This window comes from Pseudophryne corroboree, chromosome 1 (genome assembly GCF_028390025.1).
Source record: "Pseudophryne corroboree isolate aPseCor3 chromosome 1, aPseCor3.hap2, whole genome shotgun sequence".
Classification (NCBI taxonomy): Eukaryota; Metazoa; Chordata; class Amphibia; order Anura; family Myobatrachidae; genus Pseudophryne; species Pseudophryne corroboree.
In genome coordinates, this window is record NC_086444.1 from 1236850369 (window position 1) to 1236922457 (window position 72089).

The window sequence follows — 72089 nt, forward strand, 5'->3', positions numbered from 1 at the left end:
GGGACATGAGAAACTACACATCCAAACATTCCCTGACACAGCGTAATCATTGCTGTGTCCGGCATGATTGGATGTGCAGATTTGCAAATGCCGGAGGGCTGCACTTTGGACATGCCGGGGTTACTTGGACAAGAGGGAGTTTTGGGCAATACATCTCACCTGAGGGGGGTTGTCTGCTACATGGCGGAGGTTCAGGTCCACATCACAAGTAGGTCGCCCATGGTACATCAGGGGAACAGTTGTGTCCCTTCACAGCCACGCAACTTGGGAAGGATACTCCGCAAGACCTGTGGAAGAGAATAATATGAGGTTCCAGGTATTTGTGTCATCCAAAGACAAGGTACAAGCAGGTTACATCGGCCTTTGTCCCAAATGCAACCCTCCGGGACATGAGAAACTACACATCCAAACATTCCCTGACACAGCGTAAGCATTGCTGTGTCCGGCATGATTGGATGTGCAGATTTGCAAATGCCGGAGGGCTGTACTTTGGATATGCCGGGGTTACTTGGACAAGAGGGAGTTTTGGGCAATACATCTCACCTGAGGGGGGGTTGTCTGCTACATGGCGGAGGTTCAGGTCCACATCACAAGTAGGTCGCCCATGGTACATCAAGGGAACAGTCGTGTCCCTTCACATCCACGCAACTTGGGAAGGATACTCTGCAAGACCTGTGGAAGAAAATAGTATGAGGTTCCAGGTATTTGTGTCATCCAAAGACAAGGTACAAGCAGGTTACATCGGCCTTTGTCCCAAATACAACCCTCCGGGACATGAGAAACTACACATCCAAATATTCCTTGACACAGCGTAAGCATTGCTGTGTCAGGGCATGATTGGATGTGCAGTTTTGCAAATGCCGGAGGGCTGTACTTTGGACATGCCGGGGTTACTTGGACAAGAGGGAGTTTTGGGCAATACATCTCACCTGAGGGGGGTTGTCTGCTACATGGCGGAGGTTCAGGTCCACATCACAAGTAGGTCGCCCATGGTACATCAAGGGAACAGTCGTGTCCCTTCACATCCACGCAACTTGGGAAGGATACTCTGCAAGACCTGTGGAAGAAAATAGTATGAGGTTCCAGGTATTTGTGTCATCCAAAGACAAGGTACAAGCAGGTTACATCGGCCTTTGTCCCAAATGCAACCCTCCGGGACATGAAAAGCTACACATCCAAACATTCCCTGACACAGCGTAAGCATTGCTGTGTCATGGCATGATTGGATGTGCAGTTTTGCAAATGCCGGAGGGCTGCACTTTGGACATGCCGGGGTTACTTGGACAAGAGGGAGTTTTGGGCAATACATCTCACCTGAGGGGGGGTGTCTGCTACATGGCGGAGGTACAGGTCCACATCACAAGTAGGTCACTCTTGGTACAGCAGGGGAACTGTCCTGTCACTTCATCCACGCTGGTTCCTGCACCTTGGGAAGGTTACTCTGCAAGACCTGTGGAAGAGAAGAGTATTGTGTCATCCAAAGACAAGGTACAAGCAGGTTACATCGGCCTTTGTCCCAAATGCAACCCTCCAGCACTTGAGAAACTACACATCCAAACATTTCCTGACACAGCGTAAGCATTGCTGTGTCAGGGCATGATTGGTTGTGCAGTTATGCAAATGCCGGTGGGCTGCACTTTGGACATACCAGGGTTACTTGGACAAGAGGGAGTTTTGGGCAATACATCTCACCTGAGGGGTGTTGTCTGCTACATGGCGGAGGTTCAGGTCCACATCACAAGTAGGTCGCCCATGGTACATCAGGGGAACAGTTGTGTCCCTTCACAGCCACGCAACTTGGGAAGAATACTCCGCAAGACCTGTGGAAGAGAATAGTATGAGGTTCCAGGTATTTGTGTCATCCAAAGACAAGGTACAAGCAGGTTACATCGGCCTTTGTCCCAAATGCAACCCTCCAGGACATGAGAAACTACGCATCCAAACATTCCCTGACACAGCGTAAGCATTGCTGTGTCCGGCATGATTGGATGTGCAGATTTGCAAATGCTGGAGGGCTGCACTTTGGACATGCCGGGGTTACTTGGACAAGAGGGAGTTTTGGGCAATACATCTCACCTGAGGGGGGTTGTCTGCTACATGGCGGAGGTTCAGGTCCACATCACATGTAGGTCGCCCATGGTACATCAGGGGAACAGTTGTGTCCCTTCACAGCCACGCAACTTGGGAAGGATACTCCGCAAGACCTGTGGAAGAGAATAATATGAGGTTCCAGGTATTTGTGTTATCCAAAGACAAGGTACAAGCAGGTTACATCGGCCTTTGTCCCAAATGCAACCCTCCGGGACATGAGAAACTACACATCCAAACATTCCCTGACACAGCGTAATCATTGCTGTGTCCGGCATGATTGGATGTGCAGATTTGCAAATGCCGGAGGGCTGCACTTTGGACATGCCGGGGTTACTTGGACAAGAGGGAGTTTTGGGCAATACATCTCACCTGAGGGGGGTTGTCTGCTACATGGCGGAGGTTCAGGTCCACATCACAAGTAGGTCGCCCATGGTACATCAGGGGAACAGTTGTGTCCCTTCACAGCCACGCAACTTGGGAAGGATACTCCGCAAGACCTGTGGAAGAGAATAATATGAGGTTCCAGGTATTTGTGTCATCCAAAGACAAGGTACAAGCAGGTTACATCGGCCTTTGTCCCAAATGCAACCCTCCGGGACATGAGAAACTACACATCCAAACATTCCCTGACACAGCGTAAGCATTGCTGTGTCCGGCATGATTGGATGTGCAGATTTGCAAATGCCGGAGGGCTGTACTTTGGATATGCCGAGGTTACTTGGACAAGAGGGAGTTTTGGGCAATACATCTCACCTGAGGGGGGGTTGTCTGCTACATGGCGGAGGTTCAGGTCCACATCACAAGTAGGTCGCCCATGGTACATCAGGGGAACAGTCGTGTCCCTTCACATCCACGCAACTTGGGAAGGATATTCTGCAAGACCTGTGGAAGAAAATAGTATGAGGTTCCAGGTATTTGTGTCATCCAAAGACAAGGTACAAGCAGGTTACATCGGCCTTTGTCCCAAATACAACCCTCCGGGACATGAGAAACTACACATCCAAATATTCCTTGACACAGCATAATCATTGCTGTGTCAGGGCATGATTGGATGTGCAGTTTTGCAAATGCCGGAGGGCTGTACTTTGGACATGCCGGGGTTACTTGGACAAGAGGGAGTTTTGGGCAATACATCTCACCTGAGGGGGGTTGTCTGCTACATGGCGGAGGTTCAGGTCCACATCCCAAGTAGGTCGCCCATGGTACATCAGGGGAACAGTCGTGTCCCTTCACATCCACGCAACTTGGTAAGAGTACTCCGCAAGACCTGTGGAAGAGAATAGTTTGAGGTTCCAGGTATTTGTGTCATCCAAAGACAAGGTACAAGCAGGTTACATCGGCCTTTGTCCCAAATGCAACCCTCCAGCACTTGAGAAACTACACATCCAAACATTTCCTGACACAGCGTAAGCATTGCTGTGTCAGGGCATGATTGGATGTGCAGTTTTGCAAATGCCAGAGGGCTGTACTTTGGACATGCCGGGGTTACTTGGACAAGAGGGAGTTTTGGGCAATACATCTCACCTGAGGGGGGTTGTCTGCTACATGGCGGAGGTTCAGGTCCACATCACAAGTAGGTCGCCCATGGTACATCAGGGGAACAGTCGTGTCCCTTCACATCCACGCAACTTGGTAAGAGTACTCCGCAAGACCTGTGGAAGAGAATAGTATGAGGTTCCAGGTATTTGTGTCATCCAAAGACAAGGTACAAGCAGGTTACATCGGCCTTTGTCCCAAATGCAACCCTCCGGGACATGAGAAACTACACATCCAAACATTCCCTGACACAGCGTAATCATTGCTGTGTCCGGCATGATTGGATGTGCAGATTTGCAAATGCCGGAGGGCTGCACTTTGGACATGCCGGGGTTACTTGGACAAGAGGGAGTTTTGGGCAATACATCTCACCTGAGGGGGGTTGTCTGCTACATGGCGGAGGTTCAGGTCCACATCACAAGTAGGTCGCCCATGGTACATCAGGGGAACAGTCGTGTCCCTTCACATCCACGCAACTTGGTAAGAGTACTCCGCAAGACCTGTGGAAGAGAATAGTATGAGGTTCCAGGTATTTGTGTCATCCAAAGACAAGGTACAAGCAGGTTACATCGGCCTTTGTCCCAAATGCAACCCTCCGGGACATGAGAAACTACACATCCAAACATTCCCTGACACAGCGTAATCATTGCTGTGTCCGGCATGATTGGATGTGCAGATTTGCAAATGCCGGAGGGCTGCACTTTGGACATGCCGGGGTTACTTGGACAAGAGGGAGTTTTGGGCAATACATCTCACCTGAGGGGGGTTGTCTGCTACATGGCGGAGGTTCAGGTCCACATCACAAGTAGGTCGCCCATGGTACATCAGGGGAACAGTTGTGTCCCTTCACAGCCACGCAACTTGGGAAGGATACTCCGCAAGACCTGTGGAAGAGAATAATATGAGGTTCCAGGTATTTGTGTCATCCAAAGACAAGGTACAAGCAGGTTACATCGGCCTTTGTCCCAAATGCAACCCTCCGGGACATGAGAAACTACACATCCAAACATTCCCTGACACAGCGTAAGCATTGCTGTGTCCGGCATGATTGGATGTGCAGATTTGCAAATGCCGGAGGGCTGTACTTTGGATATGCCGGGGTTACTTGGACAAGAGGGAGTTTTGGGCAATACATCTCACCTGAGGGGGGGTTGTCTGCTACATGGCGGAGGTTCAGGTCCACATCACAAGTAGGTCGCCCATGGTACATCAAGGGAACAGTCGTGTCCCTTCACATCCACGCAACTTGGGAAGGATACTCTGCAAGACCTGTGGAAGAAAATAGTATGAGGTTCCAGGTATTTGTGTCATCCAAAGACAAGGTACAAGCAGGTTACATCGGCCTTTGTCCCAAATACAACCCTCCGGGACATGAGAAACTACACATCCAAATATTCCTTGACACAGCGTAAGCATTGCTGTGTCAGGGCATGATTGGATGTGCAGTTTTGCAAATGCCGGAGGGCTGTACTTTGGACATGCCGGGGTTACTTGGACAAGAGGGAGTTTTGGGCAATACATCTCACCTGAGGGGGGTTGTCTGCTACATGGCGGAGGTTCAGGTCCACATCACAAGTAGGTCGCCCATGGTACATCAAGGGAACAGTCGTGTCCCTTCACATCCACGCAACTTGGGAAGGATACTCTGCAAGACCTGTGGAAGAAAATAGTATGAGGTTCCAGGTATTTGTGTCATCCAAAGACAAGGTACAAGCAGGTTACATCGGCCTTTGTCCCAAATGCAACCCTCCGGGACATGAAAAGCTACACATCCAAACATTCCCTGACACAGCGTAAGCATTGCTGTGTCATGGCATGATTGGATGTGCAGTTTTGCAAATGCCGGAGGGCTGCACTTTGGACATGCCGGGGTTACTTGGACAAGAGGGAGTTTTGGGCAATACATCTCACCTGAGGGGGGGTGTCTGCTACATGGCGGAGGTACAGGTCCACATCACAAGTAGGTCACTCTTGGTACAGCAGGGGAACTGTCCTGTCACTTCATCCACGCTGGTTCCTGCACCTTGGGAAGGTTACTCTGCAAGACCTGTGGAAGAGAAGAGTATTGTGTCATCCAAAGACAAGGTACAAGCAGGTTACATCGGCCTTTGTCCCAAATGCAACCCTCCAGCACTTGAGAAACTACACATCCAAACATTTCCTGACACAGCGTAAGCATTGCTGTGTCAGGGCATGATTGGTTGTGCAGTTATGCAAATGCCGGTGGGCTGCACTTTGGACATACCAGGGTTACTTGGACAAGAGGGAGTTTTGGGCAATACATCTCACCTGAGGGGTGTTGTCTGCTACATGGCGGAGGTTCAGGTCCACATCACAAGTAGGTCGCCCATGGTACATCAGGGGAACAGTTGTGTCCCTTCACAGCCACGCAACTTGGGAAGAATACTCCGCAAGACCTGTGGAAGAGAATAGTATGAGGTTCCAGGTATTTGTGTCATCCAAAGACAAGGTACAAGCAGGTTACATCGGCCTTTGTCCCAAATGCAACCCTCCAGGACATGAGAAACTACGCATCCAAACATTCCCTGACACAGCGTAAGCATTGCTGTGTCCGGCATGATTGGATGTGCAGATTTGCAAATGCTGGAGGGCTGCACTTTGGACATGCCGGGGTTACTTGGACAAGAGGGAGTTTTGGGCAATACATCTCACCTGAGGGGGGTTGTCTGCTACATGGCGGAGGTTCAGGTCCACATCACAAGTAGGTCGCCCATGGTACATCAGGGGAACAGTTGTGTCCCTTCACAGCCACGCAACTTGGGAAGGATACTCCGCAAGACCTGTGGAAGAGAATAATATGAGGTTCCAGGTATTTGTGTTATCCAAAGACAAGGTACAAGCAGGTTACATCGGCCTTTGTCCCAAATGCAACCCTCCGGGACATGAGAAACTACACATCCAAACATTCCCTGACACAGCGTAATCATTGCTGTGTCCGGCATGATTGGATGTGCAGATTTGCAAATGCCGGAGGGCTGCACTTTGGACATGCCGGGGTTACTTGGACAAGAGGGAGTTTTGGGCAATACATCTCACCTGAGGGGGGTTGTCTGCTACATGGCGGAGGTTCAGGTCCACATCACAAGTAGGTCGCCCATGGTACATCAGGGGAACAGTTGTGTCCCTTCACAGCCACGCAACTTGGGAAGGATACTCCGCAAGACCTGTGGAAGAGAATAATATGAGGTTCCAGGTATTTGTGTCATCCAAAGACAAGGTACAAGCAGGTTACATCGGCCTTTGTCCCAAATGCAACCCTCCGGGACATGAGAAACTACACATCCAAACATTCCCTGACACAGCGTAAGCATTGCTGTGTCCGGCATGATTGGATGTGCAGATTTGCAAATGCCGGAGGGCTGTACTTTGGATATGCCGAGGTTACTTGGACAAGAGGGAGTTTTGGGCAATACATCTCACCTGAGGGGGGGTTGTCTGCTACATGGCGGAGGTTCAGGTCCACATCACAAGTAGGTCGCCCATGGTACATCAGGGGAACAGTCGTGTCCCTTCACATCCACGCAACTTGGGAAGGATATTCTGCAAGACCTGTGGAAGAAAATAGTATGAGGTTCCAGGTATTTGTGTCATCCAAAGACAAGGTACAAGCAGGTTACATCGGCCTTTGTCCCAAATACAACCCTCCGGGACATGAGAAACTACACATCCAAATATTCCTTGACACAGCGTAAGCATTGATGTGTCAGGGCATGATTGGATGTGCAGTTTTGCAAATGCCGGAGGGCTGTACTTTGGACATGCCGGGGTTACTTTGACAAGAGGGAGTTTTGGGCAATAAATCTCACCTGAGGGGGGTTGTCTGCTACATGGCGGAGGTTAAGGTCCACATCACAAGTAGGTCGCCCATGGTACATCAGGGGAACAGTCGTGTCTCTTCACATCCACGCAACTTGGGAAGAGTGCGACGCATGACCTGTGGAAGACAATAGTATGAGGTTCCAGGTATTTGAGTCATCCAAAGACAAGGTACAAGCAGGTTACATCGGCCTTTGTCCCAAATGCAACCTTCCAGGACATGAGAAACTACGCATCCAAACATTCCCTGACACAGCGTAAGCATTGCTGTGTCCGGCATGATTGGATGTGCAGATTTGCAAATGCCGGAGGGCTGCACTTTGGACATGCCGGGGTTACTTGGACAAGAAGGAGTTTTGGGCAATACATCTCACCTGAGGGGGGGTGTCTGCTACATGGCGGAGGTTCAGGTCCACATCACAAGTAGGTCACTCTTGGTACAGCAGGGGAACTGTCCTGTCACTTCATCCACGCTGGTTCCTGCACCTTGGGAAGGTTACTCTGCAAGACCTGTGGAAGAGAATAGTATTGTGTCATCCAAAGACAAGGTACAAGCAGGTTACATCGGCCTTTGTCCCAAATGCAACCCTCCAGCACTTGAGAAACTACACATCCAAACATTTCCTGACACAGCGTAAGCATTGCTGTGTCAGGGCATGATTGGTTGTGCAGTTATGCAAATGCCGGAGGGCTGCACTTTGGACATACCAGGGTTACTTGGACAAGAGGGAGTTTTGGGCAATACATCTCACCTGAGGGGTGTTGTCTGCTACATGGCGGAGGTTCAGGTCCACATGACAAGTAGGTCGCCCATGGTACATCAGGGGAACAGTTGTGTCCCTTCACAGCCACGCAACTTGGGAAGAATACTCCGCAAGACCTGTGGAAGAGAATAGTATGAGGTTCCAGGTATTTGTGTCATCCAAAGACAAGGTACAAGCAGGTTACATCGGCCTTTGTCCCAAATGCAACCCTCCAGGACATGAGAAACTACACATCCAAACATTCCCTGACACAGCGTAAGCATTGCTGTGTCAGGGGATGATTGGATGTGCAGTTTTGCAAATGCCGGAGGGCTGCACTTTGGACATGCCGGGGTTACTTGGACAAGAGGGAGTTTTGGGCAATACATCTCACCTGAGGGGGGGTGTCTGCTACATGGCGGAGGTTCAGGTCCACATCACAAGTAGGTCGCCCATGGTACAGCAGGGGAACTATCCTGTCACTTCATCCACGCTGGTTCCTGCACCTTGGGAAGGATACTCTGCAAGACCTGTGGTAGAGAATAGTATTGTGTCATCCAAAGACAAGGTACATGCAGGTTACATCGGCCTTTGTCCCAAATTCAACCCTCCGGGACATGAGAAACTAAACATCCAAACATTCCCTGACACAGCGTAAGCATTGCCGTGTCAGGGCATGATTGGTTGTGCAGTTTTGCAAATGCTGGAGGGCTGCACTTTGGACATACCAGGGTTACTTGGACAAGAGGGAGTTTTGGGCAATACATCTCACTTGAGGGGTGTGTCTGCTACATGGTGGAGGTTCAGGTCAACATCACAAGTAGGTCGCCCATGGTACATCAAGGGAACAGTTGTGTCCCTTCACATCCACGCAACTTGGGAAGGATGCTCCGCAAGACCTGTGGAAGAGAATAGTATGAGGTTCCAGGTATTTGTGTCATCCAAAGACAAGGTACAAGCAGGTTACATCGGCCTTTGTCCCAAATGCAACCCTCCGGTACATGAGAAACTACACATCCAAACATTCCCAGACACAGCGTAAGCATTGCTGTGTCAGGGCATGATTGGATGTGCAGATTTGCAAATGCCAGAGGGCTGCACTTTGGACATGCCAGGGTTATTTGGACAAGAGGGAGTTTTGGGCAATACATCTCACCTGAGGGGGGTTGTCTGCTACATGGCGTAGGTTCAAGTCCACATCACAAGTAGGTCGCCCATGGTACATCAGGTGAACAGTCGTGTCCCTTCACATCCACGCAACTTGGGAAGGATACTCCGCAAGACCTGGGGAGTTTTGGGCAATACATCTCACCTGAGGGGGGTTGTCTGCTACATGGTGGAGGTTCAGGTCCACATCACAAGTAGGTCGCCCATGGTACAGCAGGGGAACTGTCCTGTCACTTCATACACGCTGGTTCCAGCATCTTGGGAAGGATACTCTGCAAGACCTGTGGTAGAGAATAGTATTGTGTCATCCAAAGACAAGGTACAAGCAGGTTACATCGGCCTTTGTCCCAAATGCAACCCTCCAGCACTTGAGAAACTACATATCCAAGCATGCCCTGACACAGCGTAAGCATTGGTAAAGGCATGATTGGATATGCAGTTTTGCAAATGCCGGAGGGCCGCAGTTGGGACATGCCTGGGTTACTTGGACAATAGGGAGTTTTGGGCAATACATCTCACCTGAGGGGGGGTGTCTGCTACATGGCGGAGGTTCAGGTCCACATCACAAGTAGGTCGCCCATGGTACAGCAGGGGAACTGTTCTGTCATTTCATCCACGCTGGTTCCTGCACCTTGGGAAAGATACTCTGCAAGACCTGTGGAAGAGAATGAGGAGTTAATTTGAGAACGTTTCCTCCACCCTGGGAAAGAACAAAAGGTCCCAGCAACACTGTGCATATACACAGGTTACTGAGACAAGATGGAGTTTTGGCCAATACATCTCACCTGAAAGAGTGACTAACATGGTGGTGGTTCAGGTTCACATCACAAGTAGGATGTCCATGGTAGAGTGGGGTAAACTGGTCCAATACTGGAGTGGCTTTGCAGAAGTGTATCCTGGGTAAAATTGTGAAATCATGGGTACATTTCCCTCATCAGAGTAAAGAAAAAAATATTCTTTTTAAAAATCAATTAAATAATACTTGTGAGTCAAAAAAAGACAAACCAAGTAGATAATCCCTTCAAATATAAATAGATATGCTGTTAGCAATCCAAAAAGCAAAAATAAATAAATCATATTTTAAATTTTTTTAATTAGTTCTCGCCAGCAAAGTGAGGCGGAATGAAATTGACGAAATTACTGTCGAAAAGCACTGTTGTTGAATCAACATTCTTCAATTGAATATACTTTTGTCGAAAAGCCGCATTTTGACCAATGCAGACATGTCGAATTTTGAAAATGTCGAATTGCAAAAAAAAAGTCGAATCTGAAACGTCAGGTTTTTTGTCGAAAAGTACTGTATTGCATTGTCGAATCCAATTCGACAGGTTTTTTTTGACGAAAATGCCCCGTTTTTCGACATTTTCATGAATTCGACCGCAATTGCATATACCCCTAAGTCCATTAAATTTCTGACGACGCCACTATACAGAAAGACCATGACCTTAAGCCTCTTCTTAGCAATATTTAGTTGTGCTGGAATTAAAACTGAGTTGTATGAAGAAATTGAGGATAGACCGAAATAATTTTCTCCGTCATTCAGGCCTTGTCTTTTCCTTACTTTTAATGACAAGAACTAGCAAGATGTCCTTTGCCACTGCTGTACAAGCATAAACCAGGAGTTTGCCACCTGGTCTTTTCCTCCAGAGACAACTGGTACACCCCGATCTGCATCGGTTCTCCTAGGTCCCCTGCAAGGTCAGGAGTTACTACCGAAGACGGCAAAGGGGTAGTACTTTTTCCTTTCTCTGCTCCTGAATTTGTTGGTCAGCCCTCATAGCCAGCTGTATAAGACTGTCTAAGGATTCTGAGGCAGGATATTGAACAAGGTAGTACCTAATCTGCTCTGTGAGGACCAAACAGAAATGACTCTGTAATGCAGGATCATTTTAGACACTATCATTCACCCACGGATGAAATTAGGTACATTATACCTCAGTGGAATTCCATTCCTGCTTTATGGAGCTCAAATTGGCTTCTGGTGATGCAGCTCTATTGGGATCATCATATAATATGCCCAGGGCAGCAAATAAGGCATCAACTGACCGTAAATGTGGGTTTAAGTTTTCAAGCCACAGGCCAAGGTTTGAGGATCCCCTGTAGCAAACAAGTGACAATTCCAACATGCTGGAATTCAGAACCAGATTACTGAGGCCAACAACCGGGACTCACATCGGGAGCAAAGTACTCGGTGGCTGTGACATACTGGATGTTAATTTGTTTAAAAAAATGGGTCAGTAATATTTCAACATAGTCGATGGAAAACCTTGATACACATAGCTATCCCTAGGCTCTGAACATAATAATTGTTATAAAAACAAAAGTTTCAACAATAAAATACAGCCTCTAAAAAATTTTTTTTTTTCTTAATTTGTTTTTAATGTTCTCAAATTGGCAGAAACTAGAATACAATTTACTGTTCCATTAGATTTCTTGGTGATTTTTACGAAGTCGCCTGAATCTTTAATAAAATATCTATTTTATTAATGTCAAGCTTGGCTGCCTCAAAATTTGAGCCCGTTATCCTTAAAATTCTACTGCCCAAAGAAAAGGTGTCCTTCTATTATCAAGCAAAGATCTCACTAGAATTTTTTACAAAATAATCCTCACTAGAATAAATCACAAAATAATCTTAGCCTTTCTACAGAAAGCTCTTTAAATCAGGGTATCTATAGGAGTCTCAGGGAGATAATGGGCTTTGTGGGAGTCAATTGTCGCTTTTTGATTTTTTTCTAAAACTTACAGTATGGATTTAAAATTGTGAAATAGTATCCAGCATTGAAGTCTAGAGCAAGAAAACAGACTTTGATAGCCCTTGGTTTGTCAAAAAGCCACAAAAAAAATTGATGTCTGCAAATTATCAAAGAGCTTTTACCAAAAGGAATGGAAGCACATTGAACTTGTAATATTAATTTTGAAATAAAAAAACTAATATTATTTGATGATCTTGGATATCAGGGGTCAGGGAACTTTTTTACCATTTACCCCAAAATACATTTAGATATGCCGACATTACCCCCTTGATTTGAAAAAAAGGAAATCATATATTATTGTGCATATATACTGGTTATCACTGTTGATACGGCATTTCTGAGATACTGTGTATATTTATATATAAATAAATACATACATATAAAAAAATATTTTTTATATTATTTTCACCAGATTTTTTTGGGCAATGAATGGGTTAATTAACACTTTCTCCCCAAAACACCAGAATGAATGTAAGAAAGATGGTTGAGGGGGAAAAGGGGGGACACGACTTTTAGGAGACAGATGGTCACATCCTCACCTCAGTAATGTCAGTGGGAATTTCTCACTGTTATGTGGGCCACTGTCGGATCCTGCGGAACTTCGTCATTGGTCAGCCACAGAACACTTCATGTTCTGTGTGTGTGTTGGCGGGTTGTGGGCGAATGGACAGGACAGCGCAAGATGGGCGGGCATCAGGGAGCATGGTGTGACGTCAGCACATCACACCGCAGAGAGGAACACAGCACAGGGTGGCCAGGAGAACAGCACAGGGCGGGCAGGAGGTAGCACAGGGTGACGTCAGCACATCACATCGCGAGCTGGCTGGTGCTGGACGGGGCTGTGTCTCTGCAGCGCGATCGTCCATTACCCCAAGGAATTTAATTTTTACCCAATTTGGGGTAATTTACCCCTGTTCCCTGACCACTGCTGTATATTCTTTGCATACATATATAAAATGAACTTTCAGGGGCTTCCGGTTCCGGTCTAATGCTGTGAGGTCGCTCCAGAGCACAGCTCCGTTAACCCCCGACTAAAGTATTGTTATAACGACTGTTTTACAGTCTCCATAGGGTGTCTAACCATGTCAGCACTCAGCGGTGGTTATACGAGTGGAGTTGCTAGCGGGAGACGACTTCTGTGACCCACCGTCATCAAACCAATTGACAGGCCCAGTGACGCCCCCATCACCCCCCGAGAACAGGCTACGCAAAGCCACCAGCTAGAAGCGGTTACTATAAACCGTCATCATACAGCTGGGTAAACTCTCCGGAGACACTGCCCGTACCAGCGCTAAGCAGGCGAAGGAGACGGCTAACACACGCCGCTGCCATATAACCGGGTGTATCATCAAGAGACGCCGCCGGCACCCAGCGGGACACGTGTGTTCGGAATTACCAGTGAGAAATGGCTTGTATGAGCTGAAGCCAGATAACTGAGGCAAATCTTCTGTGACGCTGCCTGCACAGGTACTGTTTACCCTGCACAACACGCCCTGATTATTGATAGAAAAACTGAGCTGTGCTGAGCCATTATCAGATAGCAGACTTCTTCCTTCCCATTATTCCCAGCACAAGTTTATCTATTCCTGCATATCACACAGGGAGATTTATTGGCTGTTTAGATTTGCTCCCTCCTCCCCTTACATTTTACTACTACTGATGGACCGGTTCCTGTTGCCCAGCACTCCAGTAAAAACACCTGCATATTCACTCCCTGTTAGACAGGAAAAACGAAGAACTAACACAGCTAAACCGCCTGATATCACTACCCCCCCTTCTTCTCCAGCTCCCAAGAAATTGATAGCACCACAAACTTTCTCCGACACACCATCGATTGTTCAGACTCCTGATACACCGATAACATATTCAGATCTGACGGAAGCTATAACGCAAGCCATGACCCCATTATTATCTAAGGCAGTGTCTGATATATCTCTTCAATTGCAACATCTTTCGCATAAAGTTTCTGTTAATGAGAACAGAATTGGTGGTCTTTGTCACGATATGGTCGAGCCACAGGGATGTATTAAACGCCTTGAAAAAGATAATTACCAGCTTTGGATGAAGATGGACGACGCAGAAAATAGATCTACAAGAAATAATATTAGACTGGTCGGATTACCGGAATCGGTCAAGGCAGATTATCTCGTCCAGTTTGTACGATCTACCTTACCTGCCTTACTTAACATCACTGAATCTTGCAAAGATCTAGTAATTGAACGTGTACACCGAGTGGGTCCTCCTCCTCGTTCCCCTACTGGTCGTCCACGTGTCACCTTGTTTAGATGCCTCAACTACCTTCACAAAGTCGCCATTTGGACAGCATCAAGGAAACTTCGCTCCATTCAGTGGGAAAATAATCGTTTGCTTATATTTCAAGATTTCTCAGCTGAGCTGACGAGAGCTCGGAAAGCCTTTAACCCCATTTGCACGAAATTAGTATCCGCTAAACGCAGATTCTCCATGCTTTATCCGGCTAAACTTCGTATTTATGTTGGAGATAAACATATCAATTTTACAAACCCGGAAGATGCGGCTGCATTCCTCTGTGAAGATTACACAGAAGAACACGCGGATATCACTCATATTCCCGCAGATACAGATACTTGATTTTCTGCTTTACTTTGGAGTTATCAATATCTCTACTTGATTCTTTTACATCCTTCTCGATGATAGAAATATTTCTGAAAATTTAGTTCTGGCATCCCCTATTCCAACGAGCCTCATCAATGGCTTTCTTTATGCTTTGTTATCTTAATCCCATATCTAGTATATTTAGTATATTTTTTTGCCTATATGGGCTTTCTTATTATGCTTGTATACATTGTGTCTTTCCAACAAAAATTTTGATTTATGAATATATACCTTTCTACGTAGATTTTACATATTGTCATATGTTAGTATTTTCATTTATACCTGGTAGCATTGCTCCATTATATCACTATGTCTTCTGCTACCCAGACACCACAGTCGGGAGGTTATCTGGAGTATTGCATCGGATAAGAATATATACACAGTCTTCTTAATGTTTCCATACTTTATTTACTGTTCGGAAGTTTGTTTGCTTGTCAAACCTTTCTCAAATTTCATGATGTTCACATAAATTGTTCCTATGTCCCTCCCCTTCCTATCCCCATTTCCTATGTCCTTATTCTGATCTATGCTATGATTATCAACAACATACTAATGGTATTTTTCACCCCTTTCTGGTTCATAAATGATTGACCTTAAAATTGGTACACTGAATGTTGGTGGTATTAACTCCCCGGCTAAGCACCGTAAAATTCTTATATATTTATCCAAATCCGATATTAATATTGCTTTTCTACAGGAAACGCACCTAACACAACAGGAATCCGTGAAATTGCAGATGTCACATTGGTCCCTCATAGCGGTCGCTCCATATAACTCTAAATCCAGAGGAGTTGATCTATTGGCAAAACGTAACCTTAATATTCAAGTTCTCTCTTTGGACATAGACCCTAATGGCCGTTTTCTAATTGTCAAATTGTCCAATGACGCGTGTGTTTTTATCTTTTGCAACATATATGCTCTGAATATATATAATAAGACCTTTTTCCAGATGCTACTAGTTAAGCTAACTCCCTATATCAATAATAACCTTATTGTCTGTGGAGATTTCAACTTATTTTCCTCTTCTTACTTAGATCGTTCCAATGTTTCTAAAGTGCCCCATCACCTTCCTAAACTTGGAATACCTAATTTCTCTGAAAACTTGCAATTGATTGATATCTGGCGTGCACTTAATCCCCTCGAAAAAGAATTTTCTTGCCATTCCTCTGCCCATGATACATTCTCCAGAATAGACTATATGTTTATTTCACAACATTTATTTCCTACAGTAACAGATTCGGCCATTGAGTCCATCTTTATTTCTGACCACGCACTGCTTTGGTTCTCCTTCATATTACGACCAAAGCATACTTTAATTCCCCAATGGAGATTCCCATCACATTTGTCTAATTCTGCGAAATTCTGTGACTCCTTGAAAAGGGCCTGGGATTCTTTCTATTTCTCAAACAAATTATACTCTGAAGCAGACGCTCCCTTATTTTGGCAAACAGCCAAATCAGTACTTAGAGGTGATATTATTTCATACTCCACTGCCCTAAAGATAAAATTTGCTCAATCATACTTATAAATACAACAGTCCCTTTCTGAAGCCTACCAAGCTTTCAAAACACGCCCCTCGCCATCCACAAAATCTACATATTTAACGCTGAAACTTCAAGTTAATAAATTTCTCTCTTCAATGGGTGATAAGTATAAATTCAAAGTTGACTTTCGCTTCCATAAATTTGGAAATAAAGTAGGTAAGCTCCTTACAAACATTTTAAAAGGTTCCTCCTCTCCTATGATAGTTCATCCTTTAAAACTCCCGGATGACTCCCTAACTAATGATCCCCAATGCATAGCTAATATCATGAAGACATTTTATGAATCTCTTTATTCTGCTCCTGAATCTCCCTCAATTGAGGCGTCTCAATCCTGGTCTTTTCCTCATTTACCTCAGATCCCTTCTGACTTTCTTAATTCCCTCTCTGCACCAATCACTTTAGAAGAAGTTTGTTTTACTGTTAAACACTTGAAACCTAACACTGCCCCTGGGCCCAACGGATTTTCAAGTGAATTTTATAAATTATTATTAGACAAAATCGACGTGCATCTTTTGGCATTGTACAATTCCATACTTCACTCTAAGACCCTCCCCTTATATATTAATAGTGCTATAGTAAAAGTTATCTTAAAACCAGGTCGTGATTATTCTCTTCCAAGCTCCTATCGCCCTATCTCTCTATTAAATTTAGATTATAAAATCTTTACAAAAATCCTAGCTTAAATTTTCTCTTCCTCACATAGTTCATCCACACCAAGCTGGATTCATTTGGGGCCATCATTCCGTGACTAATGTGCATAAAGTGCTTTCGGTAATTCAACATTCAGCGACACTTCCCTCATCTACTCACAATATCATACTAGCTTTAGATGCAGAAAAGGCCTTTGACCTTTTGACTTGGTCTCACCTTTTTAAATTGCTACAGCTTTTTGGTTATCCTCTCTCCTTTATCTCCCTCATACAGACGCTGTACACCTCACCGTGTTTCTCAACTTTATTGCAACAGCTATCTTTCCACTCTTTTCACTGTTTTTCGAGGCACCCGTCAGGGATGTCCTCTTTCCCCATTACTCTTCACTTTAGCTATCGAACCCCTTGCAATATCTATTAAAAATTTCCCTAACATTCATGGTATCCTAGTCGGTGATGTTACTCTTAAACTTGCTTTCTACGCAGATGACATGTTACTATTCTTATACAACCCCTCCACCTCACTTCCTTCATTATTTTCTTTAATATCTAATTTTGTTGCCCAAGCAGGATTTAAGATAAACACCTCTAAATCAGAAATTCTAAACATATCTGATCCAAGTACTGTCGCATTACTTTCATCTGACTCTCATTTTCTATCTTTACTTAAAAAAGACATTAAATATCTCGGTCTACACATTCCTTCGGATCTTTCTTTTTTATATAGACTCAATTATACACCAACTCTTTCTAAAATATATTCACTTTATGATTCATGGATGAATTTACCATTATCAATTTTAGGACAGGTAGCTGTTGTTGTTCCCAAAATGTTCTACTTGCTACAAATGCTACCGATTGGTCTTTCTGTCTCAGATCTGAAACAATTTGATCAGCTTACCTCAAAATTTTTATGGCAAAATAAACGTCCTAGAATTGCGCTTCATAAATTACAAACTCATAGGTCTAATGGAGGTATGTCACTTCCAAATCTAAAACGATATACTTTAGCTACTCATTTTAGGTACATTTCCGATTGTTTGATCTCTAAATCCTCCTACACTTCGCTTCCTTTAGACTTACCTCTATTTAGCCCATACTCTCCTAGTGCTCTCCTTCACTTCAAGAAATGTGACATTCCCACTCATATCCTACATCACATTATGTTTCATGACACTTACTCAGCTTGGTTGATTATTAATAAAAAGCTAGCGAGAAATCCTACTTCTCCATATAATACACTTTGGGGTAACCTTTCATTTTACCCATCACTTTATAATCCGATATTTCTCACTTGGAAAGACAAAGGTTTAACTCTCACCTCACAGGTCTTTGATCCTGGTGGAAATATATTGACTTTTTCTGCTTTTCAGAAACAGCACCTTTTACATACTTCTAATTTCTTCATTTTTCTACAAGCTAGACATTTCGCCCTTTCTTTAGACCCCAACACTAGGACTCCATGTTCCACTGAACCCATTAATTCTCTTTTACGCTTACTTAACAGTACCCCCTACCATACTAAATATCTTTATTCTATTCTTTTACCTACTTCCAACACTAAACTATGGCAATTACTGATGTTATCATGGCAATCTGATATCCCCGAAGTTGATTCCACCTTGATACTCACTACACATTGTCATAGGAATCTTAAATATTTAAACTCTTCATATCTCCAGGAAGTACACTGGAAAACTTTACACAAAGCATACATTTCCCCTGCACAAAGACAACACATCTCTCCAGACACTTCCAACGCATGCTTCAAATGCCATCTTTCTCATGCTTCTTTTTTCCCACTGTTTTTGGGAATGCGGCAAGATAAGGAAATTCTGGAATAAGGTAATCTCCTTTTTAAATTCTTTATTTTCTTCACATGTTTTCCCAGATCCACTAGCCTGTTTATGTGCAAACTTCAAAAACTGGCTTCCAAATTCTGCCCTTACTCCTCATATCCCGTTGTTGGTGACCATTGTGACACTTGAAAAAGAAAATTATTCTTTTACATTGGATTTCTTCTTCTTCCCCTACCTTACAAGAACTCAAATTAAAATTACTTCAACTTCTCTATTTTGATCGAAATAACACTTTCCCTGATATTGACAAACATGTAGAAAAGTTTTATGCTAAATGGTCTCCCTTTTTACAAACCTTAGATTTGCCCACTCAGGATTGTATTATGAAAATCTTTGAAAACATGGAATGGCATTTAATACGTACTCTTGCTTCTACTTAAAACCACCTTAACCTTCATTCACTTTTTACTCATACCTACATTTTTATTTTTTCTTATAACGGATATCTTCTTCTTACTCAAGATCAGACACATTCTCCCCTTCCCTCCCTACCTCCCTCCCCTGTCATCCCCCCCTTTTATTATCTTATCTTCATTATTGATGTCATTACTGTTTATGAGACATTAATATGTTTGAATCCTCATTTATAGTTAAACATGTTTCACATTTGTTGCTGCTCCCTATCAAAATACTTCATTTCTCAATGATTACGGCAACATATTGATCATAAATTTGTATTTGGATACTTTTTTGTATTGTTCTTTAATAATACTTATCTTGTATTGTGTACACCTTTATATTAAATAACAAAAAAATTGTATTGAGAAAAAAAATTAACTTTCTACATAATATAATAGAGACTTCATTTGGAGTCTATCAATCCTGATGTGTTTGTTCAAGGACTTCAAGTTAAGGATGGGACAAAAAAATCCATTTTCTTCTGTACCAGGAGGAGGTTAAAGTAAATCTCCAATCTTTTCCAAATTAACTGCTGAGCTATACTGCTTTCACATTGCAAACCCGAGTCCAACTCATTATTTTAAACCCGGGTTAGACCCTTTCACACTACACATACAACCCAGGTTGTTGCTGGGTTGGCTTCTTTCACACTCTACTCGGGTCATCACTGTAAACACAATGGATGTCATTTTAAATTGACTTGTTCTGGCTCAAATAGATGTCACAAAAAGGATGGGTGGTGACTGCTCACAACATTGCAACAATCATGGCCAACAGATAGCCTTTGTGTAGTCCTAAGATTTGGCTGCATATTTCTTCTTCCCCCTTGATCATCAGCAGCTCCTTCACCTCCTCATCATCCCAAATGGTCATAACATCACAATGATGTGCTTCTAAAAGTCCAGGTGACAATCTAAGTATGTGTGTGTTGTGCATTAGGGGAACAGCAGGAGGCTGTAATTGTTGGAAGACCTTGAAATACAATCTGGTGTAGTGTCCCATTTCCTTGCTGAAGGTTTAAAGTGTACTTACAGCCACTCGGGCTGCTGCATTGTGTTAACAGCGTGTAGGCCTGTGTACGCAAACTGTGTAGTCGCTACGCCCTTTCGGCGTACGTACGCAGAGTGCGGACAGTGTACATAAGGTTTGTGTACAATATAAGGGAAAAAGGATTAATTACAGCGACCGCAGTGGCTCCATTTTAAAGTGTATTTAAGTGTGTTTAAAGTATAGCTTTTAGTCCTGTATGTAAATCAGCATTTACAATTGGGGGCATCGTCCGGGGTTCACATGCTCACAGCCTAGCAGGTCATAGCAGACTTAATCTATCAGCAAAGGGTAAGTTACTCCTAAAAACTTCCAGTAAATATAGGTCAATTAGGGGCCCTAGGTTGGATACATTGCGATCCGGTATCAACAGTGTATCATTGTATTGGCCAACGTGGGCGTGAGCAGGTGAAGAGCGCTCGGAGAGCTTCCACCGTCACCTTATCTTGAGTATTTTGGTGTTTGTGGGAAAAAGCCCACAATTATGGGAGCCAGTTGCTCAACTAAGGGATGTTTAGCCAGGGTTCAGGTTGAAGAGCCGCGGCCCAAGGGGTCAGCGAGGTTTAAAGGAAAAAGTATTATGTTTGGGAAATATGGTCCACATGCTGAAGACTTTTTTTGTCTGAATGGGTACGTATGACTGACAAAGATAGGGTACCATTCCCTAGGGTGGGCAGCTTTGAACCAGAGGTACTGCAGAATGTAAGCAGTAAAATATGTCTTCTTAAATCCAGAAAACAAAGGATTAGACATAACAATTGTTTAAAATTATGGCAACAAGAGGGGGAGATGCAAAGGGAACAAATTTGCACAGCAGGTTCCAAACCTAGCAGGAAAACAATGGTTACCGCACCACCACCACCATATATTGATGGGAAGAAAGTGGCTACAAGCAAAGGTACATCTGTAAATGATAGTAGTATGCAAGAGCAATGTATTAACCCTAACTTTTGCAAGTTTTATCCTGTTTTGAAGTCTCTCCAAGGTTTTAGGTCACAGGAAGATGAAAGACCCAGCCAAATCGCAGCTCTCCTCCAGGCAGTCACCTTGCAGGAAACTCAGGTGGGGCCTGTCCAACCAGGTAGAGCAGTTACAGTATTCCCCACTGAAAGAACTGGTGAGGTCACAGCTACCGGTAAGTATGAGATGGTTCATTGCACAGAGACAACACCTCACAGTAAACAGATTAGGAACAGAATGGAAGGATTACACCCTGTCTTGGAAATAGTAACCCCCAATGGGAGAACCGATAGTCAGGGAGTAATCCTCACCAGGAATAATGCAATGTATTGCCCATGTCTCAGAGCTGAGCTGCGGTCAATCATTTCAGAATTTCCTGATCCTCGGAAGCATTTAGCCAGATGTCAGAAGTTTATCAGAGATCTGGGTAATGCGCATGAACCAACAAACAAACACTGGCGGATATTTTTGAAAGCGTGCCTACCCCCTAATATTGACACCCAAAAATGTATCATTGATTGTAGATTAGAGTCGGATAATCCTATCACTGATGAATACAATCAGGAGAATGTACGGAAAATCAATCTGCAATTAGGAGTGTATTTCCCTACTGTTGTCAAATGGAATAAAATATTCTCCATAAGACAAAAGGAAGGTGAAATTGCAGCTGAATATTTCCATCGGGCCCTGCAAATAATGGATAGATACATTGGGATAGCAGATACAGGGAACGATGCGAATTATAGAGAGGTGGCTGTCTCTGTGCTAATGGACGGACTCAATAAGACAGTAAGAGACAGGTTACAAACATCTTTGCCTGATTGGAGAGGGGCCACAGTAGCTTGTACCAGGTGGCCTCCCGGGTTTTCAGCCTCCTGGATCCAATAAGTGCCTCCACCAGATGCCGACCCGGGAGGCCACCTGGTACTTTGTGTACATCTATGCAATTCTGAGAACTTGCCAGGTTCTCAGAGTGTCCGGTAATTGCATCCCTTTTTGCCCACTGGGCTTCTCTTTTGCTACCTGTGTGTATATTTTTACCTGGACTGGATTTTATTGAAAGATTTTATGTTATATGTCGTTGTGCCTGTTTAATGTATTAAAAACGCTTGTGCACTATTCTGTCCGCCTTTCCTCTATTTCATGTCCACCCTGAGAGGGAATTTATCAAGAGGAGGAACACCTAACAGAGTACGGGTGGATTTATTACATGCTGAAGACACAAGTGGCGTACAGGAATGTATACTGCTGAGATTTCCTTTATCTCTTTTCCATATTTGTGATAGATGTTTAGTATCTATGTAGAGGAGTGCCATTTATCGTTTGCACCTATTTTCTGTTTTTTATTGTATTTTTGGAGGTGTGGGAGACATCCCCATGGTGTGAATTTGACTTAGGCTGCACCTATCCTTTGCGCACTAGTTAGAAGCCAGTCATTCTCTGTATTAGGAGCAGAAAATGAATAGGAACTGTATTTACTGTACATTTATTATGCGGCGGGAACCCAGAGGAGACCACCTACAAGTGCATCAGGAACAGACATCGCCCACCTATTCAAACCAACCTATGACCTCTCCTGTACTGTAAATGACCATCCCTGTGTCCAATGGACAAAGAAATTACAGTATCCATTGTGTTAGGTTTTGGAAGATTATACAAAAGAGGCAGCTGCATGCCTGATCACACACAGACTCTGAAAGTCATCTGCCTGATGACCGAGGACCAGACTGGGAAGCGCAGGTGTAAACACGTATGTACCATTGATTGTAGCCATTATTCTCTTGTATTGTATTGTATTATTTATATTGTAACCCCCTGCTAGTAAAGAACCGTTGGTGGGTTAGACCTAGTGATGAGCGGGTTCGGTTTCTCGGAAACCGAACCCACCCGAACTTCATGCTTTTTACACGGGTCCGAGGCAGACTCGGATCTTCCCGCCTTGCTCGGCTAACCCGAGCGCGCCCGAACGTCATCATCCCGCTGTCGGATTCTCGCGAGGCTCGTATTCTATCGCGAGACTCGGATTCTATATAAGGAGCCGCACGTCGCCGCCATTTTCACACGTGCATTGAGATTGATAGGGAGAGGACGTGGCTGGCATCCTCTCCGTTAAGAGTAGACTAGAGAGTAGTAGAGAGTAGAGACACTTGCTTTACTAATTTTGGGGAGCATATTAGGAGTACTACTTGCTGATAGTGTGACCAGTGACCACCAGTTTAATTAATCCGTTCTCTGCCTGAAAAAAAACGATACACAGTGTGACACAGTCACATACCATATCTGTGCTCAGCCTCAGTGTGCCCTCAGTGTGCTGCATCATCTATGTAATACTGTATATCTGACTGTGCTGAGTGCTCACTGCTCACACAGCTTAATTGTGGGGGAGACTGGGGAGCAGTTATAGCAGGAGTACATATTTTAACAGTGCACACTTTTGCTGCCAGAGTGCCACTGCCAGTGCCAGTGTGACTGACCAGTGACCACTGACCACCAGTATATTGTGATTGTCTGCCTGAAAAAGTTAAACACTCGTCGTGTGGTGTTTTTATTCTATAAACGCATTCTGCTGACAGTGTCCAGCAGGTCCGTCATTATATAATATATACCTGTCCGGCTGCAGTAGTGATATATATATATTTTTTATATCATTATCATCCAGTCTATATTAGCACTGCAGCAGACGCAGTACGGTAGTCCACGGCTGTAGCTACCTCTGTGTCGGCAGTCGCTCGTCCATCCATAATTGTATACCACCTACCCGTGGTGTTTTTTTTTTTTCTATCTTCTTGATACTAGTAGCTTACTTTAGGAGTCTGCAGTGCTGAGCTGACAGTGTCCAGCAGGTCCGTCATTATATAATATATACCTGTCCGGCTGCAGTAGTGATATATATATATATTTTTTATATCATTATCATCCAGTCTATATTAGCAGCAGACGCAGTACGGTAGTCCACGGCTGTAGCTACCTCTGTGTCGGCAGTCGCTCGTCCATCCATAATTGTATACCACCTACCCGTGGTGTTTTTTTTTTTTTTCTATCTTCTTGATACTAGTAGCTTACTTTAGGAGTCTGCAGTGCTGAGCTGACAGTGTCCAGCAGGTCTGTCCTTATATAATATATACCTGTCCGGCTGCAGTAGTGATATATATATATATTTTATATCTCATTATCATCCAGTATATATTAGCAGCAGACGCAGTATGGTAGTCCACGGCTGTAGCTACCTCTGTGTCGGCAGTCGCTAGTCCATCCATAATTGTATACCACCTACCTGTGGTGTTTTTTTTTTTTTCTATCTTCTTGATACTACTAGTAGCTTACTTTAGGAGTCTGCAGTGCTGAGCTGACAGTGTCCAGCAGGTCCGTCATTATATAATATATACCTGTCCGGCTGCAGTAGTGATATATATATATTTTATATCATTATCATCCAGTCTATATTAGCAGCAGACGCAGTACGGTAGTCCACGGCTGTAGCTACCTCTGTGTCGGCAGTCGCTCGTCCATCCATAATTGTATACCACCTACCTGTGGTGGTTTTTTTTTTCTATCTTCTTGATACTAGTAGCTTACTTTAGGAGTCTGCAGTGCTGAGCTGACAGTGTCCAGCAGGTCCGTCATTATATAATATATACCTGTCCGGCTGCAGTAGTGATATATATATATTTTATATCTCATTATCATCCAGTCTATATTAGCAGCCGACGCAGTACGGTAGTCCACGGCTGTAGCTACCTCTGTGTCGGCAGTCGCTAGTCCATCCATAATTGTATACCACCTACCTGTGGTGTTTTTTTTTTTTCTATCTTCTTGATACTACAAGTAGCTTACTTTAGGAGTCTGCAGTGCTGAGCTGACAGTGTCCAGCAGGTCCGTCATTATATAATATATACCTGTCCGGCTGCAGTAGTGATATATATATATATTTTTTATATCATTATCATCCAGTCTATATTAGCAGCAGACGCAGTACTGTAGTCCACGGCTGTAGCTACCTCTGTGTCGGCAGTCGCTAGTCCATCCATAATTGTATACCACCTACCTGTGGTGTTTTTTTTTTTTCTATCTTCTTGATACTACTAGTAGCTTACTTTAGGAGTCTGCAGTGCTGAGCTGACAGTGTCCAGCAGGTCCGTCATTATATAATATATACCTGTCCGGCTGCAGTAGTGATATATATATTTTATATCTCATTATCATCCAGTCTATATTAGCAGCAGATGCAGTACGGTAGTCCACGGCTGTAGCTACCTCTGTGTCGGCAGTCGCTAGTCCATCCATAATGGTATACCACCTACCTGTGGTGTTTTTTTTTTCTATCTTCTTGATACCACTAGTAGCTTACTTTAGGAGTCTGCAGTGCTGAGCTGACAGTGTCCAGCAGGTCTGTCATTATATAATATATACCTGTACGGCTGCAGTAGTGATATATATATATATTTTTTTATATCATTATAATCCAGTCTATATTAGCAGCAGACGCAGTATGGTAGTCCACGGCTGTAGCTACCTCTGTGTCGGCAGTCGCTAGTCCATCCATAATTGTATACCACCTACCTGTGGTGTTTTTTTTTTCTATCTTCTTGATACTACTAGTAGCTTACTTTAGGAGTCTGCAGTGCTGAGCTGACAGTGTCCAGCAGGTCCGTCATTATATAATATATACCTGTCCGGCTGCAGTAGTGATATATATATATATTTTATATCTCATTATCATCCAGTCTATATTAGCAGCAGACGCAGTACGGTAGTCCACGGCTGTAGCTACCTCTGTGTCGGCAGTCGCTCGTCAATCCATAAGTATACTAGTATCCATCCATCTCCATTGTTTACCTGAGGTGCCTTTTAGTTGTGCCTATTAAAATATGGAGAACAAAAATGTTGAGGTTCCAAAAATAGGGAAAGATCAAGATCGACTTCCACCTCGTGCTGAAGCTGCTGCCACTAGTCATGGCCGAGACGATGAAATGCCAGCAACGTCGTCTGCCAAGGCCGATGCCCAATTTCATAGTACAGAGCATGTAAAATCCAAAACACCAAATATCAGTAAAAAAAGGACTCAAAAATCTAAAATAAAATTGTCGGAGGAGAAGCGCAAACTTGCCAATATGCCATTTACCACACGGAGTGGCAAGGAACGGCTGAGGCCCTGGCCTATGTTCATGGCTAGTGGTTCAGCTTCACATGAGGATGGAAGCACTCAGCCTCTCGCTAGAAAAATGAAAAGACTCAAGCTGGCAAAAGCACAGCAAAGAACTGTGCGTTCTTCGAAATCACAAATCCACAAGGAGAGTCCAATTGTGTCGTTTGCGATGCCTGACCTTCCCAACACTGGACGTGAAGAGCATGCGCCTTCCACCATTTGCACGCCCCCTGCAAGTGCTGGAAGGAGCACCCGCAGTCCAGTTCCTGATAGTCAGATTGAAGATGTCAGTGTTGAAGTACACCAGGATGAGGAGGATATGGGTGTTGCTGGCGCTGGGGAGGAAATTGACCAGGAGGATTCTGATGGTGAGGTGGTTTGTTTAAGTCAGGCACCCGGGGAGACACCTGTTGTCCGTGGGAGGAATAGGGCCATTGACATGCCTGGTGAAAATACCAAAAAAATCAGCTCTTCGGTGTGGAAGTATTTCAACAGAAATGCGGACAACATTTGTCAAGCCGTGTGTTGCCTTTGTCAAGCTGTAATAAGTAGGGGTAAGGACGTTAACCACCTCGGAACATCCTCCCTTATACGTCACCTGCAGCGCATTCATCATAAGTCAGTGACAAGTTCAAAAACTTTGGGCGACAGCGGAAGCAGTCCACTGACCAGTAGATCCCTTCCTCTTGTAACCAAGCTCACGCTAACCACCCCACCAACTCCCTCAGTGTCAATTTCCTCCTTCCCCAGGAATGCCAATAGTCCTGCAGGCCATGTCACTGGCAATTCTGACGAGTCCTCTCCTGCCTGGGATTCCTCCGATGCATCCTTGCGTGTAACGCCTACTGCTGCTGGCGCTGCTGTTGTTGCTGCTGGGAGTCGATGGTCATCCCAGAGGGGAAGTCGTACTCGTAAGACCACTTTTACTACTTCCACCAAGCAATTGACTGTCCAACAGTCCTTTGCGAGGAAGATGAAATATCACAGCAGTCATCCTGCTGCAAAGCGGATAACTGAGGCCTTGGCATCCTGGGCGGTGAGAAACGTGGTTCCGGTATCCATCATTACTGCAGAGGCAACTAGAGACTTGTTGGAGGTACTGTGTCCCCGGTACCAAATACCATCTAGGTTCCATTTCTCTAGGCAGGCGATACCGAAAATGTACACAGACCTCAGAAAAAGACTCACCAGTGTCCTAAAAAATGCAGTTGTACCCAATGTCCACTTAACCACGGACATGTGGACAAGTGGAGCAGGGCAGACTCAGGACTATATGACTGTGACAGCCCACTGGGTAGATGTATGGACTCCCGCCGCAAGAACAGCAGCGGCGGCACCAGTAGCAGCATCTCGCAAACGCCAACTCTTTCCTAGGCAGGCTACGCTTTGTATCACCGCTTTCCAGAATACGCACACAGCTAAAAACCTATTACGGCAACTGAGGAAGATCATCGCGGAATGGCTTACCCCAATTGGACTCTCCTGTGGATTTGTGGCATCGGACAACGCCAGCAGTATTGTGGGTGCATTAAATCTGGGCAAATTCCAGCACGTCCCATGTTTTGCACATACCTTGAATTTGGTGGTGCAGAATTATTTAAAAAACGAGAGGGGCGTGCAAGAGATGCTGTCGGTGGCCAGAAGAATTGCGGGACACTTTCGGCGTACAGGCACCACGTACAGAAGACTGGAGCAGCTCTATATGCTTCAGAGGTTGGAGGAGCAGCAAAAGGCCATTCAAGCCTATACAACTGAGCACGATATAGGAGGTGGAATGCACCTGTCTCAAGCGCAGTGGAGAATGATTTCAACGTTGTGCAAGGTTCTGCAACCTTTTGAACTTGCCACACGTGAAGTCAGTTCAGACACTGCCAGCCTGAGTCAGGTCATTCCCCTCATCAGGCTTTTGCAGAAGAAGCTGGAGACATTGAAGGAGGAGCTAACACAGAGCGATTCCGCTAGGCATGTGGGACTTGTGGATGGAGCCCTTAATTCGCTTAACAAGGATTCACGGGTGGTCAATCTGTTGAAATCAGAGCACTACATTTTGGCCACCGTGCTCGATCCTACATTTAAAACCTACCTTGGATCTCTCTTTCCGGCAGACACAAGTCTGCTGGGGTTCAAAGAACTGCTGGTGACAAAATTGTCAAGTCAAGCGGAACGCGACCTGTCAACATCTCCTCCTTCACATTCTCCCGCAACTGGGGGTGCGAGGAAAAGGCTCAGAATTCCGAGCCCACCCGCTGGCAATGATGCAGGGCAGTCTGGAGCGACTGCTGATGCTGACATCTGGTCCGGACTGAAGGACCTGCCAATGATTACGGACATGTCGTCTACTGTCACTGCATATGATTCTCTCCCCATTGAAAGAATGGTGGAGGATTATATGAGTGACCGCATCCAAGTAGGCACGTCAGACAGTCCGTACTTATACTGGCAGGAAAAAGAGGCAATTTGGAGGCCCTTGCACAAACTGGCTTTATTCTACCTAAGTTGCCCTCCCACAAGTGTGTACTCCGAAAGAGTGTTTAGTGCCGCCGATCACATTGTCAGCAATCGGCGTACGAGGTTACATCCAGAAAATGTGGAGAAGATGATGTTCATTAAAATTAATTATAATCAATTCCTCCGTGGAGACATTGACCAGCAGCAATTGCCTCCACAAAGTACACAGGGAGCTGAGATGGTGGATTCCAGTGGGGACGAATTGATAATCTGTGAGGAGGGGGATGTACACGGTGATATATCGGAGGATGATGATGAGGTGGACATCTTGCCTCTGTAGAGCCAGTTTGTGCAAGGAGAGATTAATTGCTTCTTTTTTGGTGGGTGTCCAAACCAACCAGTCATTTCAGTCACAGTCGTGTGGCAGACCCTGTCACTGAAATGATGGGTTGGTTAAAGTGTGCATGTCCTGTTTATACAACATAAGGGTGGGTGGGAGGGCCCAAGGACAATTCCATCTTGCACCTCTTTTTTCTTTCATTTTTCTTTGCGTCATGTGCTGTTTGGGGGGTGTTTTTTGGAAGGGCCATCCTGCGTGACACTGCAGTGCCACTCCTAGATGGGCCAGGTGTTTGTGTCGGCCACTAGGGTCGCTTAGCTTACTCACACAGCTACCTCATTGCGCCTCTTTTTTTCTTTGCGTCATGTGCTGTTTGGGGAGTGTTTTTTGGAAGGGCCATCCTGCGTGACACTGCAGTGCCACTCCTAGATGGGCCTGGTGTTTGTGTCGGCCACTAGGGTCGCTTAGCTTACTCACACAGCTACCTCATTGCGCCTCTTTTTTTCTTTGCGTCATGTGCTGTTTGGGGAGTGTTTTTTGGAAGGGCCATCCTGCGTGACACTGCAGTGCCACTCCTAGATGGGCCAGGTGTTTGTGTCGGCCACTAGGGTCGCTTAGCTTACTCACACAGCTACCTCATTGCGCCTCTTTTTTTCTTTGCGTCATGTGCTGTTTGGGGAGTGTTTTTTGGAAGGGCCATCCTGCGTGACACTGCAGTGCCACTCCTAGATGGGCCAGGTGTTTGTGTCGGCCACTTGGGTCGCTTAGCTTAGCCATCCAGCGACCTTGGTGCAAATTTTAGGACTAAAAATAATATTGTGATGTGTGAGGTGTTCAGAATAGACTGAAAATGAGTGGAAATTATGGTTATTGAGGTTAATAATACTTTGGGATCAAAATGACCCCCAAATTCTATGATTTAAGCTGTTTTTTAGGGTTTTTTGAAAAAAACACCCGAATCCAAAACACACCCGAATCCGACAAAAAAAATTCGGTGAGGTTTTGCCAAAACGCGTTCGAACCCAAAACACGGCCGTGGAACCGAACCCAAAACCAAAACACAAAACCCGAAAAATTTCTGGTGCTCATCACTAGTTAGACCCCAACTTAATTTTGAAATACAATCTGGTGTCGTGTCCTATTTCCTTGCTGAAGGTTTAAAGTGTACTTACAGCCACTCGGGCTGCTGCATTGTGTTAACAGCGTGTAGGCCTGTGTATGCAAACTGTGTAGTCGCTACGCCCTTTCGGCGTATGTATGCAGAGTGCGGACAGTGTACGTAAGGTTTGTGTACAATATAAGGGTAAAAGGATTAATTACAGCAGCCGCAGCGGCTCCATTTTAAAGTGTATTTAAGTGTGTTTAAAGTATAGCTTTTAGTCCTGTATGTAAATCAGCATTTACAACCTTCTCACCAGCTCTAGGAGTATTAAAAAAAATAGTTCTGGAGCTCCCTAACATTATCCCAGCCCTAAAATATTCAGTTGGTAGATGAATACACTGGAACTAAATCCTTTCCAAGTCCTAACCAATCACCATCAGGTGATGAATTAGAAGTTTCAGGATTTGTCCCTCCAAGTGGCCTCTCAAGACCAGAGACTCAAAACTTCTCCGTTGGCAGCATTAGCTAGTAAATAATCCAAGTTGAATCTCCCTAATCAATTCTCTGGAGATCAGACGCAGATTTTTAATGTTCGTGAGGCATGCAAGCTATACTTTTGGATTAGGCCACACTCTTCTGGATTAGAGGTCCAAAGAGTAGGGAATGTTATGTCACTACTCCAAAGTGCCCTGCAAAACTGGGCATTTAGTCTACCTGCAGAACATCCAGCACGCCAGTCAGTGGATGCCTTCTTCGCTGCCTTGGGGGTCCTCTGCAATTATCTGATCGAGCTACTGCAGCGGAAGCTTAGTTACATTCTCTGTGGCAAGGAAGGAGTACAGCCGAAGCATACTGCACAGAATTTCAGTGCTGGGCCAACGATTGTGGTTGGAATGACCCAGCATTACGCAGGCTTCACAGATCAAACAAAAGATCATCTGGTGCAGTATCCATTGCAATCTCTTTGTATTCCTTGATGCAATTGGCCATATGGGTTGATCAATGGATCAGAAGGATGCAAAGGAGGGTCCAATCAAATGAGTCAAATCTACAAGTCGGGACAAAATTCAGGTCCCATGAAAGTAATATATTCTCCACTCTAGTCAGTTTCTCCTGCCTTTTGGACGTCATCTTCTGACCACACCATCTCAGGTGGATACTCCTCAACAACCCGGAGATTCGCATGTAGCATCTGGTCACCTCTATTAAAGCCCCTTTAGGTGAAGGAGCATCTAAGCTTTCGGAGTCAGATGTGGAGTGAGAAGAGTAGGTATCATAAACTGGAACCCTATTGCCATCTCCTAAAGCATGCACCAGCTCTGTCACAGCCAAAACTACCATCCCCTAATAACCAGCATTATATCTGTTGATTTTTATAGTCTTGTTCAACTGTCTCAAGTTTCTTTCTTTTACATGCTACAATTTCAGAATGATATTTCTCAAGGTTCAGTCTTGTCAGCAGTTAAACGAGATGTACATTCTCTATCAAATGACAAAATCTGTTCTCTCATTTTTTTTTAATTCAGTACCTAACTCCTGTCTAATGAAAATGCCCAGGGAATGTTTATTAAGAAGACAGCACCAGTGGCTACAAAAGTTTGGATGTCTTGATGAGAAGAAGATGTTTTCTTTGTTATGCAATAATGAATCTATTGTTATTCGAAAGGCAGATAAGAGTGGTGCAGTGGCACTGCAGGATGTGTCAGCCTATGATATGGAGAAACATAGATAATTAAATGACTCTGTATCCTATGAGGAGTATTTAATGTAAAGTTTACCAAATGATAAATCCACTAATCAGAACACTCTTCTTGTTTCTTCAAGTCATCATCTGGATGCCTTAAAAATCAAGTTACCTGTATCTCAATTCCTGAGTTTTGAGAAATATCTTAGAAGCTGGGGTGCAATTGGAGGAGACGAGGCAAAGATTCCTATCACTGTGATACTAGGACACACATCTTATGTGACCAGATGGTTGAGTATTTTTTACATACTCCTGTGAATTCTCCTTGTGAACCTGAACTCCTAAGTATCACACATCTATTTTTAGTGAGTATTAGGCATGATTGCTCACATTTGTAATAACATGTGGCCTGTTTGGTTGATATGAGTGTCCAAGAACATTCTGATATGGTACAATCCTTTAATTGGTAAACTTCCAAATTGAGATATATCACTGATGAGGTCTCGGCATGAGACAAAATGCGTTAGTGTTTCTGTCTTTCTTTTGATGTGACCTCCAATCGACTATATTGGAAGGAGGATATCATAGAAGTATATGTACACTTGTGTCTGTCTAGACCCCCATTACATGTGGTAGGGGGATAATGTACCAAAGAGCTGTCATATGTATATGGACATTGTAGCCATTTTTTATGAATTTTAATAAAACTTTGGTATTTGAACTCATGGTTTTATACTATATGAAATGTTATAATACACTATTGTCTAAACAAAATGAAGGTTGTGCATAATTCCAACCCTCTGGGGCGCCAATTCCACTATTGCTGCACATGCATTGGTAATAGTTTATATACTCATCCCACGCACATCACCACTCTACACTAGCATGCAAAGAGGGTGATTTTTGAATATAAGCAGACACTAGTAATTACAGTACTGATGAGAGGGTAGGGGCTGGCACTTAATCATGTAACCTTACATTCTAAAGGGGAGGGGTAGACAGACAGGTGTGATACAGATGAAGGAGACAGTGACATGGAATAGAGATTTAGGATGAGATTTGGCTGTGGTTGGTGAAGAATTGGGTCTTGAGAGCTCGGTTGAGGTTTTGTAGAGAGGTGGAGAGTCTGAGCAGTAGAGGTAGGGAATTCCAGAGAAAGGGAGCAGCACATCAAAAATCTTGGAGGTAGGAGTAGGAGGAAGTATTCAGTAGGCAGGAGAGTTTGCGTGCATTAGCAAAGAGAACAGAATGAGTGGGAGTGTAAAGGGAGATAAGGTCAGAGGTGTAAATGGGAGAGGTGTGGGTGAGGGCTTTGTAAGTGAGTGTGAGAAGCTTAAAAGGGATTCTAAAAGGGACAGGAAGCCAGTGAAGGGCTTTTAGGAGAGGGGAGGTGGACATAGTGCATTTGGTGAGGAAGATGCGCTGGGCAGCAGCATTGAGCTTTTGTCAGAGATGCCAGTCAGTAGGAGCTTACAGTAGTCCAGTCTGGAGATGACCAGTGAGTGAATAAGGGTCTTAGTGGTATCCTGGGTAAGAAAGGGGCTGATCCTGGAAATATTTTTAGATGAAAATGACAGGTTTGTGAGAGGTGCTGAATGTGTGGTTTGAAGGAGAGAGAGGAGTTAAGGATTACGTCAAGACAGAGCAATTGGGGGCTAGAGGAGATAGTAGTACCATAAATAGATAATGAAATTGTGGGAGGTGAGGTTATGTGGGAGGGAAGATGATCAGCTTGGTATTAGACATGTTAAGTTTAATAAAGTGCTGGAACATCCAAACTGAGATAGCAGAGAGACAGTTGGAGATCTGCGTAAGTTGAACAGGGGAGAGGTCAAGAGAGGAGAAATAGATTTGTGTGTCATCAGCATAGAGATGATATTGGAAATCAAAAGAACTAATAAGGTTACCTAATGAGGATGTATTGATAGAAAAAAAGAGGACCAAGGACAGAACCTTGGGGTTCACCTACAGTTAGTGGAAGTGAGGGGGAGGTGGAGTCATGAGAGAAGACAGAGAATGAATGGACAGAGAGGTAGGAAGACAGCCAGGAGAAGACAATATCATGCAGACCATTGGAGTGAAGAATTTGCAGTAGGAGAGTGTGGTCCACAGTGTCAAAAGCAGCAGAGATGTCAAGAAGAATAAGAAGAGAGTTGTGTCCCTTAGATTTAGCAGCATGGAGGTCATTGCAGACTTTTGTAAGGGCAATTTTAGTGGAATGGAGTGGGCAGAAGCCAGACTGGAATGGGTCAAGCAGTGAGTGTGAGGAGAGAAAGGAAGTAAGGTGGTTGTAGACAATATGCTCAAGGAATTTGGAGGCAAAAGGGAGGAGAGAGATGGGTTGGTAGTTGGAGAGAGTGTCTGGATCATGGTTAGGTTTTTTAAGAATAGGAGAGATGAGTGCATGCTTGAAGGCAGAGGGGACAGTGCCTGATGAGAGGGAGAGATTGAGAAGGTGATAAAGATGCGAACAGGCAGAAGGAGAGAGGTAGCGGAGGAGGTGGAAGGGTGTAGGGTCAAGTGGGGAGGTGGTGATGGGGGAGGAACGGATGAGGGCCATGACTTCTGGATCCAGAATATCTATCTGGATACAGGGGAGAAGTATGTCAGAGTTGGAGAGAGGGATGGGGAGAGGTGGTAAGGGATGGGAGGAGGCAGGTTGCTGATGGCCTGGTGTGATGTGATGTCCTGATGTATGGAGTAAATTCTGGATGTGAAGTAAGTGGCAAAGTCAAGAGCAGAGAGATAAGATGGAAGATGAGTTGGAGGTGGGCAGAAGAGTGAGTTGCGAGTGGCAAAGTGGCACCAGGGGTTGGAAGACTGGGAGGAGATGAGGTTCTTAAAGTATGAATGTTTAGCGAGGGAAAGGACAGCACTAAAAAGATGCTCAGCAGTGCGTGAGCATTTTTGAAGATATCTGGTGCATTAGGTGAGCCAGGGTTGAGTTGTTAATTTGCGATGGTGAATAGTGGTTGGTGGAGTGACACAGTCAAGATCAGAAGTAATGAATGCATTGTATAGGGAAGTGGCTTGTTCAGTACATGAGGAGAGAGAATAGGTGAAATAATAGAGTCAAACAGGGAGGATAGGAATGTGGTGTCAATAGCCTCAATGTTACGCTAAGTGATGGTAGTCTTAGAAGGTAGAGATGGGGTAGCAGAAAGAGATAGGTTATAGGAAAGCAGGTTGTGGTCAGAGAGGAGAAAGAGGGAGTTGGAGAAATCAGAAATAGCTCAGCGGTGAGGGAAGACCAGATCCAGTGAGCTCCCATTTATATGTGAGGATGAAGAGGTCCACTGGGAGAGACTAAGTGAAGAGGTGAGGTTAAGGAGTTTAGAGGCAGGGGGTTTTGTGGGGATATCAATGGGGATGTTGAAATCGCCTCAGGATAATGGAAGGAATGTCAGAAGAGAGGAAGTAAGGAAGTTAGGAAGCAAAGTTGTCGATGAATTTGGAGGCAATGCTGGGGGGGGCGGTAAATGACAGCTACTCTAAGATGGACTGGTTGGAAGTAGTGCATGGACCTCAAATGTAGAGAATGTAAGGGATGCTTCTGGTGGTATGAGTTGGTAGGAGTAACTAGAAGGTAAAAGGACCCCAACACCACCCCCATGGTGACCGCCAGGCCGGGGTGTGTGTGTGAATATCAGGCACCCAGCAGAGAGAGTAGCAGGAGAAGTAGTGTCAGAAAGACTGATCCAGGTTTAAGTAATTGGTTAGTAGGTGCATGGAGTTGGAAATTAAAAGGTCAAGATTGGGGACCAGTTTGTTACAAACAGATCTGGCATTCCATAGGGCATAGGATAGGTGGTGTGAGTTTGCGGGAGAGATGTGAATGAGATTATCAGGTTTGCTGTAGCATTGTGGTGAGATTAATTTTGAGGGCAGGGATGATGAGAGAGTAGTGATGGTGCGGGTACTTGAGCTAGGAAGGGAAACTGCAGGATGTGGGTAGAGAAAGAGTTCAGTGTGATATGGATGGAGGTGTGGGGGGATGACAGGGAAAGGAGTGAGATATATATGTACAGTATCTTATGGTTTATGTACTGTTTTTCCCCAGAACTGTTTTTCTGGAGTTAAATTCAGGTTTTATAAGCAAAATATACATCTTTGGGAAAAATATACAGCCCAGAACACTGGCACATGAGGTCAGTATGGCAAATATCTCCACAGCCACCATGTATTTCCCTTTGGTGCTAATATAGGCTGGGATCATTGCAATCCAGACACTGCAGAACACCAACATGCTGAAGGTGATGTACTTGGCCTCATTAAAGCTGTCCGGTAATGTCCTCACCATGAAAGCCAGAACAAAGTTCACAGATGCCAGGATCCCTATGTAACCCAACATAGAGTATAACCCAATCACTGACCCCTCATTACACTGAATGATGATCATTTCCTTATAGGAGTGATGGTCATACTCTTGGTAGGGAGAAGAAACAGTCAGCCAGATACCACATATAAGAACTTGGATAGAGGAGCACACAATGACCACATAATTAGTTACTTTGAGTGTGACCCACTTCCTCCAGGAGCTACCAGGTTTGGTGGCTTTGAAAGCAATGAAGACAGTGACAGTCTTGGCTAATACAGAAGAGACAGCTGTGGAGAAGAAGATCCCAAATGATGTCTGTCTGAGTCTGCAGGTTATATCCACTGGTCGGCCGAGGAACAAAAACACACAGAGGAAGCTCAGCAATATGGAGATCAGGAGAATGAAACTTATAGCCCGGTTATTGGCTTTCACAATTGGAGTGTTCCAGTAATAAATAAAGTTCCCTAAAATAAATAATGTTATGGCAGAGAAAGATGAGGCTGTTACTGCAGATATTTGCACCACAATGTCCTTTTCATAAGACAGAAAGTCATATATTTTGGGAGCACATCTCACTTTTCTCTCATCCGGCCACTCTTCATCAGGGCATCTATGGCAGATCTCACTGTCTAAAATGTAATATAAAACCATACATATAATCTCGGTGGGTCAGTTCTATTGTTCATTATAAAACAACTAAGCAGTATGTTCTGTATATGTAACATTTTTACTCTCATATGTTGATTTATCTTATGTATATACTGTAACACATTCCTACCTGTTGTATTTGAAATTTCTCCCTCAGAACATGGGACACAGTCATAGCAGCAGACATGGAACCCTCCATTAAAAGCTTTTCTGTACCCAGGAGGACATCTGTCATTGCACCGAGATTTTGGGATCTTGTACATGGAATAAAATATAAAATGTGATTCAGGTTTTTATAAAAACAATTTAAATTGATTATTGTTTCAATTTTATTGCAAGAATGCTTACTTTTTTTTAAAATTAATCTTAGGGATATTATAATATGCTGATATGCACTCATCCTCCATTGATAATATAACCATATGTTAACTTGATTACAACCACCAAACATATTCTGCTGCATTATACTTCTATAGGCCAGGCTGATATTACTAGGTAATGCAAATTGAAACATTAGTTCATAGTATCTCATTATGATGTGTCTTCTTTAGTTTTGAATTGTCTAGACCCAGTTGTTAACTATGTGGTATGCCTGTTTGTTTTTGTAACATAATTTACTGCCTGGCATTCTAGGGGGTGGGTAGTCATTGGAGATTCCGATTATGGGTTTCAAATGCAGTATTTCTCTACTTAAGTTCTATCCTGTATTCTGTGCAAAGACGGTTGGTTGTGTATTTCTTATCTAAGTTTGCATTATTATCAAAGTGTGATAAAATTGACACATAACAGCATTCCATCAGCGTTCAATCGAAGTGAAACTAGTGATGAGCGGGTTCGGTTCCTCGGAAACCGAACCCCCCCGAACTTCACCCATTTTACACGGGTCCGAGGCATACTCGGATTCTCCCGTATGGCTCGGTTAACCTGAGCGCGCCCGAACGTCATCATCCCGCTGTCGGATTCTCGCGAGATTCGGATTCTATATAAGCAGCCGCGCGTCGCCACCATTTTCACTCGTGCATTGGAAATGTTAGGGAGAGGACGTGGCTGGCGTCCTCTCCGTTTATTAATCTTGAATTCTTGATGCAAAAATATTTGTGCTTATTGCTTAATTGTGGGGACTGGGGACCAGCTGTATTATATAGGAGGAGTACAGTGCAGAGTTTTACTGACCAGTGACCAGCAGTATAAGTTGTCTGCCTGAAAAACACTCCATATCTGTGCTCAGTGTGCTGCATATATCTGTGCTCACACTGCTTAATTGTGGGGACTGGGGAGCAGCAGTTTTATATAGGAGGAGTACAGTGCAGAGTTTTGCTGACCAGTGACCACCAGTATATGTTGTCTGCCTGAAAAACACTCCATATCTGTGCTCAGTGTGCTGCATATATCTGTGCTCACACTGCTTAATTGTGGGGACTGGGGAGCAGCAGTATTATATAGGAGGAGTACAGTGCAGAGTTTTGCTGACCGGTGACCACCAGTATACGTTGTCTGCCTGAAAAACACTCCATATCTGTGCTCAGTGTGCTGCATATATCTGTTCTCACACTGCATTATTGTGGGGACTGGGGACCACCAGTATATTATATAGGAGGAGTACAGTGCAGAGTTTTGCTGATCAGTGACCACCAGTATAGGTTGTCTGCCTGAAAAACACTCCATATCTGTGCTCAGTGTGCTGCATATATCTGTGCTCACACTGCTTAATTGTGGGGACTGGGGAGCAGCAGTATTATATAGGAGGAGTACAGTGCAGAGTTTTGCTGACCAGTGACCACCAGTATACGTTGTCTGCCTGAAAAACACTCCATATCTGTGCTCAGTGTGCTGCATATATCTGTGCTCACACGGCTTTATTGTGGGGACTGGGGACCACCAGTATATTATATAGGAGGAGTACAGTGCAGAGTTTTGCTGACCAGTGACTACCAGTATTATACGTTGTCTGCCTGAAAAACACTCCATATCTGTGCTCAGTGTGCTGCATATATCTGTGCTCACACTGCTTAATTGTGGGGACTGGGGAGCAGCTGTATTATATAGGAGTACAGTGCAGAGTTTTGGTGACCAGTGACTACCAGTATTATACGTTGTCTGCCTGAAAAACACTCCATATCTGTGCTCAGTGTGCTGCATATATCTGTGCTCACACTGCTTAATTGTGGGGACTGGGGAGCAGCTGTATTATATAGGAGGAGTACAGTGCAGAGTTTTGCTGACAGTGACCACCAGTATACGTTGTCTGCCTGAAAAACACTCCATATCTGTGCTCAGTGTGCTGCATATATCTGTGCTCACACTGCTTTATTGTGGGGACTGGGGACCACCAGTATATTATATAGGAGGAGTACAGTGCAGAGTTTTGCTGACCAGTGACCACCAGTATACGTTGTCTGCCTGAAAAACACTCCATATCTGTGCTCAGTGTGCTGCATATATCTGTGCTCACACTGCTTAATTGTGGGGACTGGGGACCACCAGTATATATATAGGAGGAGTACAGTGCAGAGTTTTGCTGACCAGTGACCACCAGTATACGTTGTCTGCCTGAAAAAAACTCCATATCTGTGCTCAGTGTGCTGCATATATCTGTGCTCACACTGCTTAATTGTGGGGACTGGAGAGCAGCTGTATTATATAGGAGGAGTACAGTGCAGAGTTTTGCTGACCAGTGACCACCAGTATATATAGCAGTACAGTACGGAAGGCCACTGCTCTACCTACCTCTGTGTCATCAAGTATACTATCCATCCATACCTGTGGTGCATTTCAGTTGTGCGCAGTATATATAGTAGTAGGCCATTGCTATTGATACTGGTATACAATTCCACACATTAAAAAATGGAGAACAAAAATGTGGAGGGTAAAATAGGGAAAGATCAAAATCCACTTCCACCTCGTGCTGAAGCTGCTGCCACTAGTCATGGCCGAGACAATGAAATGCCATCAACGTCGTCTGCCAAGGCCGATGCCCAATGTCATAGTAGAGAGCATGTAAAATCCAAAAAACAAAAGTTCAGTAAAATGACCCAAAAATCAAAATTAAAAGCGCCTGAGGAGAAGCGTAAACTTGCCAATATGCCATTTACGACACGGAGTGGCAAGGAACGGCTGAGGCCCTGGCCTATGTTCATGGCTAGTGGTTCAGCTTCACATGAGGATGCAAGCACTCATCCTCTCGCTAGAAAACTGCAGTGCCACTCCTAGATGGGCCAGGTGTTTGTGTCGGCCACTTGTGTCGCTTAGCTTAGTCACACAGCGACCTTGGTGCGCCTCTTTTTTTCTTTGCATCATGTGCTGTTTGGGGCCAATTTTTTTGAAGTGCCATCCTGCCTGACACTGCAGTGCCACTCCTATATGGGCCAGGATTTTGTGTCAGCCACTTGTGTCGCTTAGCTTAGCCATCCAGCGACCTCAGTGCAAATTTTAGGACTAAAAATAATATTGTGAGGTGTGAGGTGTTCAGAATAGACTGAAAATGAGTGGAAATTATGGTTATTGAGGTTAATAATACTATGGGATCAAAATGACCCCCAAATTCTATGATTTAAGCAGTTTTTGAGGGTTTTTTTGTAAAAAAAACACCCGAATCCGACAAAAAAATTTCAGGGAGGTTTTGCCAAAACGCGTCCGAATCCAAAACACGGCCGCGGAACCGAATCCAAAACCAAAACACAAAACCCGAAAAATTTCCGGTGCACATCACTAAGTGAAACACAAGGAAAACAAAAGGACACCTATCTAACAAAACATAGAAAACTAATACAAAATGTAAGTCACTTACTCTTCATATCATTCACCTCCTGATTGTTGAATCTGATTAAACAGCACAGATCTACCTTACTTGCAGGGCCGGAGTAAACCTTGGGGGTGCCCGGGGCACTTAAGACAGGCGGGCCCCGGTGGAAGGTGGGGGTGTATATTAGATTGTGCATAACTCCCAACATGTCCAATTTCAGGAGGGATAAAATGCTCTCTACATGTACTTCCCCCTCACTATATGATTGGCGTCACCTTTGTTGAAATATTTAATTGATTAGAAAGGTATTTACACACAGTTGTTTGCAATTACAAATTTAGAAGGAAGTCCAGGTAGAGAGCATTTTGTCCCTCCTGGAATGCATCATGGTGGGAGGTATAGGTTGTGTATATATATGGAAAGCGAGTGATATCAGTGTGCTCTGGAAGGGGGGCCCTGACACAGGGGGGCCCGGGGTACAGTATGCCCTGCATCCCCCCTTAATCTGGCTATGCTTACTTGGACATTTAAAAAAACATCTATTTTACCAACAAATGCTTTTATCTGTATTTTTGTAATTTGTTTTTTATGCACCGCTACACTAATGCAATTTTACCTACAAACACTTTAAAGTCCTTTCTGATTTACCATTGCTTTTTATCCCTCGCTCACAATCCTCTCATTTCTTACAGTCCAAATACATTTCTACACCCACTTTATCTACGCTTTTGATTCACTTCAAACTAAATCTACACCCATTAAGATTACACTGCTTTTCTCACTTGCATTTCTGCAATTCTTCTGCTCTGATTCCCTTCCAGCTTCTACTTCTAGTTCCAGTTTCCCTCACCTTTGTACATACTTAACACTATGTCAAGGTTTTCTTCTACTCCCCACAACACTCATTGTCTACCTAATAATGTATCTTTATCCCCCCCCCTAGTCTCCTCCTCTCTCCCTTCCTCTGTCTCCCCTCCATCCCTCTGTTTCCTTTCCCCTCATTTCCTGTTACCATACTTTCATTCACCTCTGCCTCATGGTCCTACTACCCCACCACTCAGCCCTGCTCTATCCCTTCCTTTTCTGTAATCTCCCCATACCTCCATCCACATCACACTGAACTCCCTCCCTGCCAACCTCCTGCAGTTTCCCTTCCTAGCTCAAGCACCCTAACCATCACCACTCTCTCATCATACCTGCCCTCAAAGTTAATCTCACCTTATTGCTACAACAACCCTGATAATCTCATTCACATCTCTCCTACAAACTAATACCCCCTATACTGCACCCTCTAGAGTGCCAGATCTGTTTGTAACAAACTGGTCCCCATTCATGATCTTTTCATTTCTGACTCCATGCACCTACTAGCCATTACTGAAACCTGGATTAATCCCACTAATTCTCCTGCTGCTATCTCTGCTGGGGCCTCACATTCACCCCCCTCCCCTGACCTAGGGGTCGACATGGGGGTGTTGCTGAGGTCCTTTTACTTTCTAGTTACTCCTACCAACTCATACAACCAGAACCATCCCTTACACTCTCTACATTTGAGATCCATGCTATACGCCTCTTTTAACCAGTCCATCTTAGAGTAGCAGTCATTTACTGCCCCAATTGGCATTGCCTCCAAATTCATCGACAACTTTGCTTCCTGGATTCCTCACTTCCTCTCTTCTGACATTCCCTTCATTATCCTGAGGCGATTTCAACATCCCCATCGATATCCTCACACAATCCCCTGCTCTAAACTCCTTAACCTCACCTCTTAACTTGGTCTCTCCCAGTGGACCTTTCCACCCTCCTATGTGAATGGGAGCTCACTGAATCTCTTCTTCAATCACCGTTGTGATATTTCTGATTTTTGCAACTCCCCATTTCCCCTATCTAAACACCACCCGCTCTCCTTTAACCTATCTTTCTCTGCTTCCCCATTTCCCCCTTCTAAGGCTACCATCACTAAGCATAACATTGAGGCTATTGACACCATATTCATTTTCTCCCTATTTGACTCACTTCTCTCTTCTATTCTCTCTCTCATGCCCTGAACAAGCCACTTCCATATACAATGCATCCCTTACTTCTACTCTTGACTCTGTTGCTCCACCAACCACTATTCACCCTCGCAAATTAATGCCCCAACCCTGGCACACCAAATGCAACAGATATCTTCAAAAATGATCATGTACTGCTGAGTGACACTGGAGGAAATCACGCTCTAAGGAAGACTTCTTCCATTTCAAAATTATCTTCTCATCCTTCAGTACTGCCCTTTCTCTTGCTTAACAGTCATCTTTCATTAACCTCATCTCCTCCCAGTCTTCCAACCCCCAGCACCTCTTTGCCACTCTCAACTCACTACTCTGCCCACCTCCAACTCGTTCCCCTCCTCACTCTCTGCTCTTGACTTTGTCACTGACTTCACATCCAGAGCTCCGGTTATTCTGGCTCCGGTAACTGTTGTTCCAATTTTAAAGAGCAATGGAGTATTCTCCACTATATAAGAAACTGTTAATAAAAACATGAAAATAAATAAACTTCACACCAGAAAATAGGCTTTCAATTTAAATTTTAATGAAAAAACTGTTTTAGAAACAAAACTAATGGATATCTCTCCCAATGCCCATTTTCTTAAATACAGACCTTCCTCTCCAGGTGAGCTGGAATTTGAGGGGAAAATGTGCAGAGACCAGGTTGTAGTTGCCATCTTGCCATATGCATGCTGACCTGCTGAGCGGCCAGAGCAGAATGCATGCACAGTATGCTATTTATCGATGGACACTTGAAATTCATGAATACAATGTCTAAAATAATTACAGCAACTGCAATATAATATATCATTTCTGAAAATGCATGCAAATCTCAGTCGTCCCAGTTACAACTGGCACAGGTAGGGACATAAATTATTATTTTTTGCACGCATATTTAGATAGGGTAAATTCAGTACAGACTATTTTATGTGCATCATTAAATACAAATGTTTTTATTTGTTTTACTATGGCAAGACCATTCTCTATGTATCATATATGTGGTGCTGGTACAGTGAGCTAGTATGGGTATATTCACCTATACACATAAAGGCAGATGAGTACAAATCTAGCATTCACTTTTCCTAAGTGCTTTTGCTATACCTTAATGTATTACTTGCACTGAATTTTCTGTTAAATCATTGCTATGATCTCTCCTTGGCAAGACTTTCCATACATGTCTTCTCCCAGGTAACACAGAATTAGAGACAAAATAAAACTCTCTTTCATGGGCAGGGCTGTTTCTAGCCAATTTGGCTCCCAGTGCGAGATTTAAAAATTTCCCCCCATGACATAAAAAATGTGCCCCCCCACACATCTAGATAAAAAAAAAACTTGTGCGCACCTGCAAGGGGGCGTGGCCTCATCTAAATGGGTGTGGACTCATTTAAATGGGCATGGCCTCGTCTGAAAAGACTATCTCACAATCCAGTTTTTGACCCTGCTCCAACAGATCTTCACGACCACCACAGGCAACAAAAAAATTCTACCATATTAAGCCCCACACAGTAATGCCCCCTGCACCATATTATGCCACATACCGCAATGCCCTTGATACATTAAATCCCCACTCTACGGCAGGCAACAGTCCCCATTTCACACATTACGGCAGGTGTCCCCATTTTACACATTGAGAGAGAGAGAGAGAATACTTACAGAGGTGAATATCGCTCTTCGGCCTGCCTCACCAGTCGCTCCTCGTGCCACCCTTTCCCTCTTCCTAACTTGGATCCCCCTCTGTACTCCGCTCGGGGGGGGGCGAGTTTCGCGGAGTGACGGGGTTGCGTCGTGGCGTAACGACGCAACTGCGTCATTACGTGAAACTCCGCCCCCCCGAGCGGGTTACTCGGGGAGAAATAGGAAGGGGAAGCAGGGAGCCACAGTTAGTGCCGCGGCGGGCGCCCAGTGCGGTTGCACTGCTCGCCTGCCCCAAGAAACGGCCCTGTTCATGGGACACTCTTAAACTAAATTGCTAAAACGTAACTTTTATGTATGGACTTACTTATACACAAACACACATTGAACATATATAATATATACATAGGTTAAAAAAAAAACAGGGTGTTTGCTACCAAAAACAGCCCTGTATAACCGAACCAAATCTATGACTCGTATTGCAGGATAAATGAAACAAAGTATCTAAACCGCTTTATCTGTTATTTCCAGCAAAGAAAATGACATTGTCATATACTCATTCAAAATCATCTATAGTACCAAGTATTCATAAATAATTTCAGAGATAATTGTTAATGCAGATCTCAAGATAGAGCAATATGTACGTCAGATTCTCTCTATAATGCTCTTAAATCATATTCTCACTGGAAATCCCGTTCCTTGTCAGAAGGAGGGGATTTTGTATCATAAACATATTATTCATGTAGACAGGTGGCAACTCAATGATCCAGCTTCCTCAGGAGCAAGTGAGGAAACTGGATCATCTAAACCAGCGAAACGCGTTGAGCTATTTCATTTATCCTGACATTCATCATTACCACTGGCTTTCCTGACACTCTGGTGCACACCATTTGGGACATTTATTTAGCAGCATCCACCCTTTCGGATCCAATCCTCCATGCCAAAGAGGATAACCGACCCAGCTATACAACAGGTGGACATTATCTGCTTTCAGGATCACTGGTAAATACCTCATATCTGCAAAATTATCGGCTTTATACAAAAATAACCAATTAGTGATGGACATCTCCAGTGTCTTTAGTCCCCTTGAGTGCTACTAACAGCCAAATGTGGATATACAAATAATTCAGACATCTTGTGGCATATATTATCGAATATTTTATTCATTTATTATATATTAATCCTTTTATATGTCTATACATGTGAAATAAATGTGGTATTTTAATTATTAAGCCTTTTGGAATATAGATTGTTATTTACATATTTTATAAGCATGATCAGCCAGCGCTGGTAATCTTTCTTTATCATGTTAGTATCTAATCTAATCTATCTAGTCTCCCCGACTCCTTGATGAAACCACCCTCGGTGAAACGTGCATGTAGGAGGCAGCATTTGGCTACCGGACCATATTTTTGGAAAGACATAATGCATATCCACATTAGCAGCTAAAATCCTTTGAAAATCCACCATGAAAAGAATTTGAACAAGGGAAGTACAGTGATTATATCTAATGCATATCATATTAACAACATCTAGTTATTGTTCAGCATCTTATTAAACAAACTGTCTCTTTTTGCTAATCTGATAGCACATTTCTCTATATATTTCTCATATTTACCTAAAGCACCCATTCACTGGCCATTCAATGTTTTTGATCTAACAAAATATGATGGCGAGAAGCAGCAGTGCGGGATAATTAATAGAGACTTTGCACCCTCCAGATTATTTGTATACTTGGTGATTGGAAAATAATTTTAGTCTTTGTTTTGCTGCACTTTCCTCTTTTCCTTTCTACTTTTCAGTGCTCTCTCATCGGTTACGCAATTCACAATAGGACAGTTACCATTAGCAACCGACAGTAGAAGCACCTTACTTCCTTCCAATATCAGTTACACTCACTCACTTGCCATCTGATGTTCCAATGTTTGATGGTATGATGGTGAGAAGTATGATGGTGCATGATAATTCCAGGTTGGGAAATCTCTATATACTGGACCCACTAACTGGCCATTCGATGCCCTTATTATTGGTAGTTGGATGGCAAGAAGCAGCTGTGTATGATATTAGTAACAACATTCACTTATTGTTCAGCATCTAATTAAACACATTGTCTCTTTTTTCTTATCTGGCAGCAAAATTTCTCATATATTTCTCCTGTTTACCTAAGGCACCCGCTCACTGGCCATTCGATGTTTTGATCTATCAAAATATGATGACGAGAAGCAGCAGTGCAGGATAATTATCAGAGAGACTTTACACCCTTCTAACTTTTTCTATACTTGGTGATTGGAAAATAGCTTTTGTTTTGCTGCACTTTTCTCTTCTCCTTTTTTTCCTTTTAAGTGCTCTCTCATCAGTTACATAAATCACAGTAGGATGGAACCATTAGCAACCGACAGTAGAAGCACCTTACGTCATTTCAATATTAGTTACACTCGCTCACTTGCCATCTGATGTTATAATGATTGATGGTATGATGGTGAGAAGTATCAGTGCCTGAGATTTCCATGTTGGGAAATCACTATATACTGCACCCGCTCACTGGCCATTTGATGCCCTTATTATTGGTAGTTGGATGGTAAGAAGCAGTGGTGTACGATATTGTTCTATGAAACATTGTAATGCTATATTACTTGCTTCATATTGTATACAGTTTCCTTTTCTTTGAGATATATATATATATATATATTATGCAAGTTGAAGCAGAACTCCTATTACTTGAATACCTGTCCCGGTGCCAATCTCTAGGAAACCACTGCGGGGATCCAAAGCATATCACTCGTGTGTATGCGGCACCCGGTAAGAAACACTCTCATAAGCGCAGGTAAATGTTCAACATTTCGAAGCTTTTAATAATGCTTCTTTGTCAGAATACAAACATAGAAATACAAAATGTACCTTATAACCATGTTAACCATTATAATGTTGCCAGTGATGGGATACGGAAAGTGGCTAAAAAATGGTGGCCGGTTGTGACCACTGACTCTAATCTTAGTTTGACCAATATGTCAATCATGCCATGCTATACATGGGGAGAGAAATATCAGAGACTTGGTTATGAAGACTGATATTACTAAAATACAACATACCCAGAGTGAGCAGGCAGGTTTCCTTGGACGTAAAGCAGGCTGTTACCGTTGCCTAAATTGTACAACATGTAGGGATTTGACAGTTGGCTCCCATTTTTGTCATCCACATAATGGGAAGAAATATTATATTCGACATAGGGTTACTTGCACTACCAGATATATTGTATATCTGATTACCTGCCTATGCGGGCTATATTACGTCGGCAAGATTGAACGCACACTTTGTGAGAGGAAAGCTACACATAGATCCTCTATAAAAGCTGCTATTGCATCTGGTCATAGTGAGCAACCTGTAGCCAGACAGTTTGTCCAGGCTGGACATAGTATAGCTTGCTTACGATACATCATAATAGATCATATACCTTTGTGTCTGTGGGGTGGCAATAGGGGCCTTAAATTACTGCGTTGTGAAACCAGTTGGATTTACCGACTAGGTACTATGGCTCCAAAGGGCCTTAATGAAACTTTAGGGTTACACTGTTTTTTATAAAATTGTTACTTCTGTTTAGTGGTGACTGATCTGTCGGTTCCATATGTCGCTATTATATGTGTTTAATGGTCTAGGTGATTGGGTGCAATTGGCCTTTTAAATGATTTTTGTATTAAATTATTGGATATTTCATGTATTCCATTTCTTGTTTTTTTATGCGCTTAGCCGCTGCGGTTGCCATTACGATTGTGCATTGTGGCATATGCAACGACTAAATAACATTGGCATTTTGCCTGTTGATGTTTTGTGCTGATGTATTGTTGTTTATACAGCTGTGATAGTAGAGTATATGGTTGTCAATGCTTGTTCACTCCGTGGTTGACAGCAGCAGCACTTTGTTTGTTTTTACTTGTAGCCATGGCGCCGGCTGCCGGGTGATGGCATCATCAGTGGGCGTCTTCATGCTGGGGACGCGTGCCACGGCTGACGCACGTGGAGGGTGAGATGGTCTCTATAAGGTACGTTTTGTATTTCTATGTTTGTGTCCTGACGAAGAAGCGGTATTAAAAGCTTTGAAACGTTGAACATTTACCTGCGCTTATGAGAGTGTTTCTTACCGGGTGCCGCCTACACACAAGTGATATATATATATATATATATATATATATACATATACATACAGTGGGGCAAAAAAGTATTTGGACAGCCACCGATTGTGCAATTTGACCTACTTAAAAAGATGAGAGAGGTCTGTAATTTCCATCATAGGTACACTTCAACTGTAAGAGACAGAATCTGAAAAGAACCAAACAGGAAATCACATTGTATGATTTTTAAACAATTTACTTGTATATTCTTGTGGAAAATCAATCTTTGGACACCTACCAAGCAGCATGATTTCTGGCTCTCACAGACCTGTTATTTCTTCTTTAAGAAGCTCTTCTATCCTCCACTCATTACCTGTATTAATTGCACCTGTTTGAACTGGTTATCTGTATAAAAGACACCTGTCCACACCCTCAAACAGTCAGACTGCTACCTCTCCACCATGGCCAAGACCAGAGAGCTATCTAAGGACACCAGTGTCAAAATTGTAGAGCTGCACAAGGCTGGGATGAGCTACCCGACAATAAGCAAGCAGATTGGAGAGAAGAGATCAACTGTTGGTGCGATTATTAAAAAATGGAAGAAATACAAGATCACTGACAATCTCCCTCGACCTGGGGCTCCATGCAAGATCTCACCTCGGGGGGTATCAATGATCTTGAGAATGGTGAGGAATCAGCCCAGAACTACACGGGGGGACCTGGTCAATGACCTCAAGAGAGCTGGGACCACAGTCACAAAGGTTACCATTAGTAACACACTACGTCATCATGGATTGAAATCCTGCAGTGCCCAAAAGGTCCCCCTGCTTAAGCCAGCACATGTCCAGGCCCATCTAAAGTTTGCCAGTGACCATATGGATGATCAAGAGGAGGATTGGGAGAATGTAATGTGGTCAGATGAGAGCAAAATCAAACTTTTTGGTATAAACTCCACTCACCGTGTTTGGAGGGAGAAGAATGATGAATAGCATCCCAAGAACACCGTACCCACTGTAAAGCATGGGGGTGTAAACATCATGCTTTGGGGCTGCTTTTCTGCAAAGGGGACAGGACGACTGATCTGTATTAAGGAGAGGATGAATGGGGCCATGTATCATGAGATTTTGGTCAAAAACCTCCTTCCCTCAGTAAGAGCATTGAAGATGGAACGAGGCTGGGTCTTCCAGCATGACAATGACCCCAAACACACAGCCTGGGCAACTAAGGAGTGTCTCCGTAAGAAGCATTTCAAGGTCCTGGAGTGGCCTAGCCAGTCTCCAGACCTCAACCCAATAGAAAATCTGTGGAGGGAGTTGAAAGTCTGTGTTGCCCGGCGACAGCCCCAAAACATGACAAATATAGAGAAGATCTGCATGGAAGAGTGGGCCAAAATACCTGCTACAGTGTGTGCAAACCTGGTCAAGAACTACAGGAAAACGTTTGACCTCTGTAATTGCCAACCGAGGTTATATTACAAAGTATTGAGTTAAACTTTTAGATTTTCCAAATATTTATTTTCCGCAAGAATATACAAAAAAATTGTTTAAAAATCATACAATGTGATTTACTCATTTTTTTCAGATCCTGTCTCTCACAGTTGAAGTGTACCTAAGATGGAAATTACAGACCTCTCTCATCTTTTTAAGTGGGTCAACTTGCACAATCGGTGGCTGTCCAAATACTTTTTGCCCCACTGTGTATATATATATATATATATATATATATATATATATATGATATGATTAGATACAAACATGTATGGTGGATAATTATGGTAGACAACTTATATTTACCAAGGGTAAACCTCTGCATTGTAGCTATATTTGTTTGGTTTGGATAATAGCAATAACAGTATCACTATGGTGGCAAGATATTATAGAGATTTACCTGTAGATTGAATCATTGTTTTGCCACCTGTCTACATGACAAAAATGTTTATGATACAAAATCCCCTCCTTCTGACAAGGAACGGGATTTCCAGTGAGAATATGATTTAAGGGCATTATACAGAGAATCCGATGTACATATTGCTCTATCTTGAGATTTGCATTAACAATTATCTCAGAAATTATTTATGAATACTTGGTACTATAGATGATTTTGAATGAGTATATGACAATGTAATTTTCTTTACTGGAAATAACCGATATAGCGGTTTAGATACTTTGTTTCATGTATCCTGCAATATGAGTCATAGATTTGGTTCGGTTATACAGGGCTGTTCTTGTTAGAAAACACATTTTTTTAACCTGTGTACAGTATATATTATATATATTAAATGCGTGTTTGTGTATAAGTAAGTCCATACATAAAAGTTAAGTTTTAGCAATTTAGTTGAAGAGTGCCCCATGAAAGAGAGATTTATTTTGTCTCTAATTCTGTGTACTTTTGTCCAAACACTTCGGAGCACCACCAGTACTCTAATGAGGACCTGTGTCCTATACACAGGACGATATTTGTATCTATGATTATTTGCAAAGAAATATATTCATCTTGCATTTACCCCAATTCACGAATAATTTTCTCACTTATTAACTGGTGATCATACCAGTGCGCCTACCTACCCCCTTTTTCTATATATTCTCACAGGTAAACTATGTATCTCATGTGTGTCATATTCATCATTAGTCATATCATCATTAGTCACTTAAATATTAAAAAACCCTCAATCAGAATATAGTACATGTTAATCAGAGTGTCCAATCCAATAAGGTATTTCCACAGTCCCACATATGGCCTAGTGCCAACTAAAATATCTGATCATAAAGACCTTCACAGTACTCCTTAAATATATATTTCTCATTAGCATTAACTGAGCTATCAAATAGCCCAGTTATATTACAATGACCGGAGGAACTTCTTTATTGATGTTTTGTTTTTTCCTATTGTCAAGTGGCAAGGATATGCCTGAAATAAGAAACACTTTCTGTGACTTAATGCTTTTACATGTGAAGTGAAGTAACTGTATTCTGAAGTTTGTTTTTTGTTTGAGCTGTTTCAGGAGAATTTACTTGTTTGCAATGAGTATCATTAATCTCCATTGTCTGCTCCATTACATTAACAGCAGAATGAGTAATCAGCAGTACCTGTACTTGTACATATCAGTACTTGAAATGGTCCTTCAGTAAGCATGACCTCAGGAAATTACAGACTATTATATAATCACCAGCCTGCAGAATATGACAAAAACATTCCACAGGTATTGGTTGTGTAAATTTCACATATATGCATATTTTCTTTTGCCTTTCCTTGAGATGATATCATTGACAGTAAAGTAATTTATTTCCATGTGCATTTATGACTTTGTTTAGTTTTATAAATAATATCTCAAACAGAGAAGTTTTTAATTCTCTTCTAGTGGCAATTCAAAATGTAGAACTAATAGTAAAGCTTCCGGTCACTGCCAACTAAGCTAGCTGTATAGTTTGGTTAGTTTGCATTTAACTGTCCTATTATTTCGTTTCACTTTCCCATTTAACAGTTATAAGTGTGGTGTGTGCAACTGATGTTTTATACTAAGAAGCTGACATATTTTGTTTAAAAATAAGTCCCCTAAAATGTGTACTTTGAACAGATGGTATTACATTAGGTATGCTGTACCTACAGAAATGATCCCGTGCATTAGCAATGACATATCCTTTATTCCATACCAAATCACACTGAATCAATCTATCCTCTGGAACTTGAATTTAAATTTGGTTTTAGGATTTGTAAAAAGGAAATACATCAAAGTCGTGTTTTATCCTTCCTCACTGATTGTTTTCTGCAAACAGACAATATAGGAGACATAGTATATGTCTTAAAATTATTTGAAGATATTACTATACCAGTAGGTCTTAATCAGATTACTCATGGATGCTCTAACTGTATAGGTCAGTAAATGAGATATCTGTGAGTGATTTTGGGGTGACAGGACATTTTGATGCTTGGCCAAAGTGATTCTGATGCTTGGCCAAAAGCCTTCCATGTCCTGATTAATCTTTACATTTTGTCTCTTAGTTATTTTGTTTAAAGTGATGCTTTTTATATTTGGGTTCATCTTTTTTCACTTGCTATACATATATAATTCACACTAGTGCATACAGTATATTTTCTTTTATGCCTTCTCTCTGAGCAGCTGCATTTCTGGTGATATGACATTGGTGATTTACATTAGTAGTTGTATCATGTTTGGCATTGGTTTTGGCAGTGTAACAGCCACTAGTACAGTAGGTCATAATTGTATAGCTACTAGCAACTCCTTAACTGCTTTCACATGTACATATTGGTTGTTTGTTGCTGTTATAAAGTCTTTTTTTATTACATGAATCCCCAAAATCATGTACTACCCTAAAAGCATATGAACTTTCTTTGTGAATATTTACGGTCCTCTCTTCTGACATAAGTCATGACTTGGTTAATGCTATTAATTCTTAAAAATGTGCTGAATTTGGTGGTAAAGGAGAAGTAGAGAAAACTTAGTTTCATTTTCCACAGCATACCCTGATTTTATTGTCCCAGTTTCTGTCTGCCTATGGCCACTGTCATCAAGATAGTAGAATAAATCAGGATTTTGGAATTTTAAACATTGATAAAATGACAACATTGAACATTTCAACATGAGAAGACTGTCAACATGTTCACAGCTTTGAGATCTGAAATATTAACATACAATCTTGATATTCTGCATGGAGAGATGAGTATCTTTTTTCAGAGCTGAAAACCTCTCAACCTATTTTTTTATATAATTGGATCCCATAGGTATTGCGATCATGCATTCCTGTGGTAATCCAAAATCAGGTGCAAGGTACATGAGGGTTTTTTTATTTTAAATTATTAATGTATTCAATAGCAAAGTAAAAATACAAAAATATTTCAAAAAGGGAAAAATAAATAAATAGGTAATTAATTTCTAATTAGTGGACAAAGGGTTTTCAATAAAATAATTAACTTTGAAGAATATTTACTCTTCTTATTGGGGGAATTCATCAGAGTAAGCATATTGACATCTCCATCATTCTCTTGGGTAAAGTAAACTGTGTTTTCAATATTGAATAACTTAGTGGACATTCTGGGATCGCAGACCTTGCTCTGTCAGTCTGTGAATCCCATTGTGATTACATAAATCATTGATTATCAAGGACAATACAATTAATTTCATTTGTACAGAGAAGTTTACATACTGTACATACATAATTAAATCTACTTTATCACTAGTACACACATTATTTCCTTTATTTCCTTTTGAAACCATCTAAGAATAATAGCAATAAAAGCAAAAATATGATGTCCCGATATCTACTGTTTCCATATCTGTCACCTCTGTTATTGTTCCTGCAGCCTCGGACCTGGTTCTGGTTGCAATACTAAATATACTGTTACATTCCCGGGTGGGAGAGGTGAAGGAAAACTACTACTACTACTACTACTACCTACACTACTAATACTAATAATACTACTACTACTACTACTACTACTACTACTAACTACACTACTACTACTACTACTACTACAACTACTACTACTACTACCTACACTACTAATACTACTACTACTACTACTACTACTACTACTACTACTACCACCACTACTACTACTACTACTACTACTACTACCTACACTACTAATACTAATAATACTACTACTACTACTACTACTACTACCTATACTACTTTTACTACTACTACTACTTGCTGCTGCTGCTGCTGCTGCTGCTACTACTACTACTACTACTACTACTACTACTACTACTTACTACTACCTATTCTATTCCTGCTGCTGCTGCTACTACTACTACTACTACTGCTACTACTACTACTACTACTGCTACTACTACTACTACTACTTCTACTCCTACCTATACTACTATTACTACCACCTCCACCACTACCACTAATACTACTACTACCACTATCACTAATAATACTACTACTATTACTTACTACAACCACTACTACTAATACTACTAATACTAATAATAATAATAATAACAACAACAACAACAATAATAATAATAATAATAATAACATTTATTTCATCATAAATTTCTTGTATATTTTTGGTTGTCTAACAAAATTTAGCAACCTACCTCCAATGTTTAATGAAACTCAAAGTGCTTGAGATGTTTAATTATTCAATCATATGTTTTACAGTATTTCTGCACAATATACTGTCATTATCTTGCCATGAAGGTGGCTCCATCAGAATATGCTGCACCAACTGGCTTTCTAAACAATCCCTGTAGCGAACTTACAGTCTTCTCTCACTAATCTGTGCTAGGAAGCTATTCCAAGTCCAGTCAAAATAATTTAATACACGGAAGTTCATGATGTTTTTATTTGTGTAACAAATTTTTGACAGATGCCATGTATCTAGCTTACCATATATAACCTTTAATTGGGACACTCATGAAATACACAGGTTCTCTAGCTGAGTAAAACCAGGTGAAATGCAAGTTTGTAGTCAGCCAGAATCTGTGTGATTCATGTATCCTGGTTTAAAGGGATAGTTTGGCATGCCTGCATGTATCAGACATCAACTGCATTCCTATTGTATATGATATACTGTGTATGATCTTCTCTTACCGTGCCATTTTTCCATGTGATTTCTCCTGCTTTGATATTATAAACTTGGTCATCTTCTGATTCTTCAAAGGTGGTCACAAACTTTAAAACAAATTCATATGATGTGTTAGTTTTATATATAACCCAGTTTGCTACTGACCACTTAGAGGGCAGATCTCCTCTCTCATTGAAGGTCATCTCTTCTCCAGTGGGATCTGTGTAATGAAGGTTTCTCATAGAGTGCCGCTTTCATTAGGAAATAAAAATGTCTGTATAAGTAATAGCACAAACACAGTAAATGTTCTGAACTTACTCGTACACTTATAGTATACAGTAACTGTGGCCCTAGATTTTATAGGCAATGAGAGAATGGGGTCTATTCACTATACATAGGACTTTTAAAATACATCTAAATCACTTCTTTACCATCCCTCACCTCCTCCACTACCTACTATCAGTGTACAAGAACTTGCTTCCTACTTCAAGGATAAGATGGATAAAATCCGAGATAAAATGGTATTCTCTAACTCAGCCAGTGACCTGCTCAATTCCCTACCTGAACACTCTGGCACTTTCTCTTCAGTTGAACCCACAAGTGAAGATAAAGAATCAACACTCTTTTCATCCTCCTACTCCACTATCTCTCCTCTTGATCCTATATTCTCAAAAGTCAGTAATACTTTGTCTCCTGTGCTTATCCCAACCTTAACTAAAATCTGTAATCTCTCTGTATCTGCTGGTATCTTTCCTTCTCTGACTAAACATGCACTGATTACTCACATTCTAAAAAAACACAACTCTCACCCAAACACACTCTAACTACCGTCCCATTTCTCAGCTACCATGTCCCTCCAAGCTACTTGAGACACTTGCCTACACTTGCCTTACACACATTCTTAACTCCCACAACTTATTGGACACACTTCAGTCAGGCTTTCGTGCCCAACACTCCACAGAGACGGCACTGACCAAAGTAGTGAATGATCTAGTCACTGCTAGATTGAAAGGCCATTACACACTACTTATTCTTATAGATCCCTCTGCTGCTTTTGACACTGTTGACCACTCTCTTCTAATACAAACACTACAATCCCTAGGTATTCAGGATACAACCCTTACTTGGTTCTCATCCTACCTATCTAATCACTCTTTCAGTGTTCATTTCTCTGATATTACTTCTTCTCTACTTCTATCAGTTGGAGTACCGCAAGGCTCAGTCTTGAGTCATCTGCTGTCCTCAATCTATATCTCATCTCTTGGTAAACTAATCAGCTCCTTCAGATTTAAGTATCATTTGTACGCTGATGATACTCAAATCTACCTATCCTGCACAGATTTATTACCATTTGTATTGGCTCGTGTCACTGGATGCCTGTCTGCCATTTCATCTTGGCTGTCATCTCGCCACCTCAAACTCAACATTTCCAAAACTGAATGAATTGTTTTCACACCAGCCAAGAATAGTTGATATCTCCATAACTGTTGACAATGTGACTATCCACCCTACCCCACAAGCTCACTGCCTAGGTGTCACCCTTGACTCTGAACTGTCCTTTGTTCAACACATTCAATATGTCTCTAAATCATGTTACATGCACCTAATAAACATCCAAAATATGCTCTTATCTTACAAAACACACCTCAAAAACTCTATTCCATGCACTCATCGTCTCCCGCATTGATTATTGTAATAGTCTCCTTACTGGTCTTCCCAAACATTGGCTCTCACCACTACAATCCATTTTAAATGCTACTGCAAGGCTAATCTTCCTTGCTAGATGTTATTCATCTGCTGAGTTTCAGTGGAGTGGAGAGAACGGAAACCAGACTGGAATGGGACAAGCAATGAGTGAGAGGAAAGAAAGGCAGAGAGGTGATTATAGACAATATGATCAAGAAGTTTGGAGGCAAATGGAAGGAGAGAGATGGGTCGATGTTTGGATAGTGTTTGGATCAAGGGTAGGTTTTTTAAGAATAGGGGAGACAAGAGCATGCTTGAAGGCAGAGGGGACAGTGCCTGATGAGAGGGAGAAATTGAGAAGGTGGGTAAGATGGGAACAGGCAGAAGGAGAGAGGTAGCGGAGGAGGTGGGAGGGGATAGGGTGAAGTGGGGAGGTTGTGAGGGGGATGGATGAGGGCCATGACTTCCTCACCAGATACATGGGAGAAAGATGTCAGAGTTGGTAAGAGGGAGGGGGGGGCTTCCTGGGCTTGCTGTGCTCACTGTGCTGTGGGCCCAGTGGTGAGATTTGCTCACCACAGGTTCTATTCCCACTGGGTTGGTGGTGTAGACCCAACAACTGAGTGGGAATTAGGGGGGGTGTAGGGAATCTGACCACCTAATATCATGGCAATAGTGTTGCAAATCAAATTCAAGTACTCAATACTGACAATTCTCTCTTTACTCTCTTGCATACAGGGGATAAAAGTGAGGGGGAACCTCAATTGCCCTGCACAGTAATTCCAACAGAAAATCCTGCCCCATCACCTACATCAATAGATGATACAGGGGGTGCTAGTGTTACTGATGAGCTGCTGCCACCTCCCTCTTCCTCAGGTCCTGGTGGCTCCACGGTCCTCCTCCATTCACAGCCCATCCCTCCTGGTATTCACACATACTGTACTGTATGTTGGACAGCATTCATCCCTTCCTCAGGTCCCAGTGACTTCCTTTTCTGGCACGGTGTATGTGATGTCATGCTGTCACCACTACTGAAGTGAAGAGGAGCCATGAAGAGGAGCAGGCTCTGTGCATCTTGAAGACAAGATGAGAGGTGTCTGGAGGGACAAGAGAGGTGGGGAAGCTACTGAAGGGATATAGGTGGTGAGCTGCTGGAGTGACAAAAGCAAAGATGTGTATAAGCGGCACTACTGTGGTCATTATGTGTAAGGGTCACTACTATTGTGGGAATTGCGTATAAGGGGGGTATGGATTGTTGGGTAAACTCAACTAAGGTTGACAGTCATTGGGTTGACCATGGAATGTCGACATGCATTAGGTTGACAGGGGAAATAGGTCGACCTAGTCATTAAGTCGACATGTACTAGGTCGACAGGTCAAAAGGTCAACATGAGTTTTTGGACTTTTTGTGTCGTTTTCTTTGGAAAGTGATGGGGAACACCATCGCATGGCTCACTTTGCTCGCCATGCTTCAGGCAAGGTACCTTGCCTTGCTACCGCTGCACTTGGCACAGGTTACCATTCCCAATTGTAGTCCACGTGAATTGTCATGTATGAAAAAGTCCAAAAAATGAAAAAAAGTGAAAAACTAATGTCAACATTTTGACCTGTTGACCTATTTACCATGTCGACTTAATGCATGTCAACCTTCAGTGGTTGACCTAATGACTGTCATCCTAAGCTGTGTCGACTTAATGACAGTATCCCATAAGGGGCACCACTACTGTGGGAATTGCGTATAAGGGGCACTACTGTGGGCATTGTATATAAGGGTACCATTGTAAAGTGCAATGTGAATAAATGGCACTACTGAGTAATGTAACTTGAATAAGGGGCATTACTATGTGGTGTAATATAAATCAGGAGCACTACATGCGGTGTAATGTGAATAAGATTGTGCTACTGTGTAATTTGAACTGGGGGCATTATTATGTGATTACTCTGCTTCCTTGTGAGATCAATGTCCCTTTATAAAGTATGGGAAGTAGGGCACTAATTTATAGTTTGCAGGGAGGTGCTGAAAACACTAGCACTGGCCTTTGCTCCACTTAATGTGAGGGGTGAGGGGTTGGGGGTTAGGTGGTGGGGAAAATGATTTCCATAACCTCTCCAGGACCACTTTAAGCCCTGCTTACATACACACAACTTACTGTTTGTTTTAATTCAAATGTTTTAGCTTTATTTTTATGCAGATTCATTCTGTCCAGAGCATGAGCCAGAGCATATACTGACATGTATGTATAGTGGGGCTTCGATTCTGCAATGTCATAAAATGTCTCTTGAATATGTTTTATTTCACTGCAATTATGTCCAGAAATATTATACATAATCTGATAAACTGTATTTTTGAAAATATTTTGTGAAAGACATTCATAAAACATCAACCAAGTATCTTCCAGTATTGGGTCATTTGGTCTTTCAAATGGGTTTGCATTGTTTATAAAATGATTAATGTTAGGAAAATTTTTAGGAGGCAATATAAAAATTAAGCTGTAATTTATGATTGGGAAGTAGATATCGTTCAAATATTTGACATTAGTCCATGTGTCACTGAAGATTAATGTGAAATTGTCATTAATAAATTCATTATCTTCAAAAAAATAAAATAAATTTATGGAACCAGTACCACATAGTACTATAATGTTAGATGTAAATTGTTTCATCTCCTGAAATTTCCTTCTATTAATTTCTTCTTCCTTAGATAATTTAATTATAAACTCAATGCAGATCCCATGCTGACTCATCAGTTTGCTCAGTTCTAGTGACTCCATGTCCCCACTACCGTCATATGGTGTAATGACTCCAACCCAGTTCCATCCAAAATGTAGCAGACACTTAACAATAGTTGCATAACGGTCCTGATCATCTGGCACAATCCGTGAAAAAGTTGGATATAATTGTCTGTCATTTAAGACAGGGTCAGTAGCTCCAAAATTGATCTATGGAAATAAAGTAGACTGTTATAAGTAGTAGCTTAGTACAATAGCCTTAAAAAATGTAATCACTGGTGTGATTAGCAGTATTTTAATATAGTATTTTGTGAATTTGATATCAGTGCTCCAGCCAGTTGCTTCTAGTATACTTGAGCTTTTGGACAACCCCTGCTTTCCAACCATTTTTTGGCTGAAGTCAATATCCTACATGTGGTAAATATATAAGGAAGAAAGTTTATCTATCCAGTTCTGGTAATAATTCCTGCCCTTTGGATTGTGTGTTAAACTGCTACTGCTTACTTGAAAATAACTGATATTGACCCAGAACTCTTTGAATACTCTAGTATTTGCATTCCTGACCTTGCACTGTTTCTGAACTTGTTTTTACTAGCTTCTTGTCCCAAACCAAGATTGTTTCCCATATGCTTGGCTCTTTTAACTATGCCTCTGTCTCCTGAATTCATATAATATGATATTTTAGTCATCCCTTGTTTGTCACATCTGGTGATTTCCTGGGGTAATATGTTGCTAATTCAGTAAGGATAGCCTTTCCCTAGCATGCTGGGGGCTGCCCATCGCTGGGCAAGGCCACACATCATGCTTACTGAAGCCTCCTCCCCTTCAACAAGCAGAAATTGTGAGTGATCGCAATTTCTGCTTGTTAGCAGAAATACCTGATGCCTCATGCAACCCCGCCGACTTCTCCCTAATCACGGCGGCTGCGTGTGATGTCATGCAGCCGCCATGATCACACCCATGACATGCCCCTGTTCGGCCGACTCCACCCTCGTTCATGATGCACCGCCCCAGCAACGCTCCGTCTTCTCCTTGGAAATGGAGCATTGCCCACCTCCCCACCCCGCGACTGCCTTTGCCTGATTGACATACAGAGGCAATAGAATTTTCTGTGGCTCCATGCAGAAAGTGTGGGCACAAGTGGAGGCAGGTGCTGCACATGCGCCTGCTGGGTAAATGTAAAGATTCTCGTTGGATCGCGATTTGCAATCCAACCTGAATTAGCACCAATCTCCTGTGTAGCACAGCAACAAAGGCATTACAGAGATTATTTACTACATTTTTTGTTGGTCTGAATTTGCATTATCATTCTAGTTTACGCATTTTTGAAAATCAGAGACTGACTAAACTTTAACACGGGAGCAATATCATATTATGCTCTGAAAAATATGCCCGATTCAATAAATAGAAGTCAATACACTACTGGATCAACTCACAAGTCTTTTCTATAAAAAGAATACAGAAGTAGCCACGTTCATCGTGGCATGCTGCCGTATGTGTCAGGATTCAACTATTCACAGCCTGGTGGCTGCCTATAAAAATGAATGGTGTGTATCTGCATGCGTGCAACTAATTTGTGGGCAAAGTCATTGCACCATCTGTGTGTGGCTATGTCTGTACAACACATAAATTTTCATGCTTATGCCAAAGCATTGTACCCACCAACTAGTCAGCACAGGACAGGGATTTCTTGTGAAGTGGGGACCCCACAATAAAGGTTTACCCCTCTCAAGTATACCCTAAGCCTGGGCTGAAGCTCAGTGCCATCCCCTGCAGCACTGGGAACAAGGTTGATAGTTGTGCATGTAAGATTTAAAGTAAGATTGTCCTTTACAGTGTGTCTACAGCTCCCAAGAAGCCTACCCTACATACCATACCGTACATACATACATTACTGCTACAGAAAGTGAAGGGCTCATGGACATTTCTTAACTTTTATCCCTTTCACCCAATCAGCCAATGCTACCATGGAAACATGCCACTGATTGGCTGTGAGTGGTCTATTTCTTAGCTGATCAATGTCCAGCTCACAGTTTGACTAATTCTGGGTACAGTAGCAATTGGATTGTGTGGTCTAATTGGCGCTCAAGTTAATAGACGGCTGCTGCCCCTGGGTTCACAAAGGACTCATCCCTACATGGGTCCCAGAAGTATAATCGTAACAAAAAAATGGTTTGATGTGAACCTGGGGGCGCTGCCATGATTCTAAATAAGGAAAGATGTAAATCGTGTTTCATATACCATTTAATTTCCTTTTTTTTCATATAATCTGTCGAACTGAGTTTATTGTCCATCTCAAGAAATACACAGCAAGAATACTATATTGTAAAAAGGAATACCAAGAGATAAGTATTTCCATCTGTCCTTATTTAGAATCACGTCAGCGACCCCAGGTTCACATCAAACCATTTTTTGTTACGATAATTCTGGGTACACACTAGGCCAATGGATCAGCCAACTGGCTGATTCACTGACCTATTTGATGGTCAGTCAGTGCATAGAAAAATAGAAACATAGAATTTGACGGCAGATAAGAACCACTTGGCCCATCTAGTCTGCCCCTTTCTTTTATCCTTTAGGTTATCTCAACCCTTTTTGAACCTTAATTCTTTGAAAGGCTATTCATATGCCTATCCCACGCATGTTTAAATTGCTCTACAGTCTTAGCCTCTACCACCTCTGATGGGAGGCTATTCCACTTATCCACTACCCTTTCTGTGAAATAATTTTTCCTTAAATTTCCCCTGAACCTGCCTCCCTCCAGTTTCAGTGTATGTCCTCGAGTTCTAATACTTATCTTCCTTTGAAAAATGTTTCCCTCCTGAACTTTGTTAAAACCTTTGGTATATTTGAACATTTCTATCATATCTCCCCTTTCCCTTCTCTCCTCCATACTATACATGTTAAGATCTTTTAGCCTTTCCGGGTAAGTTTTGTGATGTAGGCCATGCACCATTTTAGTTACCCTTCTTTGTACACTCTCTAATGTATTTTTATCCTTCTGGAGATATGGTCTCCAAAACTGGACACAGTATTCCAGATGAGGCCGCACCAATGACCTATGCAGTGGCATTATTACTTCTCTTTTCCTGCTACTGATTCCTCTCCATATGCAACCAAGCATCTGACTTGCCTTTCTCATTGCTTTTTTGCATTGCTTTCCTGCCTTTAAGTCACTTGAAATAGTGACTCCTAAATCCCTTTCCTCCTCAGTAGTTTCTATTATAGTACCCTTGATACTAAATTTAGCCTTTGGGTTTTTGAGACCCAAGTGCATGATTTTGCATTTTTTAGCATTAAACTGTATTTGCCATGTTTTTGACCATTTTTCAAGCCTAGCTAGGTCATCAATCATTTGTTTTACCTCCTGGTGTGTCTACACTGTTGCATATCTTTGTATCATCTGCAAAAAGGCATACTTTCCCTTCAATACCATTTGCAATGTCACCAACAAAGATATTAAAGAGAACTGGTCCGAGTACAGATCCCTGGGGTACTCCACTGGTAACATTTCCCTCCATAGATTGCACTCCATTGACTACAACTGTCTGCTTCCTATCCTGCAACCAGGTTCTTATCCATTTAACTATTTTATAATCCACCCCCACACTTTCAAGTTTATTTAGCAGTCTGCGATGTGGGACAGTGTCAAATGCCTTACTAAAGTCTAGAAATGCTACATCTACAGCTTCACCTTGATCTATTATTTTCATCATAGAGTCAAAAAAGTCAATAAGATTTGTTTGGCATGATCTCCCACCAGTAAATCCATGCTGTTTTGGATCCTGTAAGTTGTTTGATTTAAGATATTCCACAACTTTTTCTTTTAGTAGTTTTTCCATTACTTTCCCTACTACTGATGTAAGGCTTACTGGTCTGTAGTTACTTGCTTCTACCTTGCTTCCACTTTTGTACAGTGGAACTATATTTGCTCTTTTCCAGTCCTCTGGAATGGCACCTGTATTTGGTGACTGGTTAAATGATTCTGTTAATGGTGCCACCAGCACATCTTTTAGCTCTTTTAGTATCCTTGGGTGTATCCCATCTGGCCCCTTTGATTTATCCACTTTTAGTTTTGAAAGTTCAGTTAGGATCTTCTCCTCTGTAAATGTACTTTCATCTACCTTATTTTTATGAATGTCCTTGCAATTTAACTGTGGCCCCTTCCCTTTTCCTTCTGTAGTAAATACTGAGCAAAAATAATTATTTAAGTGATCTGCTATTACCTTGTCTCCCTCCACCAAATTCTCACTCTCTGTCTTAAGTCTTATTATTCCTCCATTTGATTTTCTCCTTTCATTTATATACTGTACTTAAAAACAGTTTTGCCCCCTTTATCTACTGACTGGGCCATTTTCTCCTCAGCTTCTGCCTTTGCACGTCTGATCACTTTCTTAGCATCCTTCTGTCTGTCAAGATACACCTCTTTGTCATTATTATTTTGAGTCTGTTTGTATTTCCTAAAATCCATCTTTTTTGCTTTCACACTACTTGATACTTCTTTTGTGAATCACACTGGCTTCCTTTTCCTGGTGCTTTTCCTAACCTGCCCTTAGTATTGCACTTTTCAGTTTTTCCCATCTCTCCTGCACCCTTTCCAAGTTCCTCCAGTCCGCCAATGAATCACTTAAACATCCCCCCATTTTTACAAAGTCAGCTTTTCTAAAATATAACACCTTTGTTTTTGTGTGACAGGAGTTGGATCCTGTCTTTATACTAAACCATACTGCATTATGATCACTGGATCCCAGGTGCTCATCCACATATATGTCTGATATCCTGTCACCATTTGAAATAATTAAATCTAATATTGAGTCTTACAGAGTGGGCTCCCTCACCAATTGCTCGAGAGATGCTCCCTGTAAGGAAATTAGAAATGTGCCACTTGTAGATGAACTTGCAAATGACCCCTCCCAATTTGCATCAGGTAAATTAAAGTCTCCCATGATTATGACTTCTCCATTTAAAGCCATTTTAGAGATGTCCAACAATAGGTTCCTGTCCAAATCCTGCCCCTGGCCTGGTGGTCTATAGATCACCCCAATGTGAATAATGTCCTTCTCCCCAGTTTCTGTGGTGACCCAAAGGAACTCAGTTTTGTCCTCAACATTTTGTATTAAAGTAGCATACACACTTACAGATCTTTGGCCTGATGTGCCATGTCTGATGTCACAACTGGGCATGTATTTACATGTGCCTGCCCAGTTGTTCTGCCAGTCACTAGTGGTCTCTGCAGTCAGATGTACACAAAGCACAATGCACCAATATATGTACAGATATACAGTACATACCATTGGCTACACTGCATGGCTGATGCAATTTGTATCAGACGTACATTTTTTAATCCCTGAAGCTTGAAATGTTATGTGGGCATCTTTGCCACCAGCAACAATATGGCAACATCGAACAAGGTCCAAAAGGTCCTTGCTGCCCTTGCAAGTACAGCACACACCACTCAGCACCTGCTGTCTAATTAGACACATCCTTGTCCATGGTCCTCCTCACCTTTCATTGCTCCCTGCCTCCTTCTTAGGATGGGCCCTCTCAGGCTCCGCTATTCCTGGGAATGTCACAAAGAGAAATTCTGCATGCTGTCAGGAATTGTACAGTAGATTAAAATGCATGCATGCTTCACAGTGCAAATCATAGAGCTATAATAAAACTCCTAGCAGCTCCCCAGCACTATGTTTACACACATGCAATCTGTAATAGCATGCTCTATAACAAGCCTGGTTGTCATGGTGTTATTGGTGACAAGCTATAACCACACATTGCATAAAACAAGAAGGGGAAAATATTTCTTCAGGGCCCCTCTGGGCTAAGGAGACCTGAAGCTTAAGCTTTATGAGTTTCACAGCAGATCCACCACCGCAAGAGACAGACCACTAAGAGTCATTTACCATCCGGTTCCCTTGGTAGTTATTCCCCTGTGTCAGAATTAGGATGGTTAGAGATTGGAGCATTTGTATCAGTAATAATCTGTGTTCAATATTATGTTATATTTTACCTATCTAATACTTATATTTTGTAAATAGTTAAATATGTATTGTAGTGAGAGGGGTAGACTCACACCTGATTTGTTCACATTCTGTTTAAATCAGCTCCCTCCAAAGGAGAAAAAAGCCCTGCACATTCTGCAGCTGCAGTAGAGATTTGGGACCCTGTGTTTTGTGGATTGCCCAGATCCAGCAGGAACTCAACACTTAGAACAAGAAGAGTTTAAAATTCCCAAACACCCACTGTGCTTTGCACTGCCAGTGAGTAGGGTACAGTTTTTAGTGCCAGGGACTGTGGATGTTTGCTAAGACAGGAGAGCATGGCAAGAGTGGCTGCAAAGCATTACAGCGGACTGACTGCTGAGCACATGGAGAGCTAGGATTTTTTTTATGTTTCTAATTATGTACCAGTATGATCAGGCCCAAGCCTGAGTATGGTGCATCGTGTCTGATGCCAGAATAGACACTGGGGTAAATTTACAAAAAAAAGTGTTTCAGCTGATTTATTTCAAGATATAATTTGACTCACATTGGCAGTGTGAAATTGCAACTTTTTGAAAAACAAACAAACAGTAATTTACTAAACTACTGAGTTTGTGAGATTTAAGTTTTCCAATGTTCATGTCATTAGTACTGCAGGGCAGTGTTTTCTGGGAGAGTTTAGTAAAACACTGCTATACATTACACAAAGAAGCCCAGCCTGATCTGTGAGAGTAAAAAAATAAATAAAAAAATTGCATGGGATTCCCCTTGATAAATATAACCTAATCCAAGCTCTTTGAGACAGGTTGTTAAGATACTGGGAGCAAAATGCGAAGGGGTTCCCAGTATTTTGAAAACCAGCTTTGCGCAATTTCGAATTTGGGAAGCACTTTATGAATCTTCAAAATCAATTGAAAGTGATTCATTTTGATTTTACTTTTTTTTTTTAAATTCCTTAATTACTAAAAATCAATTTTACATTCAATTGTCAAATCAAATTTGATGTGGATTTATGTTTGGAATGGATTTAGATTAGAATTTATGAAATGCCTTGCTAAATCAAACCTCAAATCCCCACTGAAACCCCAAGCAAAATTGAATGTAAAATTGAATAGAACATCCTCATTGCTTCCTATTGGTCCAAATGTATCACATGCACTCATTACACTCTTTTATACATAAAAACACGACTGATGTTTTTCATGTTGTGGGGGGGTTATTTTATATTTGATAAAATATCAGATGATATGGGGCCTAATTCAGACCTGATCCCTGTGCTGCAAATTTATACTAGGATGCGATCAGACAGCTGCTGCCCAGGGGGAGAGAAAATCCATCCCTGTGCAAGTGTGTGAATGCATGTGAATGCTAAGTGAAAACTACAGTACGCCAGACAGCGGACAGCTGCAAATCCATTCACATTACACTCACCATCAAATGTTTTTTCCCTTCAGTGCAGTGTGTGTGCAGTCTGTGTGTAGCTAAATTCTTACTCCTCCAGTGTGAAAGAATCAGACAGATCAGGCCGTAGCTGATGTCACACATACCCTTCCTAACAAAGCTTGGGCACACCTGTGTTTTTCCGGACTCTCCCAGTAAACGGCTAGATACCATCCACAAATGGCTGCTTCCTGTGAATCTCCTTTTGGACGCCATGGGATACAAATTTTCACCCGGTTTCTTCACTGCTATCCATTACTCATACACATTGCAGTGCATACGCATGTGCAGTAGTTCAAAGATCACATGTCGTGCGAAAACGCACAACAGCAATCAGGTCTGAATTGAGCACATAGCTAGGACTAAGCTTACTCTAAATCTGTCTTTCTGCCTCCCTTCAACTTTTATGTGTTCACATTGTCAAGTTTTGGTCAAAAAAGTCTGCCTGCGCCCTGTTTTTTACATAATTTGTTTTTTGTTGCATGATTACGCAATATATGGCAGCAGAGCACAATGTCAAACATTTTTGCAAAATTATATAAAAATTTGCCTTTTGAATTAATTCTATTAGGAAAAAAATACAAAGATGCATTTTTACCTGGATTGGGTGTCTATATGTGTCTCTTTATCAGTTGCTTTATTAGCACATACTGGTATCTTACACAACAACCATCCCTCTGGCATTTGTCACACAATAATTTTTGCAGACAGGGATAAATTGCTGAGAATGTATACATCATCGGCTGAGTCAGGATAGCTGGTTACTTCACTCATGTTTATAAATGTCATTATATTTATCAGCCAAATTGACCAATATATATATGATCAGGTGTTATCTATTGCATAAAACCATAATAAGTATAAATAAAGGATAATAATAATAATAATAATAATAATAATAATAATAATATGTTTGATGTCTATAAGTATAAATATGTACAGTACTTCTTTCACCTAACTAAGCTGCTGATGGTGCTCTGTTTGTTCCTTTAAGGTTATCTCAGTCAGATGGTGAATTGCATTGTGTAGGTGGGTGCACAACATACCATAACCATGGCCATCCAATTTTGCTACTTCCACAATGACCTATACATTCCTGGGTACTTAAAAAGTCATCACTAACAATTTCCTATCATCTGAATGGGTTTAGAAGCCAAAATGTAATGTCTAAGATCATTCTAAACACTTGGGGATTTGAAGTTCGATTTGGAGTTTAATCTCAAATCGTACTTTAGCAAATTAGTGGATTTCATGTTGGTCTATGGGAAAATATCAATGTGATTTCTTTTGGAATATGAGTTTAATCTACATTTAGAAGAAGATTTGACATTCAATTTGGTCTTTAGTAAATCTGTTCAAACCAAATCAAATGGAAGATGAATTGAAATATAATGCCAAATCATTTGAATCACCAAAATCGAACATTAGTAAATTTTGACACTGGTTTCAATAATATGGGTAAAAAAGACAGAAATTTTTAAAACCAGCACCAGGCTCCACTAGTCCACAGCTGGGGATACATTTATACAGGTCCTTGCGGCTGCAGCATTACCCCCCTAACAACTCAGTCACGGAGGGGTTTCCATGGGGGAGAGGGGATCCCCCAATAAAGGGGCCCCTCTCCAGGCACATAATGGGCCATGGCTGATACCCGAGGCTGACACCAGCAACTATGGTTGGTGGGTGCTGGGCTGAGAGCCATAAAGTGTCAAATTAAGAATAAATATTGCCTTTTGCTGTGGAACTATTGGTCCCAGCAAGCCTCACACATGCTGGTACTTGAAGAACTACAAAAACCAGCAAGCGGGGAATGTTTTATAAAATTTGTACTATCATGGTATCCATGTCCAGTGTTCATTGTAAAACATCTATTGCTGTGGAAATACAGGTACCATTGGGCCCTTTAATGACCCACATTCTGGTACTTTTTGTTCAGGGATGCTTTATGGGTCCTGTAGTTACAAAGCAAAAGACAATGTTAATTCTGAATTTTACATTTAATGGCTATCCGCCCGGTACCCACTTCCCACAGGTGCTGGGGACAGCCTTGGCCTTCAGCTGTGACCCTTGGATGCCTGGAGGTTTGGGGACCCCTTTTTGAGGGGTCTCCTCTCCCCCAGGGAACCCTGGCCAGGACTGACTAGTTGGAGGTGGTAATGCCATGGCCACAGGGACCTATATAGGTGTGTTACCTGGCTGTGGCATTATTTTCTTGACTAGTAGAGCCCAGTGCTGGTTTCTAAGGTTCCGGGAAACCCAACATTTTTTCCCCCTCATATTTTTGAAACAGGATTGGTTCAGAGCGCAGTGTTGGGTCTTAAATACTGGGGACAACTACACAATTTTTCCCCAGTATTTTAACAACCAGGACCGACTCAAAGACTCCGGGGCTGGTTTTATTCAAAGGTGTTTTTTTATATTTTAACTATTTAACAATTTTTTACACAGAGAAGCATACATGGATCACAGTGATCCATACATGATTCTCCAAACACACAGCCAAAAACAGTTCTATTTGAAAGTTCTATTTCTATGCAAATTATATAGTTTTGTGTTAGTGTCTGGCTATGAGTATAGAAATCCTTAGTAAATTTCCATGTTGTGTGAGGTGCATGTGAAAATCCAACTGTTTGTGGCCAATGGTCTATTGATTCATATTTTTGCGGACGGCTGTATCTCAATACAAATTGGTAGAAATATGCCGTGAATGGTATTTTATAAATTAAAGAGTTGCATTTTGGATGAAAAAGCAATATCGAATGAAATCGGGAATTAGTAAATTTACTCCATTGTGATTTACCGGATAATTGCCTACAGAGTCCTAATTTCCAATAACCATTTTACAGTATATATGATACAAGTGTTGCTAGAATACATCAGACCTACTCTACAGCTATACTTTGATTTTATTTGTAGTCTCACTAACCCTCAGTGACTCCTCTCTTGAGAAAAACTGGAGTTAATAACTATGACCAAAGGAAGTGTTTAATTCCGCACAAGGGTTATATTGTCGACAAGGCTCCTCTCTGAGAGTGTGTCTGGTACCGACAAATGGTGAAGTGATTTGTGATATACAGCATATTTCTTGGTCAGTGGTGCTCCGAGTCAGTAAGTCATGGATTACATACACAGAAGGGGAAAAAATACTTTTTGATAGGGCATTCTTATGAAAAGAAATAAAACGTAACTTTTAATGGTCAATGTAATAAAAATATTTGAGACAAAAAGCTTTTAGGGTTGTTTGAAAACAGTCTATATATCACACATAGGCTGGGATGTAATGGTAGCCAATGATACTGCCTGGAAAAGTATTGCGCCGCATCGGACATTACAAATGTGCCTCTAGTTAGTGGAACTCAAGCAATGTAATGGCGTGCATATTTTTCCCGTCTTCAATGTCTCATATCCGAGGTGTCACAGAATTTAGACTAGAAAAAGTCCAAAATTTACAGACCAACCAAAATGTGTCTTTTACTACAGTAGGACCACAGTGTCAGAGAAAATTACCCAAGTCCCATGATTAAATGAGCACACACCCTAAATAATCCCCAGTTCTCCAGGAAAAAAATGCAGTTTATACTGATTTAAATGGTATGTGGCATGGCTGTATTCAGTGTGTAATTGCAACTGTATCTAATTATGTTACAGTGTATGGCTGGAATATATTGCAGCATAACATTTTTTATGCAAATACAGTTGCTATAACACATAGAATATAGCCATGCCGCATATCATTTATATCACCATAAGCTGCTTGTGTGACTTAGAACATTAATTTGCATCTATGACGCATTTGTGTGTTTTAAAAAAAAACAATTACAGTACGTGGAGTATTTGGAAATTATACACAGAATATAGGCATGTCAAATATCGTTGGATTCAGTTGGAAATGCTTGTGCAATTTACTGTAGTACAGTAAATTTATATGACATTAATACACATTTCCTGGGGGGAAAACAATGTAAAAATGACTTGTACAGCATTTTTACAGATTTAAAGTTGTTTTTTTAAGTGTCCAAATATATTGAAAAGTGTTTATTTATTACAAATGTGCTTGAAAAGTGTATTTTTAACTGATTTCTAACATTTTCATAACAAACGCGGCAAAAAAAAACAACCTCTAAATTCTTTATTAGTTATTGAGCTGTTTTGTGTCTGACTTGCAATATTGGACTTCATTACATCTGCCGAGTTGTATACTTAACACGGGCAAAATATCTGGATATGATTTTTTTTATCAGCCTCTCTACTTTAGAGTCAAAAGCATCTGAAAAAGCTGCTTTGTTGCCGCTATTACATTAGTCAACTTTGCAAAGCCCAATTTTTTTTTAAATTACTTAGATAAACCAAGGTGAAAATATCAAAAGATATCATGAATGGTGTAACCGGTCTTGAATTTTTAATCCAAAATTATGATTTCAGACTGTATAATACTATATGAGTACCTATTGAGGTATGTAATAAGCATACTATAACACAATGGGGGTTATTCAAATTTTTTTAAAGTCAGTTGGGCATGTTTTTTCCTATCTAAAAGACAGGAATAAAACAGACACCCAACCAACTTTTCAAACAAATAAATTCCTCCCAATATGTGATAAGTGTACTATACTACAGTGGAAAAGAGTGGGGTATTCTTGTACATATCCACTAGGAAAGTACCAGGTTTTAGGATCGCTGGTCTAATACCTGAAGCTGATGCTTTGTTGCCTTGATAGTTTTTAGTCACTGTCTGCTCAGGAAGTAACAGAAGTGTCACAATTATGCATTTTATTTAAAAGGGTTCTTATCAGGATACTTTGAGTGTAAAGATTTTTCTGCTATGTACAGATGGGTCCACATTTATCTTGGCCTTTCAATAGGATTTACTGAGAGTGGCCAGTCGAACTTAATCCCCTGCTGTAATGACTTAATCCCCTGCTGTATTGTTCTCTGTATTGTATTGCAACTGAGAACAATAGATGAATGATTTATGCTAATAAATCATGTTGTGGCTAGGCGCAGAAAACTAGTCAAGATAACCGTGGACCCATCTGTACTAGATTTTGGTTCAATACAAATAAAATTCCATACACAAATAGGTATGTCACACAGTAATAGGATTTATATTGCAAATATAGAAAGACAGTGGATGTAGTATAGGTCAGGTTTGTAGTATAACAATGTTGTTCTAAAAATACACAAGAATCTACAGGTATGTGGTCAAAAACATAATAAGTATGATCAGAAATCTGATATAATCACAATAATGTGGTAATTAGAATCATTTGCATACCCAATGGCTAATTCAGACCTGACTGCTGGGC